At 50.2% G+C, this 70,321-nt stretch overlaps 3 protein-coding genes across 3 annotated transcripts; all 3 read right to left on the bottom strand.

Moving 5' to 3' along the window:
* Positions 1–11,285: 11,285 nt before the first annotated feature.
* On the bottom strand, positions 11,286–12,867 carry LOC143695659 (uncharacterized). Its single transcript, XM_077190098.1, has one exon. It carries the CDS (start codon positions 12,865–12,867, stop codon positions 11,980–11,982), a length of 888 nt encoding a protein of 295 aa, XP_077046213.1. The 3' UTR covers positions 11,286–11,979.
* A 634-nt stretch (positions 12,868–13,501) lies between these two features.
* TMEM201 (transmembrane protein 201) lies at positions 13,502–37,633 on the bottom strand. The gene is made up of 11 exons (XM_054647830.2): positions 37,476–37,633; positions 32,234–32,354; positions 31,544–31,738; positions 29,972–30,148; positions 28,968–29,371; positions 28,479–28,682; positions 20,202–20,419; positions 19,649–19,720; positions 18,279–18,542; positions 18,011–18,142; positions 13,502–17,593 (listed from the first exon to the last, which is right to left on the bottom strand). The coding sequence occupies exons 1-11, from the start codon at positions 37,547–37,549 to the stop codon at positions 17,496–17,498; spliced, it is 1,959 nt and encodes a 652-aa protein (XP_054503805.2). The 5' UTR covers positions 37,550–37,633; the 3' UTR covers positions 13,502–17,495.
* A 3,254-nt stretch (positions 37,634–40,887) lies between these two features.
* On the bottom strand, positions 40,888–54,991 carry SLC25A33 (solute carrier family 25 member 33). Its single transcript, XM_054647911.2, has 7 exons — positions 54,792–54,991; positions 48,395–48,574; positions 46,033–46,110; positions 44,929–45,029; positions 44,099–44,165; positions 42,551–42,831; positions 40,888–41,448 (listed from the first exon to the last, which is right to left on the bottom strand). Exons 1-7 carry the CDS (start codon positions 54,839–54,841, stop codon positions 41,246–41,248), a joined length of 960 nt encoding a protein of 319 aa, XP_054503886.1. The 5' UTR covers positions 54,842–54,991; the 3' UTR covers positions 40,888–41,245.
* Between the last annotated feature and the right edge of the window lie 15,330 nt (positions 54,992–70,321).

The raw sequence follows: 70,321 nt of genomic DNA on the forward strand, positions 1-70,321 counted from the left end.
GAATAATACTACCCTGCTACAGGCTTTGAAGATTTATTCAAACACACACACACACATATATATATATATATATATATATATTTGAGGCACCCAGGTCCTCTTGCAAGCAAGCACCATGCACATCCAGGAACATTAGGAGAATTAGGATAAACTGCACTAAGTATTGTAACTGCACCTCACAGAGCACAGGAACAGGCTCAAGGGCATCCCCCCAAGCCCCCAGCTCTGCTCCCTGGCCTGGCCACCCCATACACCCCTAGTTTGTCACATCCTGACACACAGACACCCTTCACCCACCCCCAAGCCAGCGCTGCTCCCTCTCCTCTCCATCTACACTGCAGCAACCTGCTCAGGAGGACATTGCCCTGAAGACAAACGTGACACAGCTCAGCCTTTGGGACAGCTGAGGACACCGTGGTTATAATATGAGTTGTTTTTCTTTCAGGAACAAGGCCACAGTTTACTTGTTGATGTTGCCACAAGAGAGATTTTAGAGGCTAAAACCACAACAAAGTGTCAGCACGGTTTTCTCTTTGATGACCGTGCATTCAAACAAAAATGCCATTAAAAAAAAAAACCCTTTCACAAGTTGTGAGGAGCTGATGGTGAAGTATTAGGGGGTGGGATTCAAGGACCTGAGCAGTCTGTTTGTTTGAAAAGCTTCTGAAATGCTGTCAATCTTGCGACCCCAAAATGACAGAGAGAAGGGAGAATGACGACAAAGACACTCAGCCCTCTTGCTGAAGGCCAAAGTGGCTCGATTTGGTGTCCTTGTCCAGATAAAAATACTGTTTTATTTGTGTGACTATGTATTTAAATGAAGGATACTGCAGACTTGAGAACAACGCGTTCCTCTCTGGTTCCCCTGTAAATGTTGGCAGAGCAGAGCTGTAACAAGGCATGACCTGAGTCAGCTGCAGTGGCAGCCGAGGTCCCCTCCTGGCCAGCTGGGAGGCAGCTCTGCCTCAGAGTTATCAAAATGAGGGTTTGTTTGGTACTTCCTCGTTGTTTCCTCATCAGAATTTCTGAGTTACCACCTCTGCCTGTGCCAGAGTTTAGTGCTGAGGCAAAAGGCAGGTTCTGTGGATGGTGGGTGCTGTGAGCAGCACATCACCCCAGAACAGAGGATGGTACAACCAAAAACTGAAGCAGGAGATGCTGCTGGCCAAGCCCTGCCAGGAACGTGAGGCTACAGCTCTGTCAGGGATACTGGGACTTACTGACTGCAAAAATACAGGAGATTGTTTGGGCAAAACACCCCACAAATAAAGAAAAATGCCCAGCAAAGTTGCACAGGCTGCTGTGGAAACCCGGGGCTTGGAGGGCAGGTAAGGGGCTCGTGTTCTGCTCCTCTCATGGTGCCAATGGCACAGCCTCTGCTGTGTTTTCCTGCATGCAGAGCACTGGGAATGCTCCTTCGTGTTCCACTGGGCATTCTGGGGAGCTCTGCTGTTTGTACAACCCCAACGAGGTCTTCAGCTGGTGGAGCTGCACAGCTCAGGGCAGCAATGTCACAACACACCACGTTTCTGTCACTTAGAGCATGCTGCAACACAAACACAGCATTTCCCCCTCTCAGGGAATGCCACTCAAGAGCTGACTTCTATGGAAGATGGGTTTTGATACAAAACTAAAAAATGTCAAACACAGATGCCAGAAGCTCCATCCCTTTTCTGACTATCTGTTCTTCAGGAGGGACAAACAACTTTCCTTTCTCCTGTTGTTTTCTTTCTCTGCAACACAAGTGAGTGATCTTTAAAACCACACATTTCCATTATGAATTATAACTGCCTATTTAACTAAACCACGCTATTTATTCTTGAAATTACTGTTAGGGGATTCTGGATCCTTTTCTTTGCTACCAGAAGGAAAGCAGCACGCCGTCTTCCCACACTCAGAAGCACAGCTCGAGTTCACAAAACCAGACTTCAGTGACAAAGTCACAGTGCTAAAAAGAAAGCCCTTCATCCCGTTTGGGAATTTTGGGGGTCTTTATGAATTGTTTCCAGTAAGACCGGATCTTGCAGCTCTTGTGTGTGGGTGGCTGCACCCTGAAGGCAGATGCAGGTGCCTGCCTGTGCTAAATATTTTGCACAGACTCAAGAGTTTGTTGTATTTCAGTGGTTTTTGTTTGTTTAGCTTTCACATCTAAAATGTGTATTCCAAACCAAGCAACATTCAGAACTCAAACGAGTACACTCTCTGCATAAAAATCAGAATATATGTACCGTGTTACCAAGTGAGGCAGATGCCAGTGACAAATGCTTTAAGAATTTTTTAGCAGCCACCTGAAAAATCACTTAAGAGTCAGAAATAAGTAGCAAAGGCCATTGCATGAGTCACCAGTGACAACAAGGAGAAAAGGAATGTGAATGGAATTTTTCTTCTTTTTTTCTAAAATGAGAGATGGCTCTAGCTGAAAGAAAATTATTTTTACTGTTACCACAGGAAAATTTCCATTTGCAAAAAGGGGAATTTCCACCTGAGACATATTGATGAAGACTCATTTACATAGCTGGAGGTAACAGCTTTTACCATGGGAACAGTGATGAAGGAAAAACAAATTCTTTTTAGTAGCGGGAAAGCGCAAAATTTTTGTCCTCAAATTTTGGTCTAGAAATAGATAATGTTTGTTTTCATTAGGTCTTTAAAAACATTTACAAAGAAGAGAAGATGTATTTCACAGAAGGGAAGAGTCCAGCCAGCCTAAACAGAACCAGGACTGGGAAACTGCAGGACAAGTCCTGACTATGTTAAGCACTTGGATTATGTGCTACAAGGGCGAGTGTGGCTCAAAAAATAAAGTTAAAAGCTCCATTGTTTGTTATGAGAGAATAATCATTAAAAGCACGGCAGCAGCCGGGTCTCAGCGAGGGTGGGTCTCCCCTCAGCAGCAGGAGGCACCTGAGCACCCAAGTGATTTTTCCATTTTCCCAGAATGGCAGCAAGGAAACACAAATTACAGAGCTCGGGCACCTTTGCCCATGCAACCACTCATTCACTGGGCTGGAAAACTGTCCAGATCTTGGATTGAATTTGATCCATGTCCATTTTCACCAGCCCCCAATAGCCAGGGTCTGTATTAGAATGTCCAGCTCACAGCAACTCCCCTTCTATTCTAACTCAGAATTATCCCCACTGCCTGGGTGTCCCTTTCCCAAAGGGTCTCTGCTGGGAGCTGCTCTGCAGCACCACATGGACCTGAAATCCAGAATTTACCCTGGCACAAAGAGGAATAAACCATCAGACAAAAGCAGCCATAAAGCACCTGCAGCCTGTGGTGCTGGGGGCTCAGCAAGATAACTTTGCATTAAATTTCCTATTTTATTTCCTTGCTACCTGCAACAGGAAAAAACTCAACCTCTCATTTCCTTCCTCCCAGCCACTTTCTGTTTGGTGTTTTGAGCAGCTGCTGCAAACTAGCTGCAGTCAGGAGCCAGATTTTCAATTTGCTCTTCTTTAAAGGCCACGGGCAGAGCAGAGTCTGCTGGCTAAAGGGACAGAATGACAGGGTGAGGAGAGGGCAGTGACAGCCCAGAGCTCACAGGCACGAGGGGAAGGATGCTGGGATGCCAACAGAGCAGAACCAAGTGCCAGAAAGGAGAGCACTGAGCACGGCTTTGGCTTTCTGAATTAGCCTTGGAGATTCGATGGGAAAATGTAATGGAATCTTTGCATCCTCTTTCTTTCCATGAGCACCAGCTGCACAGGTGTGTGCTGCTCTGGACACTGTGGGGCTTTGGGAATGGAATGAGCACACAACCCCTCTGCTCTGGGGTGCTCTGGGGAGCCAAGGTACTCACTCAACCCCCTGAGAAGAGTTTGCCTTGAAAGACATTGCTCCCACCCTTCAGCAGCCCCCAACCAAAATACAACTGCTGACTACACATGTGATTCCTTTGGTGGCAGAAACAGAAACATTTCAGAAACCCTTTGACACCAAAAATACATTCTTCCCCTCCTCGGACTTCTCCTTTACCAGAAAGATTCCTCTCCCTGTGCCATTTCCCAGCCTGTCACCCTCATCTCTTGGCTCCCACCCTGGAGCCAGACAAATTCAAAGCACAGAGCTCCCATGGGCCAGAAGGGCTTTTACAGCACCCACTTACAGCCATTCCCTGCTAACGGGTCATGCCCTGCCTGCTCCTCCCTGCACATTATTTATTTACCACTCTCCTCTTCCTTCAAAGCTTCATTGATTGCTGCTGCTCCGGCTGTGTGCTCCCTGCCTGGGGAGCCACAGTGAGGACAGCACTGGCTGCTCCTTAGACTCAGTTCTGTCACTGTCAGGATGCACAGAGCAAACCTGGAGATTTGAACAGACCCCTCGGATTACCAGACCACAAACCCCCCCAAACCCACACCTCTTGTTTTCACTGCTGAATCAGAACCAGCAGAGGCCCGCAGGGATTGGAAATGTGCCTCCCTCCTCTTGGCAAAATCCAAACACAGGCATCTGATCTCATTCACCAGCGTGGCTGAGCTCTTGTCCCCCAGGGCTCTCGTCTTTACTGAATCTTTGTCTTCCCTTATCTCTGACAATGGGCACGGCAAGATGCTTGGTGGTAACAGATTTATCACAGGCACTGAGAATTGCTCAGTCCACAGCACCAGAGCACTTTCCCCTTCTCCTCTTCCTGAACCTCTTTTGTGGGGTTCCAGCTGACCACAGGAGGAAAGGCAGCCAAGCATCTACTCAACTTACAAATGACAAAAAATAGCACATGAAATCCTGCTAAGTTGCAAAAAAACCAAGATGACAACACCCAACAAACTTGCACAGGACAGAGCTGACAGAGCAAAGTCCCTCCAGTGCCCTTCAGCCACTTTGGGCAGCAGTGACCAGCCACAGCACAATCAAACCTTGATTCATTTTTTATCACCTCCTTGATGCTCCGTGTTTCTAGCTCATCACCAGATGGTTGTGCCTGTTACCTTGGCTGTGCTTTGGAGACCTGCAAAGCAGGTAGTAGGTAGGTGCAAGCTGCTGTTGGTAAGCACATGTTCTGCCCTCATGTGAAATAGCAAAGACTGAGGGAGCCCAGCAAACTGGTGCAGGGCAAAGTGGCCTCCTTCCACTGGCAGGAGACTGTGAATTGTCCAGCAGTTCTCCCCACTCATTGCCTTGGCACCAGTCTTACAGCAGAAAATTAAATCCAGTCACACTGCTTCTCTTATGTCACAAAAAACACAGAGGAAGAGGCCATAAAAAAACCCAGCCAGCAGCATAACTGATTCTGAACACAATGTTATTCTCTGCTCTGAATGAGAAGTCAGCAGCTCTGATTGCATGAGCACAAATTCCCCTGAAACCTTCCATTACAGAGAGACAACTGAACTCTAGTAGTAATTTAGGCTGGTCCTTGTTTGTTTACCTCGGTGAAGATTATCTGTTAGATCTTATGGGTGAGTGAATCACCCTGTGCTCCACAAGTGCAGCTGGCTCTCCCCAGGAGAGGGGCACAGCAGCAGCAGCTCTGCACATGGATCCCTGCAAAGGGGCTTCTCCCAGCTCTGCCTTTTCCCTCCCCTCTTTGGCTGCTTGCCTTGAATGAAGAAAAATTTCTGGTGGGAGGGCTAAGAAGAGCCAAGTGACAGGCTGTGTCCTCTAGCATACCAGGCAGTTGTAGCTTCTGGGCTGGCTGTGTGCACCACAGGTTTACAAACCCAAAAGGATTATTTGCTTAGGTAATGCAGAAAAATCTCTCTGCAAGAGCTTAGAGAGCAAGGAGGGGATTCCTGCTAAATTCTAAACAGAGGTGCTGGGAAGACTCATCATGGGAAACAGAACCAAGAGGACAGAAATGCATGGAATTAATCTGGAAGACATGAATGAGTGTCACCATGAAATCACCAACCACCAAGTGACATTTAGCACATGGTAGAGACTCGCTGTCAAATCTTATTAACTGCATCCTTGTGCCACAGCAGACAGCCCTGCCCACAGATCAGAGACCACAGCATTACAGTGCAAAAATCATTCATGAGCCTGCTGCTGGCTCTGCAAGGAGCCAGAGAATGAAGGAGGAAAAGGAATCCTAATGGAAAATTGTTCCCATCATTTAGAAACCTGGACTAACCAATATTCTGTCCAGTTCCCTTACAGCCCTGGCACCAATTCCTACATGGATAATCAGGCAGCCCTTCCTGACAAACACTGCAGAAGCTGTGCTCCCTGTGCTCCCCTCTCTGTGTGTCACTGGCCATGCCTGGCACCACTGGTAACTGCTGAAAAGCCCCAAAAATGGCACTCAACCTGCAGGAGCCTCTGGTGGAAGCAGCTTCAGTGAGGGGATGTCCCCTCCCTCCCTGTCCTGCTGTCATGTGCACACAAAGCTCATTCATTATTTTTCATCTCTCCCCAGCCACTGATTAAAGGGGCATCTCACCCAATTCCCCATCCTTTCCCATGCCCAGCAGTGTCCTCCCTCTCTCTGCTTTGGCAGCTGTCTTTCCTTCTCCTCCCGGCCCATTTGCCTGCTGTTGTCTGCCTAATTATTTTTACAAGGCTCAATAATTGCCGCAATCTTCCCCATTTTTCATCTCCTTCCTGCAGCAGCGTTTGGCAGGCAGGGACCTCCTGCAGCAGCTGTGCTCCCTGGCTGCCCACCCTCCTCCTGCCGAGAGCAGGGTGCCAGAGCAAGGCTGTGCAACCTAATCCTCTATTTACCTTTCCCTCGGTGGCCATTAGCCAGAGGAGCAGCTTTGGGAGTCACTTAGCAACGTGCCACAAACCAAAGCCCTGATGTCACCAGCAGAAATTGCATCTCAGAAACACCCAATTGTCTCATGCCCTGAGCCACGGGGCTCCATTCCTCAAAAATCGCTGCTTCTGGAGGATTGATCTTTGGCTCGCTGGCAGATGAGGCAGCAGCACAGTGATTTCTGATTAAAAATAATCTCCCATTCTTCAGTGATCACACTGGCTAGAGCTCAGGGCTCCTGCTGCCTCTCTGACGTGCAGCATTGGACAAGAGCACAGCTCAGACACTGAGGGGACACAGCCTAGATCCTACAGCAGTCCCCTCAACTCTTCCAGTTATTCACCTATGAAGATGAATTACAGATTTTAGACACCTTTCTCCACATTTTGCCATTTGCTTATGGTCAAACAAGCCATTTCCCCCCCCTCGAAACAGCAGGGAGGAAACATGGCAGTAAATACAGAAATTACACTGACAGCACAGTTCCTAATGCAACTTCTTGGTGTTTCAAGAATCCTGTCAGGCCCCTAAAAACAGAAGTCACAGCTCTTGAGAATTTTCAGTTCTTTGTGAATTTTCAGATAAAATTGACCCTGGCTCTCAGTTTGGAAGCCACTTCCCTGAGAGGTCACTCTTGTCCAGCTGTGCAAGCTGCCCAGGGTCATGGAAAGGGAGAGCAGCTCCTCACTGGTGCTCTCCAAACCAAGATTCTTCCTCATTTCCCACACTTGACAAACCAGGACTGCATGGTGGCTTTCCAAGCATCAAATCCCAGATCCTGCAGGAAGCAGCACTGGTGATTCAACATCCAGCATTATCCTGACACCAAGTACCTCTGGCTGATTATCACAAGACTCCTAAGAACAGGACAAATTCTAGATTTGTCCATTCAAGAGCAGCTGAGGAAAACAGCTCAAAGAGGAGAACAAATGAATAGTTCTGCTGCTGCACAGCACCAAGCAGGGCATTTATGGGGAGCACACAGCACAGCATCCCCTCCTCAGAGCCACCTCTGTGGGACAGGATCACACCTGGGGAGCACACAAACACGCCCTGCCTTTTCCAGAGCCTGCACCCAGACCTTCTGCAGGTGTTTCCAGGGGTTCCTTCCAACCGCCAGCGCTGTCCTGCTCTCTTGCAGCTTGTTGTTTCTAAGAGCAGTGGTGTGAAAAAACAGGAAGCCATGCAGAGGAGAGAGAGAATAGAGATTGAGGCATGAAACTGCAGTAGCCCCAGCTTCCCCTGCACTCACCCCACCCCCTCTTCCCTTCCCACCCCCTCACCACAGGCCACATTCTCGATGAGAAATGCTCAGCTCTTGACGGGAAACCGGGTACGGAGCTGGGCGGCCGGAGAGGAGGGAGGGGAAACCCAGCAGCAGCGCAGCTCCCGGGCTCTGATGGCCACAGGGTACCAGGAACGGGCTCAAATCACACTCTGCCCCACAGCTGCCTCCAGTTGGGCCTTCAAGGAAAAGCTCATAACTCCCTTATCCTCAAAAGTTCAGATTTGCTGCTTCAAAGATCCCTGGGGACCATTCTGCAGGCTGTCTGAGCTCCATCTCTGGTTTGCTGCAATCCAAACAGGTGTTTGCACCACTCTATGCCCATGTAAATGTTTAAGGAATAAGGACTCTGAGTCACATCTCTCTATTGAAGAAAGCCAGCAGATCCTCTTGTCTATAGCTCTCTATTCACAGCTCTCCCAACTCACCCCATGCTGGGAAATTGTGACACAAATTTTATGTTTTGCAGGACTCTTCATTGCTCACACCCTTACCTCCTCAGTCTCCAACACAAGGCTGAGAGATTAAAAGGGTGGAGATGAAGAAAGAACAAGAAGTTGGGGCAGAAACACTGGTAGGGGACAGAAAAGTCAAGCAAACCACCAAGAACACGCCAGCACCAAAAACACACCAGCACCTCAGCTTCCAAGGCAGAGAAAATATTTCCAGCTTCGCCCAGCACGTAACCATGGCTGTGCTGTGTCAACCAACTGTCTGGATAAAAGAGGAAAGGAGGAAATGTCTTGGGAATGCTGGTGATGCTGAAAGCCAGGACAAAGCCAAACACCACACACAGCTTGGCCAGTGCTTGGAAATTCAGGTGAATTCGGGTGGGATGAGCCTGCACAGCCTGGGCAGTGCACAGGGGGAAGGCACAAATGACCTGGCAGCACCCAGAGCCAGTGGCAGGCCAGCATCAGATCAAGGCATTAACACACTGAGACATCAGTACTGCACCGTGCTTTGGTCAATCAAAAGTCTTTTACACCTGTACTAACCCAGCCCCATGCGGATAATTTGTCCTGCTTTTCTATATAACATGAAAAACCATTGTTAATCACCAAAACCAAGGAGAAGGGAGTAAGGACAGGCATGAGGCCACACCAAGGAGAGGAATTAGACAGTCTGATATCTACTGGTGGGAAAGGGGAATGCTCTATTTCCTTAGTCCTACCCAAATCCTCTCTGCTGCTCACGAGGGGATGTGCTGGGCTGGAGTTTATTTATAAAACCTATAAGAATGTTGACCTAAGGCTGTAACTCGGAGAAAAATAAGCAGAGGTCAGGTTTTCTAAATGCAGTCACAAACCCCAGGGAGAATTTTACCAGCAAGGACCCTCAGCTTTCAGAGGGAAGCAGAACTCAGGAGAGGCCCCAGCACTTGTGATCTGCCAAGGAAACTGCAAACCATGAGCCAGCCCCTGCTTTAAGTGCAGCCCCTGCTGCAGCTCCCTGTTCCAGCCCCAGAAGCCAGGCAGGGTCTGCAGGGAGCTCGAGTGAGCCTGGGGGGGATTCCCAGCACCTCTCCTTGCTGGCAGAGGTAGCCAGCCTTCCCAGGCTCTTTGATTTTTTTGTCTTTTTAAATCACTGATGAAGAGAGATGCTCCTACAAGTGGTGATTCTGAGCAGGGCCTTTATCTAAATGCTCTGAATCATTCTTTGTAAGAGACCATCCCTGCTGACAGCTGAAGCAGCCTCTGGAGAGGGCAGACAGCAGTGGTGATTAACTCTTGTGTGGCAATGGCATCAGAACACCCATGTGAGAGACTGAGCTGTTTGCTCAGCTCATTATCCAAACCTGCTCCAGCAAAAAGCCAAGGCTGGTGCAGTTGGAGGAGGAAGAACACTCAGTCTGCGATCCAAACCCGCAGATAACTCAGCCATGGCCATCCCTACTGCTCTGATCAGGAGTCCATGAAGTCCTCCTCACCTCGGGGAGGATTCCCCAGCCCAGCACGGTGGGGATGCTGCTGGAGGAGCCCGCAGGTGCAGACGGCGCTGACCGTTCCCATCTCCGCGGGCAGACTTTCAGAACCGCTCTTTGGCACAGCACCGACGCGCATTGATGGGTCCGTTTTCCGGAGGGGCCCTGGTACCTCAAGGCGAGCCCGGTACCTCGCAGGGAGCCCCTTTGGGCCCCCGAACGCGCATCCCCGGCGGATGCGGCACCGCTGCCCCATCTAGCGGCAGCCGCACCGGGAGAGCTCCGGACAGCGCCAGACAGCGCTCGTCTAGCGGCCAGTTGCTGTAAATGGCCGCAAATATCTGTAAAAAAGCGCTGTATTTGCGTGTTCCCCCTGTCTGGGCCGGGCCCTGCAGCCCATGGCCGCTACCGCAACACAAAGCACTGAGGGGCGGAAAATTCCTCACTCTGAACCCGCAACAGCCGAAACCGCCCGAGCGCCTGGCAGCCCCTCAGAAAACACCCTGGGCTACGAAATTCACTTTACAGGCTCCTATAGCCTCTCGTTTTTAAGAGGAACAATCCCAACATGAGCAATCTTTACTCAAGGCACATTACAGCAGCTCTGGCCGTGCCTTTGCTGGGACCTCACCCCAGACAGCCCCGCAGCTGAGGGCAGCGGGTCCCAACCCTCAGGAAAGAAACTCGGCTCGTGGAACTGACCTGGTGGAAGAAATGGTCACCGCTCAGCTCCGTCCTTCCCGGCCAGGTGGCTGCTGGGCTGCTCCAGAAGCAGCCCCTGCTCAGGCACAGGGGTTTTCGGGGACCCCCGGGCTGTGGGGACCGTGCGGGTCCCGTCAGCACCGAGCTGCAGGTGTGAGGGTGAGGAAGGTGAGGGGCACCGCCCTCACAGGCCCCGCCCCTCGGCTCACCTGGGCGCAATCACTACCGGCCCTTCAGAACAGGGCACAGCTGCTACTCATCCACAGGAGAGGGGTTTATTCTTAAAAAGAAAAAAAAAATATATGTATATATATATATATATATAAAACCCCAAATCCACCACCAAAAACTCCAGCAAAACCCTCTCAAAAAGCCTCTCTTGGGGCCGGTTCCAGCCTGCACTGGGCCCACCACAGGGCTCCTGAGGAGGTCCCATGCCCTGGACCTGGGCAATGGAGAATATAACTGCATTTCCAGCACTGTTTTCATCGTGTTGGTGGAATTTAAATATGACGCTTAGAATCACTTTTTAAGTATAAAAGTTACAAAATAACAACTATAAAACTGAATTTCAGTTGTATATTCTTTCAAGAAAAGCATCAACATAAATTATGAAGGCACAACTCTTAGGAAATCTTTATTAATATAACATACAACAAGTGCTGCTCCTCACATAACAACATTTGAACTCCTCTCTCATAAACTTAAAACATGGTTCTTATTAGAAGAATATCTTGTCTCTGAACCCTTATTTGGAGAGAAAAGCATAAAAACTACTCTCCCTGAAATCAAAAGGGAAGAGATCCTTACACAGTAATTACAACATCGTTTATAAGAAACACATTAACAATGAACGTATGCAAACATACATAACCAGCATCAATATAAAAGAACCTGTATGAAAAATCCCATATAAATTCACTTTAAGTACAACCCCACAAGATTTCCAGTATTAATCCAAGTATCCTTGGTGTTTGTTGGTTTAAGATATTTTCCACCAAAAACAGACCTATATTGCTTTTCCATAGACCTTGAAAGAAAAGCTCCAAAATAAATTAAGGACACTTGAAAGAATAAGCGCCCTGCATGAGAACTGGCCTGTGCAGGACTCCTTCAGACCCAGAGGACGCGCGGCACCATTCGCTTGCCCGGTGCTGCAGCTCCCTCTCGGGCTGCCTGGAGGCTCGAACAACAAAATCACAATTTTCCCCAGATCCAACCCGCGGGGTCAGCGGAGCAGCGCGGTCCGGTCTCCTCGGGAACCAGGGGCGCATCTCGGGCACCGCACGGCGCTTTCCTCCGGGCGGGCTTTGGTGGCTCTCAGGGACCCGGCGGCGCCCCGAGCCCTGCCCGGAGCCGGGCTCTCATCTGAAGGCGGGGGACAGCCGGGTCCCCCTCTCGCAGGCCCCCGCCGTGTCCCGCTGGGCGGGGCGCAGCGCCCAGGCGGGCAGCGGCAGCCCCGGGGGCACGGCCGGGCTCCGGGCCGGCAGCTCCGGGTACCGGCGGGGCAGCACCAGCGCTGCCCAGGGCCCCTGCGGCCAGCCCGGGGGCACCGGGCAGGGCGGCGGGGGCCAGAGAGCGGCGGGGCCCGGGCGGAGCTCGGGGAGCTGCGGGGGCTCGGCGGGGGCCGGGGCGGTCCCCGAGGGCGGCGGGGGCCGGAGAGCGGCGGGGCCCGGGGCGGTCCCCGAGGGTGGCGGGGGCCGGAGAGCGGCGGGGCCCGGGGCGGTCCCCGGGGGCGGCGGGGCCCGGAGAGCGGCGGGGCCCGGGGCGGTCCCCGAGGGCGGCGGGGGCGATGCGGGCGGGCGGCGGCGGCGGCGGCGGTGGTGGTAATTTCCCCCCGGGTACATGTCCTGGAAAGCGGGGTCCAGCACCCACTCGCCGGCGCGGCCGTGGCGGCAGGGCAGCCGTCGGAAGCAGGGGTTGAGGCTGAGGTTGTGGCGGACGCTGTTCTGCCACTGGCGGCCGGGGCCGCGGTAGAAGGGGAAGCGCTCCGCGATGTAGGCGTAGATGCCGCTCAGGGGCAGCCGCTGCCCGGGGCTGGCCCGGATGGCCATGGTGATCAGCGCCACGAACGAGTAGGGAGGGCGCCGCGGCCACCCCGCCGTGCCTGCCTCGGTGCCTGCCTCGGTGCCCGGCTCCGTGCCCGGCTCGGTGCCCCGCTCGATGCTGAGCTCCGTGCCCCGCTCGGTGCCCGGCTCGATGCCCGGCTCGGTGCCCGCCGCCCGCCGCTCGCCGGGGTCGGTCTCGGCCATGGCCCCGCGCTCCGCTCCCCCAGCCCCGCAGCCCCTTCTAAAGCCTCTCTCCGCCACCCTTCCACCCCCGGCCCAGCCCAGTCTGGTCAGTTCGCGGTCGCCGCCGGGTCAGGACGGGGCACGGCTCGGGGCAAAGCTCAGCGCTGGGAGCCGGTCCCTGCCAGCAAAGGCGGCGGAATCGCCATCGTTCCCTACCCCCGGCGGGATCAGCTGCACACCCGCCACGTCCAGGGGCAAACACAGCCCCGAGCCCCGCCGGGAGCTGGCCCCGGGGCCGCCCCGGTCCTGCCGGTACCGGAGGGTGGTGGAGAAGCTGCTCCACTGCAGCAACGTGGATTCTACCGGGGTCACACCTGTGCAAGCACTGCGAGTCGTTACATCCTTCAAAACACACCTGTCTGCAGAATTAGTAGCGAGCTATTGCCAGTCATTTAATTAAAATACATCCTATTTTAAAAAATGTTGATCAGCTCATGCCACCTGCCCCCTAATTTACATTACAAAATAAAACCATAATTTAAAGACCATACAGTAATACATAAACACCCTCAGCCATGATTTCATGAAAAAAGAAACCACTTAAATGCCTAATGAACACAGAAGTACGGTGTGCACAGAGCTGGACCACTCACACTAAGGTGAAAACTTATCCGGTTTTATTTTTTAAAGAAAAATATTCCTCTTTAAACACAAAGCATGAACTAAAAACCTCCGAGGAACAGCTTCTCCTTCCTTGGAGCATGTTTAACTAAACTGTACAGTGACAGAGCTCCCCAAAGAACACACACATATAACATACAGTCTTTCTTTCACAGGAAATAAGGTTTAGGTCTTGAAATTGTTCTCCTCTACATACCCATTCAATCCAAAAATACTCAGTACCTTACTCCTGCCCCAGAACACAGTGATGATAATTTCTGGATGCAACATATATCTAAAAAAAAAAAAAAAAAAAGAAAAAAGTTTGGGCCAAATTGGCCCATTCTAGCCTTTTAACAAATGTCTGTGAGAGAGGTTAAGACCATTGTTATTTCCAGGAATGGTGCTTGGAAAAAAAATATAGCAGCATCCACAGGCAACAGAAGCCCTTCAGTCCAGCTGCCCTGTTACAAGGACCCCAGCCAGTCCAGCAGGGATTTGCAGATGTTCCCAGCACCCAGGAAGAGGGAGTGGGAATCAAACATTCACAGGCCTCATCTGTTATCTGTTGCTTGAACAAATAGCCTAAAATTCAGTGAATCTGGCCTACATATGCCAGCAATGAGTTTCCCCCCCCAGTGACCAATTTAATGTCTAAGATTTTATGTTAAAAGGTATGATAAATTTCAGAAACCAGCAACTTGTTCTACCCACTCCCTCTATCCCATCAAATAGATATGTGCATAAAATTCCACATATGCCAAACTCCCCAGACTGTGGAACTGGAACCAGACTCCAAAATACAAATTCTTTCTAATTCAGAACAGCAAAATCATCTAAAGTATCTGCAAGGTCTCAGAACATGCCTAACAAGCCCATAGCCAAAGAAGAAGTACCTGGACATTTTCAATGGAAAGTAGGAAATGGAAAAGGTCTGTAAATTAATCTCATTTATGCTCGACTTGATCATTAATTGTTGGTATTATTAAGTCATGTTCAGATCTTTATCAGGCCATTTTGTAAAGATCTTTCCCACTCCATACACTCCAACAGTTTTTGCAGTAGGAAAAGTATTAGAAAAATAAAATCTCCCCCCTGAACAACACTGTATGAAGATCAACATCATCAGTCACAGATATTTTTACAGGGGACCAGATAAACTTCTGCTTCCTCCAAACCAGCTTTGTACAGAAAAGAGCAGCAAGATAGACACAGTATCTATGAGCTAGATTAAGGCCAACAATATAAAGACAAACATGGGCTCAGATCTTTTGAAATGAAGAAACCTTGCAAATGTTTTTGTACATCTGCATGCACACACTCACACACACACTCACACTCACACGCTCGTGTGTTCCTCAGGCAAAGGCGTCACAACCGTGAGAGCACCACGGGAGAGAGTTCTAGCACCAGAATGAAAAACTTCCCTCTGCAGTAATACACCCCAAAGTCTCTCTATTGCTTTGGACAAGGTCACCAAGCCCCCTCCCAAGAGCGGTTTGAGTGAGCAGCTCAGAGGTGCAGTTACGGTGTTCCTGCTCCGAGTGCGGCTCTGGAGATGCTGCAGCTCCTGGGCTGGGGAGAGGAGGACAAGGTTGGCATTGCAGTCTGGTCCAGTGTGGTGGTGAAACTCAGCGCAGGCTGGCAGGTGGAAGCAGAGGTTTGCATACACAAAGTCACAGTGCACTTCTGCTGGGTGATAAGGACAAGCACAGCCACGGCATCTTCTGGCAGCTTGTCCGGGTAGGACAGGATCCGCGAATGGCACAACACACACTGCACCAGAACATCAGGAAACCCAGAGAGCAGAGGCTGAAAGAGGAGCTTGGCAGCTGCTCTGCCATCATCCTGCCTGTACACATGCTCGGGTGAGCATGCAAAGTCTATAAAAGGGACAAAAATCTCTTCACAACAAGGTTATGGGTCCGGTTTGGCTACAAGGAACAATTCATGCAAGTTACAACAGAACTCATCATCCATCTGCAGCACAGCTTTGTGCTGCAGGGCTCTCCTGGCTCTGGGCCTGTGTCCAGGAGGTGCTGGCTGTGCAGGGCTGCACAGCTCTCTGAGGAGGCTGAGGGAGATGCAGGGTCAGGAGTTGTCCTTCCTCAGCCCCTTGGATCAGCACGTGTGTGTGCAGGCCTGGCCTCCCCTGCAGGCACAGCAGGGACCAGTCTCATCCACGGGGAGGGCAGCAGCAGCAGCTGGAAGTGGGCAGCTCAAACCATGCAGGGAGACTTGGAAAACACAGAGACACTCAGTTTTTCAGTGCTTGAATCAGCAGCAGCAAAGCCCCATTTATGCTGTCACATGCACGCTGGTCAGTCTGGCTGGGGCTCCCATGGGCTACCAAGTGAGGCTGGGGAGGAACTCAACTAAAACATGCAACAAAATAAAAAACAGAGTGAAAGGAAGGGTGATCATCACTGCCAGTGGGGCTCAGGTTCAGAGCAGAGAATGGTCAGCAGCAGATACACCTCGCTCTGTGCACATGCAGGAACACAAGAGAGGAACAACAGCGAACTGGAAGGGAGGGAAAGACACAGAATTCACCAATTCAGGATGCAAACACAGGGCAGTGGGGTGGAACAGGGAAATTTGAGGTAAAGGAGTCCAAAGGAAGAGACAACAGAAAAACTCTTAATAGATCCGAGTCCTGCTTCAGGAAATACAGAGCTAATGCCAGTCAACTCTCTTCTCACCAGGCGTTTTTCATACACTGGTAAATCTCTCTGCACTTGGTTTTTGGGAACCAAAACATCAAGATCAGGATTTCTTTTTTTTTCCCTAAGATGCACTAAATGATTCTGAGTGTTCAGCACAATATTCTAAATGGCCCCTGAATTCTAAGCAATGCTGAAGACTTACCCAAAAGGAGAAATACCCAAATTACAAACTGCTTTTGCAAATCTACTACTTTCCTTGGGGTAGAAAAGAAGAATCCATCCAGAAGGCTGAATTGTCCAGAAGCAGGTTTGGCATTTCTCACTGAGAGCACCTGGGCATTTTACTAAGAAATATCTTAAACAGTTACTTAGCAAACCCCAACATCAGACTGAGGTGTCAGGTTTCTGGATAGATGTGTACAATCAGACAGCTCCTCACCTACCCCTAACAGGACAGATTTGTGCGATTTACAGCAAGAACAGGCTCTGCCACTCACTGCTTCAGTGAAAACTCCAGCAGAGCTGAGAGCCGAAGCCCTTTGTGGTGCAAATCACACCGGGGTCCTTTCTTTTTGCCACTTCAGAGTATCACAGTTAATGCCTGCTGGGATCCCAGGCTCTGATGCAGCCAGCACAGGGTGTCTGAGAACCAGCATGGCCACAAGGAGCTGGTGAAAGTGGCCTCAGGGCCAGGTCCAGCTGGAAGCACAAGGACATCTAAGATGCAAGAACATGACAGAGCAGCCAAGGTCACCCATGTGCTTAGGCAAGCTTAAGGCAACTAAAGAAAGTTCACTGACAATTTAGAGGAGAATGCCAGAGAGAAGGGAGAAGAGGAACCACTGAGCAGAGCCTGGGGATGCTGCTAGAGTAGCCAAAGCCCAGCACCAGCTACCAAGCCATCCCTCTTCTTCAGCTCATTTGCTCTAATTCTCCCTGTTTTACCAGCACCATCAGCATGAGGTCAATATGTCAGGAAGAAGAGCTGGGGTAGGTTCCTAAAAACGCAGCTCACACATTGTCAGGCTTGTGTCTCAGGTCAGTTCTTCTGAAAGGAAGTGTGTGGGCCATTGGACTGGCCTCCTGCCTTGAGCTGGAGCTGGGAATGCTGCCTGCCACCTCCAGGGACACTCCTGGGATGTGTTCTGCCTGGAAGGGATGGCAGCAGCTGCCCAGGTTCCTTTTCATGCCAGTTGAGTGTACAGCAGTTTTTTAAAGAACAGCATGCACCGGTGGCATGGCCTTGGCCATGAAGCCGTGGTTGGGTTGCTCTCATCTCCTCAGGACCAGGTGGAACCAGAGAGACAGGGAGGGTGGCAGCAGTCAGCGCAGGCTCCTGTAGACATAGGCTGATGTGAAGACAGCATTGAGGGTCAGGCTCACGGCCAGCAGGCCCCGGAGGGCAGAGGTCCCAAAGCGGCCTAGGCAGAGGGGAGAACACAGAGAAAAAAGGGAATTGTAGAAAGAGATGTTAAACAACTGGTAAGTGAAAGTGAACATGTGTTGTACTGCTTCTCTCTTGCCAGTGTTTCAGCACAAGCAGAAGTTGCTGAAGCACTTTTCCTGTCAGGAAAGACTCCACTGCTCTCTTTTGGCTCTATTTTCATCTCACCTCATGCTCCTGACACCTGCATCCCCGTCCCTGTTCTTCTGTCTTGGTTTAGCACTTTGTCAGTGTTCTTCAGACAGTCCAAAGAACAGGAATAGCTTTGTTAAGATCTTACAAGGCAGGGGGTCCATTTTGCAACTACTTATTAATTTGGTTTCCAGGAAAGATCTCAGCTACCCTCACAGAAATGCTCATATGCGCACGAAGCAGTCACCAGACTTGCACTCACCTCTCCAGCCTGCCAAATCTTCCCCTTTGGTAGTTGTGTCCACCACACAGGTAGATGAGTGTGACGAGTGATCCTCCTTTTTGATGGAATTATCACTGCAAATACTCCCCCCTTCCACAGCAGTTCTCATATCTGCGAGGAGAAAAAGACAAGAAAATTCACCACGTGGGTTTCTCCTGCAGGCTCCCCAGGCTGTGGCCTGGATGCTGTGCCTGGGAGCAGCTCCATCCCACGGATGGGATGCAGGAGGGAGGCAGCGCTGCCGTACCGGGCACGCCGCGCTCGGCGAGGCTCCCGCGGGGGCAGCCGGGCAGCTCGGGGCCGAAGGCGTTGCTGTCGGGCTGCGTGTGCTCCTCGGAGCCGCTGGGGAACAGCAGCAGCTTCTGCCCCTGCAGGTTGAGGCGGGCGGGGCTGATGAGCGGGCGGCGGAGGCGCAGCGAGCCCGAGCTGGAGGTGACCGAGCCGGCGACCGAGGGCGCCGGGGACGGCAGGCGGGACGGGGCTCGGCTGCCCGCCAGCAGCGACAGCGGGTCTGCAACGCAAACACCCGCGGGAGTTACAGAGCCTCTGAACAGACACAGACAGAGCTCGCACAGAATGTTAAAAGCTGCGAGAAACTTCAAAGAATTCAAAATTATTATCCTCTCTTTCTGTAACCATTGTTTAGAGATACGGTTCTCCAGAGTGTGCTATTCATAGTTCACCAACAGTGTGAGAAAACATTCCTAAAAGCCAATCAAGTCTTAAGTCCGCCATTGTTTCCATAAAAGCTGTAGATTTTAATAATAAAATGTATTTTTCATACCTTCTAATGACAGAGTCTCTGTATCACCTTTAGCTGTCCCCAATACCCCTTTGGTAATAACACCCCATGGACAAAACCACCAGGTTATCATCCCACTGTGACAGGCACAGTTCTCTTTAACAGTACTACAAGGAAAAGGAACTGGAGTTGCAAATGTTCACCAACGTGTCTTGTACTAAAATTCGTTATTTATTTGAGTCCCCACACTGCAAAACACAGAGAAATCCCACAAGTACTTTAGTACACTCAGGAGTGACTCAGGAATCAGGTTATCAGGAGCCTGGTGAGCTTTGTCTTAGCTCAGCTGAGTCCATCCAGGAGAGCCTGCACAATCCGTTTTGCAGGGAATGAACTGTACTGGCACATCCCTCAGAGCTGCTGAGGAGGTGCACTGGGAGCAGGAGGTTTGCAGGGCCGGGGTGCGACAGCAGCACAAACAGCCCAGGGATCTGTCTGGGCCACAGGGGCAGCAGACAGGTCATGGAGCAGCCAAACCAGCAACTGCTGCACTCTGCTGGGAAAGCTACAAAAGAGCTGCCCTGGAAGCAGCCGAATTCTCCTGTCCAAGCAGGCTCAACTCTGCTCTAATGAGCAAAGGGCTCCTTGTTTTGTCTCACTGATGCCACCCAGGGAGAACATCCAACACACACAGCACCTGGCTTTAACGCCATCCCAGTTCTAGCTGGGGCTCTCCCGGCAGCATTTCTAGCAGCAAAATGGACATTTTCACTGGAATGCGAGCAGGGAGGAAAGAATTCAACCAGACCACGTGTTTCAACCCACTCAGTGCAAATCCTGCACAGACTGTTGCTCTGGAAGGCCTGGAGCAGTACCTGATGTAGGGGACTCCTTGGAGTAGGATGACTGCGAGGCCGGCCGGCTTCCACTGAACAAGTAGCCAGAATCTAAAAGCAAAACCAAAACAATTTGAACCCAGCTGCCTCAGCTGCTGCCAAACCCCAAACCCTAACTAATGCTGCACAGTGCTCTGTGCCACAGGAGCCATCCCTGAACAGGACTGTAACGTGTGGATCCAGTGCCATTCCCTCTGGGACAGCGCCCGCACGCTCCCTGGATCCTTCCCAGCCCAATTCCTCCTGCCCCACTCCCTGTTGCACAGCCCCTGCCCTCACCTGGATCCCTCCCAGCCCAATTCCTCCAGGATTTGCAGCCCCTCTCCCCCAGGCCAGCCCCTGCACACTCCCTGGATCCCCCAGCCCAATTCCCCCAGGATTTGCAGCCCCAGTGCCCTGGGCCAGCCCTGCCCTCACCCGGATTCCTTCCAGCCCAATTCCTCCTGCCCCACTCCCTGTTGCACAGCCCCTGCCCTCACCTGGATCCCTCCCAGCCCAATTCCCCCAGGATTTGCAGCCCCAGTGCCCTCACCTGCCCGTGCCAGCGAGGGGATGGTGCCCAGCGAGAGCGCCCTGTTGAGGCGGCCGGGCAGGGAGGACGAGCCCGTTCTGCGCGGGGACCTGAAGAGCTGCTGGTTTGTCAGGTGCAGGATGCTGGGTGGAGTTGGGACAAACAGAGACGTGGCAGGTGAAGGGAAGGCTGTGCCAGGGCTGCTGGGAAAGACAGTAATGGAGTCCCCAGAGAGGTACCTGCAAAGGACACGCATGACAGACACTTAGCAAGGAGAAATCCCAGCAACTGCCTCTCTTGTGCTTGCAGAACATTTGTTTTGTTACCAGGTTTGGACTAACTTTTCAGTGCAGGAGTGCTGAAGTTTATGGGAATGTTCCTACACTTTGGGGAAAAAAAGAACTGCCCAACCTTACTTGAATTATTGTGCACCAACCTGTCCCACAATACAGGGTGGAACAGTTTAGGAATGCCAGTGATAATACCCGGGATGAGAAAATTACCCAGAGAATGCTTTAAGAAGTCCAGATGTTAAAATACAGGAATTTTGTATTATTTTTAACAATTGAATGAAAATACATGAAAGGAAGTTTAGAATATGAACCAGAATCTCTGTTCTCCTGAAAGATTTTTTAGTTAGAAACACATAATAGAACTGTCAAATAAATCATGATGAAGAACTGAGTATGAAGTGCACGTGTTTTTAAATGGAGATATCTGACTTTGCAGATACAATATTTGGAGGCTTAATCTCACTTCTGATGGAAACAGAGACAGATGAGAGCAGCAACGTGGTTACATGGCTTTTCTTCTGTCAGAGGAAAGCCAGGAGTAAAATCAGAGGGTGAAGAAAATCTCAGCCTTGCACTGTGGGGTGATTTATGCACGTGTCATTCTGTCCTGGAGATAAAAGAGGTGGTGCAGCAATATTATGCCTTGCTAACTCTAGAGCGAAGATTACAATTTGAAGTATCTTATAAACTACTTATCTGCTAGTAGGAGGCAGCCACCACCAATCCTGGCCAGCTTAATGAGGCTGCACACGTGAGCCAAGCAGGGTGCTGATGCAGGACATGCCTCCAACAGCAGCCAGGGACGTGCTGGTCTGGCAGCCCCAATGGCCCAACCTCTCCAGGATGCAGAGGAGCTGCAAAGGGGCTCCTGCTCTGCACCCACAGGGAGCCTCAGAGCACCCCCACACACACCTACCCCACCACACACACAGATGGATGTGCCCAGCTCAGATTTGTAAGAGGAAATGAATGGGAAAGGGAATTAGAAGTGCAGCTCAGGACTGATATGAATCATAGGAGAAAGAGTGATACCTACCCCTCACTGTGCCATGGAGGGCCAAACCAGAGCATCACCTGTGAGCAACATGGCTCTTCTGTCCTAACTTTGCACCTTCTGTGTCTTTGGGCCAAAGGATCCAACTTTACACAGCTCCTTGGTGCAGCAGAAAACAGCTTAACTGGTTTATTGGCTTTTGGAAGTCTTTCATTTAATGGGCTGGAAGCTATTCCAGTAATTTATCACTCATAGCCACAGTCCTGGGACTGTAACTGTTTTGGATCAGGCTTCCAATGGCTCTGCTGCTCAACAGCCCCACTGCTCAACCTCACCCAGTCAGGGCAGCCAGATCCTCAGGGCAGTGAAGAATCATTTGTCTTGAACCATCCAGAAAAGGAATTAGCAAAGAGGAGCTGAAGGATTTTAAGTATAGCTTATTAATGCCTTAGGACTGAATTCTGACCAAAGTGTGTCCTAAACATTGATCTGTTCTAACAAATTCCTGCTAAGTGTGCAAAATCCTATTCCTGTTCTCTGCAGTCTTTAGTGTTTGCCACTGCCATGTCAAGAGGGCTCAATGCTGCTAAAAGCTCTCATGGGAATGTGCTTCAAGCCTGAGAATGGGCAGCTGAACTAAAACTTCTTCCAGAAGCAGATAAAAAAAAGGTGAGGAGATCAAGAGGATCAAAAAGCAGGAAGGAGCCCCATCACAGCCCTGGGATGGAGCACTGCAGCTGTGCCTTTGCTCCAAGCCATTTGTCTCATGGTAATAGTGGCTCTGGCAACTATTAAAAAGCAACATAAAAAAAAAAAAGAAGGAAAAAAAAAGGCTCTGGAGTCAGATAGTTTGTGGAAATAGTCAAGGCCCGGAAGCCGTTTATTTCAGAACTTGATATTGTGAACATCAAAAGTTGGGTATCTTAATTAGTGTTTACAATGATCACAATGTTACTAGACAGTCGGGCACAACTCTGCTACACAGATACTTTAAAAATAAATAAATAGAAGGTTCAAGAAGGGTCTTACATGGTATGGGACTGTACACGGTCCTGAAGGAACACCTCCTGCCAGGAGAGCCTCCCCACACACCATAGGTGTGTGCCTTTTTAATTCACATTTTACAGAGATGCTGCACCAGCCCTGGGACAGAGACAGACACGGGAGGGCAGGGGCAGGCCAGGCTGCAGATGGACCCACTCCTCTGCCAGATAATTCAGCCCATGAAGAAAGAAGGGGAGATGCAGTCACAGGCAGGCAGCTTGGGGGACGTGCCCAGCCTGGCAGCTGGGGAGCCAAGTGTCAGCCAGGGGCTGAAACATTTCCTCTGGACTCAGTGTCCCCTCAGAACTGAGCTACCCATGTGCAGCAGGGACCTCTCTCCCCGGGGTGCAGAACAGGTCCCTGCCACCCCAGGGACAGTCACTGTCCCTGTGCCCTGGCACTGCTCCGCTGCACCTCCCCACTCAGGGCACGGCCTCCTGTCAAACCCACAGAACCACGAGTGAAGAGCACTACAGGAATAAAAACCAGGCACAAGGACAGGGGAGAGGAGTGCTAAAATGGGCACAGCTCTCAGACACATTAATATTTTGATATGTGGCTTAGAGAGCTACAAACTTCAGCTGCCAAGAATAAGAATTCCTCTCTCTTGCCTGTTGTCCTGCTTTGGATGAAAAGGGAGGGTTGAATTAGAGCTGCACTAAGACCTTCTAGAGCACAGATGCTTGGCATCAATTGTGCCTTTTTCCCCCCAGCTGGGGCACAAAGTGGGGAGTATATGTGTGTGTATATGCACATCCTATGCCTACACAAACCCAGACTTGCTGGCATGCCAAAAATGTCCAGGGCACCTCCTCCTGCCTGTACACTCAAGAGCTTTGGTCCCAACGAGGCTTTACAGGGGATGACTTCAGGACTGAGTACTGTCCCTTTCCCTGGAGAGCACTGCCGTGGCTCCAAGAGCCAAGTGTCCTTGCAGGTGACAGCACACCTGGAAGGAGCTGGCAGCTGTATGGTGACAGCACACAATTTCAACAGCATCTCTGAAAACCAAAGCAAAGCCATATAGCACAGCTCCCTTCACCTTTCACGAGTGCAGTCAGTCTGGAGCAATTATCCGGCTATTAATTATATTAATTTTTATAAGAGCATAAATACTTTGTCCACATTACATCAATACATAATTCCTATAGCGTCTAAGCATGATTATTAGCTTCACATAATTTCAGCACACTTGAAAAATATTCATAAAGCCAAAATAATAAGCCACTACACCATTTTTATATTCCCACATGTCCTCACCCTTTGACACACCCAAGCTCACTAGGGCATGCAAAGCATGGATGTAGGAGAGTTAAGAGAAAGGAAAGAACTGGATATAAACACAGAGTATTGAGAATGGTAAAGGGCCACAAAGGCGTCGGTTTGCATGCACTGATGTCTCTGAGGGCCCCAGGAAGAACAGAAGCAGCAGCAGAGATGCTGACCTGGTTGCTGCCTCTGGGCTCTCCTGCAGAGCCTGCAGAGCTGCTCAGAAATGTTAGCCCAGGTGTCCCCCTTGCCCTGCCACGCTCGGTGGTGGCACAGGAAGGACAGAAGCGCTGGCCTGGCAGACACATGGGCACTGCTGCAGCCATGTGCCACCAAGCAAAGCAACACAGTGTTGTCCCAAATCTTGCCCAGGAAAAGGCACTTCATGAACCCACACTGGCCCCTCTATAAGTCTGGCTCTGCTGGGCAGGGTACAAGATTTTGAGCTGGCACATCAGCCATGGCCACTGAGGGCCAGTCAGGCACTTGGGGATGGAGCAGATTTGATGCCAAGGGACACACAAACCCACTAACAACCCCTCAGCATCTCTGCTCTGCTGTTACCGTCCCCTGGTCCAGACACATGGTTAGTATGAAAAAACAGCACCTTGAATTAGGGGCTTTTGGGCTAAAACCCTCTAATATTGTTAAGATATTCACATGCTCTGGCCTGCATGGCTGAGAGAATCCTCAGGCAACAAAAGTGCACCTGGAGACCACCATGTGTTCCTCTGTGGCCTGAAGTAAGAGCCCAGCTAAGGGAAAACAAGAAGCTCAAGGCAGCGACCAAGTGGTTCTGGATGATTTTGTGGTTGTTTGTTACCAAGACTTTGTTAGCTCTTATCCCACCCAGCAGAAGGAAATGTGTGACACAAAACAGCACCTCAGCTGCACAGGATATCACCACTGTGCAGCAAAACACACATTTTCTCCTGCTGGCCTCACTGTGGGGCAAGCAGTCATGCAGTTAGATGATGTACTCAGATATCTACATTTAGATGACATCTCTAACTGCTGAGTGAAAAATGCAAAGCACCTTCCATACAGAACCTATGGCACGGCAGTGTCTGGAACAGCCTATTTGGCTTTGGAATCAGGTATGGCAAGAACAGTCCAGCAAAGGCAGTAGTGGTTTGACTGTTTTTTTTTTCCACAGTCAACAGCAGAATGCTGCTAACTTACAACTTCTCTGCAGGGCTCCTTGTCTGAGACACAACTGGGACGGACTGAATGCTACAGTTTATAAATCAGAACACCTCTGGGCAAAACCCACCCTTCTCCTTTCTTCCCTCACCCCTAAAGATCCATCATCCTCCACCATCAGCAAAAGCATGTGAGACAAGGAGAAAGAAAGGAGCCTGTCAGCATCAGAGTCTCTAAAACACCAAAAATTCAATTGCTGCAAGGTTGGTTTTGAGGCTCTGAGGTTGTTGTTTTTAGAAGCAGCAGCACAGACATGCTGAGGCACCGAGAAGTGGGGAAAATAGGCTGACACCTGAGCAAAAACAAAAGCTTCTTTGGCATTAAATGAACCCCACTTCAATATGTACTCGGTAATTCTGTTTCACCTTTGAAATTTTCCCAATTACAAGCACAAAAGTTCTTCAATTGTAAGTAGTGAACAAAGCACCATAGAGATCAGTTGTACAGCTTGGCCATAAAACAAAGTAGCTTTCTGATGTTCTGACATATAAATTAGTGCAACTAGTAAATATACTTCATTTGTATTAATCTGCATAAAGTGAAGACAAACGGATGTCACTTGCAGTTAACATATCTCCCACATTAAAGGACTTGAAACTCAGTATAGATTTGCACTTGCTGTGCAAACAGAGCTAAAACATTCCTTAACAGGATTATTCAGGCTTCACAGTGTAAATCCTCTCCTTCCCACAGTTCCAGCAACTGCCTGTTCCCAACATTTAGTGTGCATCCTCCCCATCCCATCCCATCGCTGCACAGGGAAAAAGACAACCAGAGAAAGGAACAGGCATGGTAAACCACCGGAACATTTAAGAGCAAAACATCACAAAAGGTGCCCGACCCCAGGAGCTTGAGGAGGAGTCAAGTTTAAACAGAAAGAAAAAACCAAAGTGCTCCTAAAAAGGGAGGAAAACAGATACTTAGAGGAGACAGACGATAGGAAACAGGACACAGTGAAGCTTAACACAGCCTTGGCTTTCAGCTCCTGAATAAAACATCTGGAGAGGCTTCCAGCCATCTTTAGAAGCTGCCACTGAGAGTTTCCTTCCTACTGGGCAAGAGAATTTGGACAGATACATTTAATTCTTGTCAATAAAAGGGCATTGCTGACAGAAATCAGGCATGACATCACCATGACCATTCCCACTGAGTTTGTCCGTTTCTCATACCCCTCCTTTGAACCTTCTCAGTACATCCTTCAAAGATGAGATTCCTCCCATTCCTTGGGCACATCTCACAGGAGAACACCAAGAGGAACTTGCAATCCAAATTGTACAGGTAAGTGCAGAAGACAATCACAGATAAAAGTCTTTTCTTACATGTACTTTATGAGGAAAATTTGGAAGTCCTGAAGCAGGAAGGGAGGAATTAAAAAAAAAAAAGTCCAGATGCCTTATTTCACTTAATGGCCATAATAGCTCAAGGTTTTCCATGCCTGTGAGCTGGAAGACAAATTTTGAGTCAGGACTGATGAGTGATGGGATGATGGAACCAGACTTTGCAGGTGCTGGATTCCTCTTGTGGGTAAGTAAGTAAGTAAACAACCCTCAGCATCATTCACAAGCACCAGAATGGAGCCAGGTTCTGTGAGCTTGGATATTGCAGCTGTCTGAAGGCACCAGAAAAAGATTCCAAAGGAGAGCCCAGGTGGGCAGCAGGTCTGTGTGCCACTCCCTTGCTAAGGTACAGGCACACAGCCAGGAGCTGCACCTTCCATGACTCAGCCTGGCTTATTGTTAACGAATTTCAGGGCTTTTGGCAGTGTTACCTTTATGCTTTCACAATGAACAGCAGTTCGAGGAACAGTAGCATGAACAGCTAGAAAATAGCTTTTGTTTCCTTTTAAAAAGCTCCTCTAATTTCACCAGCATCTGCAGCACTCAGTAGTGTCTGCATTTTTCAGCAGGAGTTGCAGATACTTCACAGTGAGAGCTCCACTCTGATTATTTTATCATTTATACACTGGAAGATCACTAGACACAATTAACTTATATCAGACTATTAGGGTGGTGAGTTCCACTGTGCTATTCTGAACAGAAGAAAATAGCAGATGTTCTGTAAAAGTGCTATTTCCTCTTGAAAAACCAAAATCCATATGAGAAACTCAGTAGAGTGCCTTTCAAGCAACCATACAGGATAATCAGACTCTTATCCTAAGAGGCCCCAACAAGTTAATCCTAAAAAACCCAAACAGCTGGAAGTTCCTTCCTCCCCACACAGTAATGCCCAGCCACCACAGCTTTCAACAGAGGAGTGCCAGGCACCCAACTCCAAGTCACAATTTCCAGACCCTTTTTTCAGCAGTATTAGCACAAAGCCAGACTGCAAAAAGAACCCCTGCAAGTAACCCAAAAAAATCCATTGCTGTTGCCATGCAGTCTCACAGCAGAGCTCCCACCCCTTCCTATCTGTGTTCTCAGCAATGAACACTGACTGAGCAGTGGTGTACAATGAAAGCTGACATGGTACTCACAGCATCAGCCTGTCAGTCCCATTCTTCTCTTTCTAAGGCTACAGGAGTGGAGGAACAGTGGCATTTTTATCCAGTTGTGCTTATACAGAGATGTTGCTCAGGGAGCAGGTGGGTAAAAAAACCCCAAAGAAAACTGGCACTGAAAGCAACAACCACTGGTAGATCTGAAAATTTTAACCTCAGCTGCATACTTTCAGGTATTAAGACACCCTGAGCTATATGACTTTTTAAAGCACCTTTTTGAATTAATTGCTGAAGTTTCAGTCAAAAGCACTTAAGGACACTTCTCCATTTGAAACAGGAGCCAGGAGAAGGGCAGAGCGAGAGGGTGCTGTGATGCTACACAGTGGAAGGCAAGAAGAACCAGGTATGGGCTCTGTGTGGTCCCCTCCTCGCGTGCCTGGGCACCACAGCACGTGTGAACAAGGACTCCAAATCCAGAGGCAAGTTCCCATCAGTTCCAAATTAAAATGACCAGCACCATTAGGAAAGTGAAGGTGGCCCGGGCCCCATGGTGGATCAGGGCAGAGGGTTCCTCTGTGAGTGGCTAAGGATGGAGAGGCAGTGAGGAGAACCAGGAGGACAGGAGGAGCCAGAATCTCTTTGGCTGGAGGAGCAGAATGGGGAGGAGGCTGCATTTATGGAGCAGTCTGTGAGGCAGCTGCTGGAAGAACTGACTTTGGGGAAGCTGGATATTTGTACTGCTGACGTAGGATGCAGGAGGAAGGGAGAATGGAGGCAGCACGAGTAGCTTCCATGGCTAGCAGCGGAAATGCTAGCACAGTGGTAAGCAAGGATGGGGAAAAAATTATATATATATATATACACACATATGTGTGTGTGCATATATAAATATATATATTTTTTAAAAAAAAGGAAGAAGAGATCTTCACTGCTTATCTAACTTTAAAAAAAGAGACACAGAGGAAAGGAAAATAACAAGAGGAGAGAGAAGCACCAGTCGCAAAGAGTTCACAAGGGTTTTTTCCTGCTTCCCCCAGCGTCACTGCTCTGGCTCTGACCTTCGGGGCCGGGGTCTCCGCTGGCCCGTCGCCTTCCGCGTGGCCACGGCTGCGGTGAAGCCCACCAGGCAGCACAGGGACGTGGTGCCAAACTTGGCCGTGTCCAGCCAGCTGGGCGTGTCTGCCTTCAGGTACCGCTCGGCCAGGTGCAGGCTCATCACCAGGAACCACAGCAGCGAGGCAAACGCGTCGATTCGCCGGAGCCTGCCACGGGACGAGAAACCAAACAGGACTTCAAACACTGCTGAACACAGCCCTGGTCAGGTCTGTACTGCCTCTGGTACAGCACATCCTGCTGCTGGATGAGTGTCTGAGCAGATCAGCTCCAGCTTTTCATTCACAGTAATTAAGCTTAAATGGAATGAATCAAGGCATGCAGTACTACATGTGCCATTCTGGAAAGTGTTTACCCCTGGATCACCGAGGCAACACAGCACTAGAGAGCCCCACCCAAGCAGCTTGAGTGAGACAGGAGCCCAGCACACCCACCTGATGCGCCCAGCCAGGAACATGGCCAGCAGGCAGGTGAAGAGCCCCAGCACAGCCACTGCCATCTGGTGATTCTTGCCATAGGCCCAGGCCACGCTCAGGTTCTCCAGCAGGCGCTCCGGGAGCAGGCGGAGCAGCTCCCGCCAGCCGTGCCCTGAGCTGCCACCGTCACTGCCACCATCACTGCCACTGTCACCGCCTGCACGGTGGCTCGTGCCAGTCCTGTTCCACACGGGGCCAGCGGGGCCAGGAGCAGGGACAGCTGTGCTGAGGGAGAAGGGGTCGCCTGACCCGTACAAGGCCATCAGAACCAGGAACGCACAGGTGAGGAAGGCCAGGAACCGCAGAAGGATCACCTGAGCTGGCGTGGTGATGGAAGTGGAAGAGGAGGATGAACACAGGCTCTGCAGAGGAAGGGAGAAACGCCTTGTCAGAAGCTGAATGAACTGCAGCAAGGTTTTGAAATGGTGCTGTATGAAACACTTCCAGATTGTATGGTTTACTGGACTGCTCTGCTCAAGTCCAAAGTCTCTGCACTGGGCTGACACCACATGGGATTATTGTAGACTAGCAAGGAGCAATGGCAGAGACATGAACAGAAGCCAAGTCAGGCAGGGCAGTGAAACAAGGAGAAGGTCATAATTCAATTCCCATTGTTCTTTTTTTTTATTTTTTCCCCTGGTACTCTGTAATTTCCTGCACTGCACTCATAAATTGGTTTCCCTACCTCCCCTTCTCTGCCTGTCCCATTATTTTCCTTCCATTCTATCATTACATTAGACTTACCTTCTGGCCACTGTGCTGAATGACACCAGCAAGAGGAAAACCTCAAACTAACATTAGAAGCATCTATGGCAACTCTCCTGTGCTCTCCTAAACTGCAGGCACGCACCAAGCTCCCAGGGCTAGAGAGCCCAGGCTGCTCCTCCCCTTCCCAGCTGCAGGTGCAGTGGCAGAGCTGTCCCTGCCCCTGTCCCTGTCCTCCCTGGCGTGTCCCCACACACCTGGCTGTAGCTCTTGTCGGTCTCCCGGCGCCTGAAGTGGTGGCTGAGCAGCAGCGCCCGCAGCTGCCGGTTCTGGTGCTTGATGTAATACTCCACTGCAGCCTGGCATGGGCGGCACAGCTTGTAGGTCTGCTCCAGGTGGTGCTTGTACACCTCAATCTCCTCATCGTACTTGCCCTGGACAGGGAACAGCAGGGGAAAACTGGTGAGAAGTGCAGGTGCCTCATCAGCTGTCATGTTTGCCATTGAGAGAAGGGCAAAGCGTGACCCCAGTGTCACAGGGACAGCTCCCTGAATCGAGCTGCAGGCCAGGCATAGAGCCAGCCTCACACAGAGCTGAGCCAGCCTCACACAGAGCTGAGCCAGCCTCCATCCTAGAAGAGATGGCGAAGAAGAGCCTTGGAGAAGGCTGCTGTGGCCCAACATTAGGATGTTGAATTTCTGTGCCAAATTCTGCTGTCTTTGTTGAGATCTTAGGAATTCCACACAGCTGAGACAAGTAACTAGAATTGCTCTTCCTCTCCTCAAATGAGGGGACACAAAATACCTGTGGCTCCTTCACTCCAGGCTCATCCCTCCCTGGAACAGCCAGCCCTGCTGTCACTGACTGGATAACACAACCCCAGGTCTCTCAGCTGGCACAGGCACTGCAGCTCACTGAATGCTTAAAAAGGGACCAAAGGCTGGCAGTACTTGAGCAACCGGATAGGTCTGGCAAGAGGCAAGGACTAGAAATAAAGCTGAGAAAAGGGCACCAGCCAAAGATATTCTCATTAAGCGCGATCAAATTTCAATCTGTTCTCCAGGAATCACTCTGATTAAACTCATTATAATTACACAAAGCAGACTGGATTAGGCAAGCCAGAGAATGGACACATCACACTACAGCACAGTCTAACCCTAAGGCTTGACCATGGTTGAAGGCCAAGGAATGCAGCACTAAATTCTCTGCACAGATCTTTAGGGAGCCATAAAACCGTGAAGGAGAAACCCCATTATCCCTCCTCCATGCATATTAAGTAATGGGAAGGCCAAGAAGTTGCTCAGCAGGAAATCCTGTTGCTGTAGCTGCAAAGTCCCTTTGCCCTCCTAAGCACAGATGCCTAAGCAGGGAGATTGTGGCTGCACAGGATTCCTCTCCCAGTTCACTTGTAAATGCAGAGCAGCACAGCCAAGGCCTCGGGAAAACAAAACCTATTAAGGGTTCATGTTAACTAGTGGGCTGCTGTGCCTCTCAGGTCCCATAAACTCAGCCCTGGGAAGAGCTGGAGGTGTAAGATGATCTCAGAAATATCTTGGGCTCAAGCTTCAGTTTCCAGTGCTCATCTAGAACAGGGGAACATTCTGGCTTTGAAGTAGAATTAGGTAAATTCACAACACTAATCACATCTCTGCACTGGAGTGCCACAGAGTGCTTCTGAAGACTGTTGGAACATCATTACTGAAAAACTGCTCTCCCTCCTGCTTACTAGGCTGCAGCATGGAATAAACAGAGCAGGAATAGCAGATGCATGGATGGGAATGCCTTGGACAAACATTCTCCAATGATGGCAGTCCCTAACGAACACTCACCTCCTCCCTTGGTGAGAATGAAGCCAGCTGTTTGATTTTCATGGTTTGATGGTTGTTGCATTTCTTGCAGAGCAGAATTTGGCTGCTCACCCACTGCTGTGGTTTGGTAGGGTCACAGAAAGTTGGACTGCCCGACACGACGTGGTTAAGGTGTTCCATGTACTGGGCAGGGATGGGCTTGTTGTAGTCTCCATTCTGACAAAAAACAGGGGGAAAAGCAAACATTCAATCATAAAATCACAGCTAGGTTGACAGTAAGATACCCTAAGTTCTGTCAGCAGCTCTGCATTTCATTAGCATTCACCTACGTAACAAAATAAATGAGTAAAAAAGAGACAAAATGCTTCAAATCTTCCCCCCATCTCCACTGTCCTGCACACCTATCTCGAGTAGCTGGTGATGCTGGATTTCAGCTCAAGGCAGGCTTTGCTATTTAACAGAATACAAAACCAGAGGAGAATTGTTCCATACAGTAAAATAAGTATGCTCCAGAGATATGTCAAGGCCACTTTTGCCCTTTAAAGCAAGACAGGAACACTTGTCTCGATCTCTCTAGTCAGCGCACCCCAGCGCAGAGGATTCTCTCTCCAAGCTGAGGTGCTGAGCTCACGGCTGCTGCCAGCTGTGCATTCACTGCCCTGCAGCTGCCCCACGCCACCGAGGCTCCCCTGGCAGTGCCAGCCCTGGTACCTCCTGGAAGCCGTTGTACTGCTCGCAGTTGGGGCAGTCCCAGCAGTTGCGGTTCCCATAGGGCACCACCGTGTCCTGGTTGCAGAACCAGCAGTTCACCGTCACGTGCGTGGGCTTCTTCCTGGGGGGACAACAAACACCTCAGGCAGGAGCCCTCAGCTCAGCTGATGGAGAGGAAAGCAAGGGGTTTCCAGCAGTGAGATGCAGGAAAACAGCCAATCTTCCCATTCCGTGTGCTTAATGCTATGACTTGGGGTGGTGCTTTTAGCAATGAAAAGCAGAAATAAATTCTGCCTGACAATCATCCCTCTGCTCCAGTACCATGGACATGCCCGAACTTCAATAACAACCTTGTGATTTACCCACTTCACTGTTTTTCATGGCCATATCTGGGGGTCCTCTCCATAATCACCAGTGCCATTCTATGAGAAGGTGCAGTAGAAGTGATGCTTAATACACAGGATTCCAGGAAAAGGAAGTCAGGATCCACGAGAGCAGCCTGTGATGGTGCTCAGAAACCCAGGAAATGGGCATCCCCTGCTTTTATGCACTAGAACTGAAGGGATAAAGACTAATGACCTTGATCCATGAGCCCCTTGTTCTCTAAAGCAATCCTGTTAAAACAACAGCCAATCCAGACAAACAGCTGTGACGTGGCCCCATCAAAGCAGGTTGTGATAGATGTGTGAGCAAAGACCTTCAACAGCCAGACCCCGAGCCTGCCTGCTAGAGAAGCCCTGCATTTGTCTCAAACCTCAGTGCAAGGCCCAAGAGAGGCTCCCTGGCAGCCGAGGCACCACAGCCCAGCTGTCTGGGCTCATCAGGACCAGTCCCAATCACATTTCCAAGGGAGGGCAGCTGCCCAGGACTGGCTGTGGCAGCTATGCAGACAGATGGACCCAGCTGCCACAGCCCAGCTCCACCAGGGAATAACTGATCTGTGTGGCTCCACTGCAGCAGCAGAGAGGGCCACAGAGCAGGGGAGCAACAACAGCAGCCAAAGTGCTCCCAGCTGAGAGCAACTTCTCCCAGCTCTAGGGAATGTTCTCTGCTGCTGAAACATCTGAGTGCTGCAGAAGTGCTGCCTGGCACCCTGCAGCCAAACAGCCAGGTGGGCCCTTCTCTCCCAGCCATCATCTCTGTGGCTGGATCTCCACAATTAACATTTTTCCCACCCACATTTCCATAGACCATGCCTTGAAACTCTGTTCATAAAACATCAAACCCTCAAGCAATGTCTGAGCCTCCTGTTTAGGCACTAACAATGAGGATATGCTTGAAATGAAGCACTGTAAAGTCAGAATGTACAGAGGATTCCCTGCCAGATGCTGAAAGAAAATGGCTGGAGCTACTAGGATGACAGATTCTCATCTCAAAATAGATGCAAACACCCACACCCCCCTTAAAATGAATATTCCCTGCTCAACTTTCTTCACTGCCAAGGGGGCTCAACTGATCTGAGTTAAAAATATCACTGCTAAAACTAACAGACAAAAAAACCCCCAAACCCACCCAGAGTTTAAAGCAGACAAATCTAGGTTGGTGTCCGAGTTATCCACGAGCTGCTGCTGTCCAAAAGCCAAGCACGTGTCAAAACAGGGAGATGAAGGAAGGACAGCAGCACCTGCTGGGTTAGTTCAGTGTCACTGTCACAGGTGCACAGGCTGTGCAAACACAACCCGTAGGTTCAACCAGCAGCACACAAAGCCTGCAGCTCCTGGGGCACAGCTGAACTGCACCCTCTGAGGGAGGAACTGCAGGACCTGCCACAATCCCCTCCTCTGGCACCACCGAAACCCCTCAGCCTCTGCCCACCCCAGGCTCTGAATTCCATGACGTGACAGAGGCAACAGCACTAATTTCAAGGGTGACAGAAGTGGAAAGCACAGGTGAAGCAATGAATAAAGCAGTGGTGCTATAAGGGAAAACCCATCAGTGCCAAACCCTACCTGAGAACTCGCTAATATCAGAGACCAAACCCTCAGTGTACTCGAGGCCTTTCCATCCTTTTCCAAACAGGATTTCATTTCTTCCTCTGGAGGCTCAGGAAGTACTACCAAGGATTAAACAGCACCACTTCATTTGCAATATATGCAAAACAAATGGCTAAGTCCTGGATTATTTAGGATAAAAGGCAATAATACTTCCTTCTGTGAACCTATAATCTGCTGCCATAGAAATAGGTGCAAAAAACCCCAAATTCCCAATCTGGTGGATGCAAAAGAACAAGGGGAGAAAAAGGTTGTTTAGGCAAGAACATGTAGGTAGGGTGCTAATTTTCTAGTAATTGGGCAGGACTGAAAAAAACCAAAAAACAAGTTCTGCATTTGGAAAGACTCTCAAATACAGATTTAACTACTCTGGAGCTATATTTACCTTGACTGAATTCAGGCAGCAGCTGAGGGCAGCGAGCTAAAGCACACACTGCTTCCAAAGCCAGAGAGTGCCAACACAAATCGAGCCTTTACCATGTGCTCAATCCCTTACAAATCCAAAGGCAAATCATCCCTGAGGAGTTCATAATCTACCACTGCACTAATCTGAACCAGCTCCACTGGCCAGAGAACCTCCCTGCAAACCAAAACCTGAGCAGCAAGAAGTGATTGAGTTACTTCAGGCACAGAGAGATTCCACTCACAGCTGATGTGCTGTGCTAACTCCCTGTGTAACCTGCACACCCAGCCAGGCTCAGAAAACTTTCCCAGGCCTGCACAAACTGTTTTGCAGGTAGAAAATGTTTGCTTAAGACAAAATTGAGGGGAAAATACCTGCAGTAAACTCAGTTATGACATCAACAGCTAAATGTCTGACATTGCTCAGATAATATGACACCCTGTTCCTTTGAGAGAAGCTGCTGGATTCTTTATTTTGTTCACAAAAATCAGGCTGCAGCTCTGCAGGTCCCACTGACAAACACTGGCTAGCAACTAGTTTGTCTGTCATGTAACACAAGGAGGAACTTAGGCTCCTTCCCAGCACTCTTCACTTCTCATTTATACACACATTTAAGGTCATGCTGAAGCCCATGCTTCGAATGGATTGCCAGAACAACAGTCTACCTTGGTATGTGCTGGCAATAATAAACTGGATTTGTAAATATTTTTATTTACATCTATTCCCCACCCTCTTTTAAGTCAGAAGATGAAAATGTTTACTTTTCTGTAGTACTGAAAGAGACACTGGTGGATGTGCAGCTCTTTGCTGGGTTACCAAGGATTAGAAGAATAGAATTCTCTATTAAAAGTACTTAAAGCAGCAGTCTCATTCTGGCACAACTGGATCACAAAGCAATTATTCAAATGGCTGTGCCAGCACATCTGAACAAAAAGCACACGGGGAAGAGGAGCTGTTTTGCACAGGTCAGTTTTGACCAAGCCACACCTGGTGGCAGCTGGACAGACCAAGAGCTGGCACAGCACTGCTGGCACTCCTGGGTTCAGAGCTCAGCTCCCTGGCAGGGAAACTCCTGGGTGGCACAGAGCAGCTTGTGCCGATGCCCATCACCCGTCAGGGCAGACCCAATGCTAAACCCCATTTTCCAGTGCAAGAAAAACACATCACAGCTGCCCAGATCCCAGCAGGTGAGCCATAACACGGATGGATTTGCTCAGAAGTAGCAGCTATAGACAAGATTTAGCCACAAGAGCAGATTTCTAGCGCAGTGATGTAAGTTACATTGCAGCCTGTCCTCCCTCAGGAGCCACATTAATGCCCCCTCAGCCAGGAAAAAGGTGCCCAGTGGACTCAGGCAGGGACACCCAGTGATAACCACCCCAGGCTCTGTTCCTATCTGGACATCAAATCTGTTATCTCCTTGGTAAACAAAAAGCAAAGGCAGCACTGTATCTATGTCTCATATCACATCTGTGCCCCTTATTAAGCTGTCCTCCTTGATCACTATCACTGACTAAGATTCACTAAATCAAGGCAGAATAAGAAATTTGGAAGTATCAGGATAGTACTGAGAAACACAACATGTAGCTTCAAAGAATTACCAAGGTCACCTGGAAGAATTTACCGGCAGTCTTCAAGGACTTGGGAAGAAATGCTTTCAATTCTGGAGACCTTTTGATGAACTCGAGCAAAACAAACCCACTCTCCTCACTCTAAAGGCATGCTAGCCTCAACTGGGTCAAAGAAATCTTGCCTGCTTCACTGGAATTGCCTTTAGGCCACTTGGATTTCTTGGCTACCCTAAATATGTCAGAGAAAGGCCAAGTCTTGTATATGGACTAATGTCCCATTGATCATTGATACGGTTAAATAAACAGCAAATGCTTTAGAGCAAACCTTAGGCATCACATTGAGGATGCAGGAATATGCTGCTCTTGCAAAGCATTAACGTGAAGTGAACCTTAGCACAGGGAGCCCTTGGGACTGGCTTGTCTCCAGTAGAAGCACTTAATAGATGAGCAGGCTGCAGGGTCTATTGCTGCTACAGAGCCTGAAATCCTTATATTCCACACGTCCCTACATTCCTTTCATGCTATGCTAGATTAGAATCTGTCAAATTAAGCTTTTCTCCTTTCATGAGATCTGAATCATGACATGTCTCCTGATGCTTTTCAAACCTGGCTTTCAATCGCTCTGAATTTGTTCTAAGGGCAGGAAGGTTCTGTGCAATTAAGAAACAAGTAACCAAAGAATTTTGGTCTCTAATCAATAATTTTGACTTGTATAGAATCTCCCCTAGTTCTAGCACTGTGCTAACAGCTTTGATATTTACAAACCTGTTCCCCAGCAACCCATCCTTCACCCCACACCAACCAGCCACAGGAGCAGGATCTTCTCTTTCCCTGCCTCAAAGACGTCGGGCAAGGAGCAGGGGAGAGGCGATGGGCAGCGCTGGGATGCTCGGCCCGGCACACAAAGCCATTCCCGGGCACAGAACGCTTCCAGCCGCGTTCCCCGTCGGTGTTGGGGCAGCGCCGGGATGCTCGGCCCGGCACACAAAGCCATTCCCGGGCTCTTGGGGCGTCTGTGCTTCCAGCCGCTCTCCCCCGCTCGGCCCTGCCCGCACCGCCGCCCGGGGCCGGGCCCTGCCGGGGCTCTCCGGGAGCGGCCCCGCTGCTCTCCCACAGCGGGCGCGCCCGGGCCCCGCGTGGCGCCTTCCCGCCGCCGCGGGCCGCATCCCGCCATGCCATGCCCAGCCTCCCTCCCTCCTCCTCCTACTCCTCCTCCCTTCCTTCCGTCCGTTCTTCCCTCCCTCGCTCGCTGCCGTCCCCGCGCCCGCCGGCCGTACCTCCGCGCGATGCGGTAGAGCAGCAGCCCCGCGGCCGCGGCGCAGGCGGTGACGCCCAGCCCGGCTCCGTCCATGCCGGCGCGGCCGCGCTGCCCCGGCGCTGGCGGAGCCGCTTTGTAGGGGCGCGGCCGGCGCCCGGCCCGCCCCTGGGCCCGCGGGGGCGGCGCGTGACTCACGGCGGGGCCGGAGTCGTGCGGTGGGGCCGCCGTGACTCAGCGCCGCAAAGGCCGAGATCGTGGCGGCGGGGGCGGCCCGGGCCCGGCCGGCCGGGGGCGGCCCGGGGAGGTCGTGCCTGGCCCGGCGTGCCTGGCCCGGCGCCCGGCGCGCACCGGGGACAGCGCTTCTCCTAAATTTAGCGCGGCGCTGTCGGTGTGACGGCGGGGACAGGCCCCGTGAAGGGCGGCCGCCACAGCGCGGCACTGCGCGGAGTGTCCTGGGCTGGAAGGGACGCAGTTCATCCCCGGCCCTCACAGACACCCCAAAATCATCCCTGGAGTGTCCTGGGCTGGAAGGGGCACAGCCCCGGCCCTCACAGACACCCCAAAATCCTTCCCTGGGCATCCCTGGAACATCCTGAGCTGCGAGGGGCACAGTCCAGTCCCGGCCCTCACAGACACCCCTCACAGACACTCCCTGGGCATCCCTGGAATTATGTAGCTGTTTTTGTGATTAAAAGAAAACCTTCTCAGCACAATAAAAATGCTTAAAGTTCAGCAATCTTGTTTTTTAAAAGGCATAAATGGAAAAGCTCTTAGTAGATAAATATTTGTGCTGGGAGTGAACTCTACTTATACACTTAACTGTGGTTGGGCTCTTCACTGTTCCATTTCCATCTGTAGAGATTCAACCATGGAAATCAATTCTGCAGAGTAACAGTGAATATTTCATCTTAACGAATTTAAAAGGCACATAATTTTCCCATCTCTCTTCCATTGTTTAGTGCAATTACTTGGGGATTGTGTTATGAGAATGCTAGGGCAGGCAGGAAGAGCAGCCCACCCAGTCCTTTGGCACAGGCAGAGCTCCTGCGTGTCCTCCAGGACTGGGCTATTCTCCCTACACAAGTCCCTCCCTTCCTATCAGCTCTATCTGTACCATCAGCCCAAGCTGAGGTGCATTGTTTAAAAGTGAGTTTCCTCCTCAAAGGAGCGCATGAGGAGCCTGTTGTGCAAGGGGCACAGCCAGAGCACGTGGAGCACAATTCCCAGCAAATGCAGGTGTTTGGAGGGATATCGAGGCAGCCACAGGTATTAAAGGGAGGCAGGAAGTCTTACAGTGTAAGGACTGGGCTCAGAAATGCTTCCAGAATGAAATCAACCAACACGAGTGGCTCATCATATTGCAGCAACAGTGTGTGTGTGTGTCCTTTTCATTGAACTGTTAATTCATGAACGGAAACAGGCGCAGTCCTGGCGAAGTTGATGGAATCTTTGAGATCACCTCAGATTGCAGTGGTTTCATCACCTTACTGATAATTAAGCTACAAAGGGTCTAGTAATGAGGCCTTTACCTAACTTCCATGGAAATGACTTTCTGCAGAAGATGGAGAAGAGGAAAGAACAGTGAGAAATTCCTTTAGATTGACTTTGACAAGCAGAGGAAGGTTGTTGGTTATTTTTAAATGCAGGTATCGTTTTGGAAAAAGCTACTTCAAATTCTTCCCTCTGGTAATAGGCTTATTCCATACTCAGTGACATCAATGGGATTGCTCACAGAGCATCACCTAAAAATGGTAACTCTTTACAGGGTTTAAGGAATCAAGGGCCAGTGAATTTTAAAAATTCTATTAGAGAGAGGAAGGAAAAAGGATTTAATTATACTAATTCAGAAACTCTATTATCTCCCAATATAGCTTATTAACCCCTGATCAAATTAAGACTAATTCTGTCTGGATTGGTAGCAAAGCTTAAAGGACAAAACCAAAAATCCTGCAGAATTCCTGATTTCCCATCAGATTTAGGCAAAACAAAATTTTGCTCACTTTCTCTTGCTTTCTCTCTTACCAAATCCCAGACTTCTCAAAAGGCCTGGAGTTCCCTCATCTCAGAAGACATCAGCAGTCTACACATTTGACTAACGTTTTAGAAGAGAGCTAGTGCACTGGAAGTATAGAGGAATGCTAATTTAGGAAAGAAAATCTCAGAAAATGTTTGAGAGTAGCAGCACAAGTGTCCTAGTTCTCAAAAATAGAAACACTGTTTTACAGTTTTATCTCCTATACAGAGTCTGAAGCTTCTGCTGCTCATCATCTCCATAAAAAAAAAGCCATGTCAATTTTTACTCAACTGTTTCCTATTTTAGCTTAGGAGGAACGTGAGAAGTTATTTCCAGGACATAATAGAAATCAGTTATTTTTTGCAGTTTTGCCTCATAATGAGGTACACACACATTCTCCTCTCTGTGCACTAAGCTCCTACATCACACTGATGTCAAACCTGACCTCTAGTACCAGTCATCAGCTGGGCTCTATGGAACAAATAGCAAGGCTGGAATCCAGTTTTCAGCCCATCCCATTTCTGCCACCAAACCCCACCTGAAGCTCCAGCTGCTCAAAGGCTCCCACTCCCCCAGGGCTGTCTCCCATCTCTGCTGGGAGCAGTCCCTGCACTCAGAGCTGCCCACAGCTCTGGTTCCACTCCAGGCTCAGCAGCTGCTCACACCATGAGCAGCTCGTTGTTGTCACTGCAGGGAAGGCCAAAGCTGGGCTCAGATGCTGCAGGGTTTGTCTCAGCTGCCAAAGCAAATGGCACTAATGAACAGCAGGCAGAGTGAGGCCAAAGCAAAACCCCTGCCTACATGAGAGTTCTAAAATGTTATCCTGCACCAGCACTAGTAATTCATGTGCCACACTTTAGTCACAAGGTGCTGCTGCAATACAAGGGGGGAGAGACTTAAAATGAAAGCATATTCCAATGTTTCTGAAAGAACTAATCTCAAGTATGCAGGATATTTGATTTATAAGGTAAGGTAAGAATTGTATCATGAGAACTGTTGAAAATCTTTCTCTCATGGAACTCTCACAAGGCAGCCAGGCCACAGTCACTGACTGTCCTTGTGCTCTCAGGCCTGCACCAAAGCCAGGTCCAAAAGCTAGGACAGATCTGTTCATCCCCACTACCATAGCCATGTATCCCCAATGCACAGGGGACACAGAACTGTAATTGCATTCTTGCTAAAAGCCTCCCACCATCATATTGCCAGTGCAAGTGGCTTTTCTAAGAGATGCTGGTGTGCACAGTTCATTCCCTCAAAACAGAGGAACACCCCAGGGTGTTCACAGTGAACGATGCAGAACGTTGCACCCTGAAAAAAAACCAGAATTACTCAAACTGATTTGGGTACTTAGGCTATTACAGTGCTCAAAAGCAATATGACCCAGTTGTAAGAAGGCAGTTTCAAATGTCCAAGCCAGTTCTCCTGTTTTAATACAGTTTTAATGAACATCAGTCCAAGAGATCACTTGATAGTATGAGGTACATTCCTTGACCACATATGGCTGTGCTTAAGGAAAAGGACAAACATATAATTAAATTAAATACTGTCATTTAATTTAGTAGTAGTTTAATTATCAAGTTAAAAAAAATTATAATTAACTATTAACATTAATGACTTGAGACCTTTTAGAAAGCATGAGTCCAAAAGGAAATATCCACAGATGGTCACAGACTTGTAGTGTTTCCACCAGCACTGCCACCTGCAACAGTCTCTTAAAGGACTATTTGTTCAGTAAAGAAATTGGTCTTCAGTCTGTAACAGGAACCTTGGCTCCGCTACTTTGCGTGGTCTTCCAAGAGGTACACAATCAGCTCGTAGGTGGACAGGACAATGGCTGTGTTTGGGATCTGCCTGATGAGCTGGGCAAAGAGTCCTCTGTAGAAGGCCAGGTAGCCCTCCTCCCGTGCCACCAGCCGTGCTGTCTGCAGGAAAGCCTTGTACTTGGTGCCCTCCTCCCGCAGGCGCGTCCGGATCACCTCTGCACACAGAACACAGCCCACAGTCACCCAGAGAAACCTGCCAGCACAGGCAGAGCTCCTGTGGGCAAACCCCAGGGACAGGGAGACAGGGAAACCTCTGCACCAGCTGGCACAGCCAGCCAGGGAACCTGGACACACTGCCCTCCAGGCAGGAGGGAGAGTTAGAGAGGAGTTCACCAGGGAACCCCGGGCACACCACCCTCCAGGCAGGAGGGAGTTAAAGGGGAGTTCACCAGGGAACCCTGGGCACACTGCCCTCCAGGCAGGAGGGAGTTAAAGGGGAGTTCACCAGGGAACCCCGGGCACACCACCCTCCAGGCAGGAGGGAGTTAAACGGGAGTTCACCAGGGAACCCTGGGCACACTGCCCTCCAGGCAGGAGGGAGTTAAACGGGAGTTCACCAGGGAACCTGGACACACTGCCCTCCAGGCAGGAGGGAGTTAAAGGGGAGTTCACCAGGGAACCTGGACACACTGCCCTCCAGGCAGGAGGGAGTTAAAGGGGAGTTCACCAGGGAACCCTGGGCACACTGCCCTCCAGGCAGGAGGGAGTTAAAGGGGAGTTCACCAGGGAACCTGGACATACCACCCTCCAGGCAGGAGGGACAGTTAGAGAGCAGTTCTCTTTCATGTGGAATAAATGAATGATTGGGTCATTGAAGCTAATACAGCTCTAAATGCTTTACTGATGCTCACATAATCAATATTGCTCCTTCTACACAACCATGTCATTCACATCTATCCAAACAGACTAACACTGTTCAGTGCCCAAGTGCTTCCCACAGCCTGACCACAGAATCCCAGAGGCTGTGGGTACTTACCCAGCTGAGGCTACTAGGGAGAACAGAAACATTAGGCAATCAGTTTTTGGTGGCTTTTGAGTTGTTTTTGAACCAGCAAGTCCCAATCACCAAGGACATGTCTCACTAGGAACAGTGGGACCAGTACTGAAAATGCCACAGTAAATACTGTGCAGAAGCCACAGTAACATGGATTTGGCCCTTCAAACAGCCAAGGGTTTTACAGCCCTAGACCCTGCATTTGTCTCAGATTCCAGGCAACAGCTGTTGTAGGGCACTCACGAATGGAAGGGTTAACATACCATGAGGATAAGCAATGCAGGAGGCACAGCCCTTGGAAACAGCAGCAGCAACCATCAGTCCAAAGAAGCTTGTCGAGGTCCTCTCGGTCCCATTAGAGGAAGGGGGCAGCTGGACTTCCTTTAAGTGCTTTTTTAAACTTTCATAAATAGCAAAGCAGATAATGGTCTCAGAAATCCCTGCATAGGAGGCAGTCAGGCCCCTATAGAAACCACGGACACCTTCTGTCTGGTAAACATATCTAGCACACTGCAAAGCATTCATTGGTTTGGAGCCCCTCACTCTACAAAACAAACAGAACAGAACATATCATGAGTCAGGAAAAAGAATTAATATTAAAAAAAAAAAACCCTTATGGCTTTCAATACTTTTTATAGCTATGGAAATGGTTCTCTAAGTTTTACTCCAAAATTCTCCTAGGAAAGCTGCACAGAGCAGGACTACAATGTTAAGAGTGCACACTTGGCTTTGCTACTTCACTAATATATACTCATATTTCCTTCAGCTCAGTTCAATCTAGTCTGTCACAGTTCACAGCAAGGCCTTAAAAGACAATAAGCACTGAAGACACACAGCTTTGTGTCAAACTGGTGATTCCATTTAAAGCCATCTTCAGCAGGCCAAGAGACAGAAGTCCTGCTGCATGAGACATGATCCTTCATTTTAAGAGGCAGCACTCAGTTCAGAGGTGCCACCCTGCAAAGTGCTGGAATTAAGTCTTATAAATTATTTATAAAGTTGTCGTGCCTCATAAGATCCTTTTAATCTGACCTAGCATGTCCTTGCAGGAAGGAATTTCCATTCTAAGCAGTCAGGTTATTAGCAGAGTCCCTTATTGCTTTGATATCCACCAGTGACCGTGAAGCATTCAACTAAAAGAAATTGCTGTCAAATTCCCTCTGTCTTCTGGATGTGTGGTTAACAGTAACATGATGCAAAAGAACATTAAAGCACTGCAGCAGATCCTTATTGCTTGTAGGCAGTTATATGAAATAAACTGCTGTGTGTTCATCCCAGTTTGAAGGCAGCACCCTTTACAGCCTCCTGAGACCCCACCTGTCTGACCTGGGGCCAGTGCAGGTGATGCTGCCCAAAGGGACACAGACTTCACCCTCTGCTCAGCCTCCCACTTAGCTCTCATGGCCCTTCCACAGCTTCTACCACTGCTGTACCACAACCTTCTGTCCTCATCAACACATTTATCCTCATCTTCAACCCCAGAGGATTCTGTAAGCAACACAGAGAAATAATGCTATGCTAAACTAAAGATTTACAGTGAAACCAGAGGCTGAACCTAACCCAGCACTCAAGGCAATTCCCACATCCTTCTCAATAGTTTCTGTGCACCAAACTGAAGAAAGACACACAGAACATGAACTTTTAGTCTGACCACACAGAAACATGGCTTGAAAGGTGGAACTGAGAGTTAGGGAAAAACTGGGCAAGACCTATCAAAATACAAAGAGCCATGAGTAAAACCATGATGGTTCAGTTTTCCAGAGGCTGCTGTGGCCACCCAGAGGCTCCCATTCCCCCCCTCAGTCACTCACTTCCGTTCCAGCTGCATTCTTGTTTTCACCATCCATATAGGGTTCATCAGGGAATTTGTGATAAAGGCTGAAAAAACACGACCACAAGTGCAGCTGAAGCCAGGCCATTGGATTGCCATGAACCTTACACCCTGTGCAGAGACACTTTCAAAAGCCACACAGGTGCACAGCTTCCAATTTCATGTTAAAATTCAGGAGGCATCAACTCATGGATTCTTCCTTTTTGCACCTATTTTGTGTGCCATGCTCCTAAGGGCTGTTGCAGACAGATCCCTGCCTTACTGGCTGCATTTGGAATTCCAGCTCAAAGGAAACCCGTGGGGACACAAACCTGAACTGGACTCGTGTTCCCCAGGGCTGTAGGTGGTGCCATTGAGCTGCTCATTAACAGAACCCACCCCTAATTAAGAGCTTACTTAGGGAATGATTATTTTTAGTGACCACTCTGGTGACTGATGATTGAACTGGGGGAGCTCTTCTGCAGTATTTTTCCTACAAGAACAAACTATTTTTCCCAGCCTGGTAGGAAAAATACAACATCCTGAAACAATTTGGCAAAAGCAGTATCAGAAGTTTAATGGTGTTTACGAATATTTTTTCCTTGCATTAAGAGAGATGACCAGAGCATTGCAGTAGGAAAAAACATCCTAAGTTAGTAAACAACAATCTAGAAATATTTCTGTGCTGAACAGAAAAACAGCTCCTCTGTAGACAAGGCCAGCTAGGAGCTAACAAACTCCTGGGTTTTGGCATGTACCAACCCAGATTAAGGGCACATTTTCAGCACCTACCACACACTGGCCTCTGTTCTAGGAATTACAAACACTCACCTGCAGAACCTGCAGAACAGATGTGCACAATGTTGCTGTTGGGCACAAACATGCTGTTAAACTGCTCTTTGGCTTTGGAGTAGCAGGCAAAATAGACAGCTCTGTGGGGGTAGAAAAGAAGAAAAGCATTGTAAAACAGACAATGTCAAAGGAGACAATTACTGTTCTTTTCCCAGCCCCCTGAAAACCACAGCTCTCTGAGGAGGCCTCCACATGACTACTTCCATCTGCATGGACACAGGGGGTTTGTTTTCTCTCTTCCCTTACACTACAGTGCCACAGTTTGACTTGACACCCACAGGGCAGGAATATTTTGCTGTGGGAGGCAGCATGAGTGGTTGCATGGAAAAGCAGAGCCCTGCATTCAGAACCCTGCTGCAGAGGGTACCTGTGCAGAAACAGCATTCCCTGCTTTTGTGGGGACACCCCACCTACCAGGCAAGAGGCCAGAGGTTCCTTTCTGACTGGAAAACTGGTTCTAACTGGTTCAGTTTCAGGCAGAGAACATCTGCCAGTATCCAAAGTACTAATGAGTTTTATCATTTCCTAGACAGATCTTCAGCCCTTCCAAGAACAAGACAAACGCTGGTGCTGCTGAGAGAGGGACACACACCCCTTCTGGGGCTGGCTGGGAGCAAGGAGACTCCTTCCCCCTCAGCTGCAGTTCTTCATTTGAGAAGAATTTAGGCAAGCAAGGCCCAGAGAGCAACTCCTGTCCCCTGGCATGCAGCTCCACTCCCTAGGCAGACACTGCTATGGGTCCCAAGGGAAGCAGGACATTAGAATAATGCAATTATTAACCTACAGACTTTCCTGCACTGCTTTCTCTTCCTTTTCAGGCTCAGAAGTGGCTCTTGCAATGATTTGGAACTTAAGTATAGTTGGCATTTAAGTGCCTTATTTACTCTGCACCTTCCAGCGTTATAGAAGTGTAAACCAGATTTTTATCAGTGTTTCTTGATGTGTACACTGAGCAGACTGCAGACACAAATCTCAGTTTACAGAAGGGAGAACTTCATGACCTATTATTTTGAATCACAAATGCACTGCAACATTTGTGTTGGCACCTTAAACATGGCTTTTAGCAATAGTTTAACTATTTACCTTGATGGTGCAACTCCAACCAAGTTTGGACCCAGCCCTCGGAAGAGTGACCTTGGTCCTTCTTTTTCCAGAATTGACCTTAAAACAAAAAACAAACAGGGAGGGAGAAGACAGTATTTGAGTTAAAAGTTAGTTTCTTGTTCTCTTGGGCAGAGAGCCAAAAGAACTGCACAAAAGCAAAGACTATGACTTGTGGAGCTGTTAGATTTTAATCTACATGATAAACTTCAAAATAAGTGGAATTATATACTGAGTAAAAACCACTGTACCATAAAATTCAGTGCTCTACAGGCAAATTGGTGTCAAATGGCATGAGGTTATAATTTCCATTCTTTGAAAGCTGTCAGGAATTGAATGAAAGTTTCATGGAGAAGCCAGTGATAGCTGACTCTGATGAACAAAGAGTATTTTTAGTGTTCTCTGTATCTAAGCTATTCAGAAGTTTGCTTCCCATACAGTCCTTACAGAGGAATGGAAAAAGCAACCCTTCTTCCTTTCACAGTTACCTAGGGATGTGCTTTTCCCCCCAGGAAAGCTGAGTGTGGCAACCCCTCTACAAACAGTGGGAGTGCACAGTCTGCCACAGCAGCTCTCTTCACCGAGCTCACCCTGGGAAGAGCAGGCAAGAAATTCCAATTCTGGGTGGCTCTGGGCTCTGTGGGTGTGCACTGCACCCTCTGGAGCTGCCAGCCTTTCACAGTTTGCTCTCCAGCCTTTCACAGTTTGCTCTCCAGGTCACTGGCACTGCTCAGAGTGCTCCCCACAGATTCCAGCCCAACCTCATTTGACAGGAGGAGCTTCTGGAACACTTTTGTTTTCTGCAGCAGAGCTGAACTTTCTGTATAAACTCCAGGGCTGAGTGTTTCCAAGGAGACACATCCACCAACTACTTGTTCTTTGTCACTTAACAGTCACGACTGCAGCTTCCAGCTGGGCTAACTCATCAGAATCCTAAATGGATTAGACAAAACCAGCCTGCCCTTCTGGAGTGCTTTCTATCAGCAGCAGCCTGAACCTGCCCTCTGGGTACCTGCTTTCCTTCTATTTACAGCAGTCAAGGCTTTCATACTTAACACCTTTAACTCTCTCAGAGCAATTTTACTGGCAGGGCTCCTTCCTTAGCCATACAATTTTCCCAAACCATGTCCAAGTCATGTCCAGTTTGGCAATGATCAGGACTGAGAAAGGGCTGAAAGGGTAAAAGCAAGAGACTGAACTTCACTTCTTCCTTCAAACATTTGTATTTTCTCAGGTCATTATCAATAGCATTATCTGCTCCTCACAGATGCTGCCTGCAAGGGAATGACAGCAGAAATACTTTGCTTTCACTTCTCAAGCATCTAAAGTAATCAGGTTGAAAGCTTGGCAATACACACAGCTAAGCAATTCCTGAAGTGAAATTAAATCAAGATCCCAGTCACCAAACTTAATGAGCTTAATAAATATATTAAAAGGCTGACCCATTTTAAACCATTTCTTCTCTCTCTAAAAATAAAAAGACAATCCCAGAAAAGGATGGGCCCAGAGGATGAATTAAGATCTTTCTGCCTCAAAAGTTTTCACTTTCTTTAGTTACAGCTGCCTAAAGTCCAGTGCTGCAATGTGAAAAGACAGCAAAGGAAAGGGCATTAAAATCAAAGCAACTGGCACTGCCTCATGCATTCAGTCACGAATTGCTCTAGACTCACCTCTGAGTAGACAAAGAAATGTTTGGCAGGGGAGAGCAGGCTGTTTACAATACAGAAACTCAAGTCCCAGAATGACTCCAGCCAGAGAGCTCTGCAGAGAATTTGAATTAGCACTCCAGTGTTATATAACTGTGCAGCTTCTCCCCAGGCAGCCTGCCAGGCGTGCTGGCCTTACATAAAATCATTCAGCTCGCACTGCTGGGCAGTATTTTCCTTGGCACTCCTGCCACCTGATCTCAGCAGGACCTCTGCATCACCCTGGGCTGCCCAAGCAGCCAAACAAACTCAATCCTTCTGCAGGAGGGCTGACCATAAATCCATGGTGCTTTGCTATTAACATACAGGAGCTGAGATTGTCATAGATGCTGGTGGAACTTTGAGCAGCTGTTTGATAATTTCACATTTCCTCTTCTTTATGGGCACACATCTGAAAGGGAGCAGCTAGAGCATCAAACATTGCAGTCTGAACCACTCAAGGTTTTTAGCAGAGACCAAGACAGGTACAGCCAGGGTTGATGCATAACAATGATCAGCAAAGACAGCAGCTAACAGCAGAGGAGAGCTCAGTAAGCAGCCACAGCTGAGAAGGGTAAAGCCCCCAGGACCCCCACAGGACATTATGTTTTAGTGAAGTGGAACTGGGAATGGTGAACGGGAGGAGGAGCAGCACTCACTTGAGAACACTGAAGAGCCCAGGGGACACAGATGTTGGCCTGACCATTCCTTCCCCACTGATGGTCCCCAGCTGCACCTGGGGGTAGTAGACAGTCCTGAAGGCCAGCTTTGAAGACTGAAGCCTCGTCTTTATCACCTCTAAGGGACAGGTAAAGATGGCTCCAACTGTTCCTCCACACCTGCAAAGTACAATTCAAAGAGAAGGCAGAATGTGACAGGGGTTGTTGCAGGGATGTGCAGAAGCACAGCACAGAAATGAGGTCTGAAGGCTGCTCTGGTTATTGCACACCGGACAAACAGGCAGCTCTGGCACCAGGCAGGGCAGACTGTGCCCATGCCCTGGGGGAGGGACCTGGGTAGGGATGGGACTGGTAAACACAAAGGTGTTTCCAACACCAACAAACATCCCTGACTGCTCGCGGGGTCAGGGGCCCAGTGGCTGCTCCCACGTCCTGCCAGGACCTGGGAGCTCTGCCTGTAAAAACTTCCATGGCATCCATCTCTCAGAGGCTGCTGTCCTAAATCAGACACAGCCTTGCATGGATTTTTCTTATGGGAAGCAGGAAGCTGCCAGAGGAGAACAAGCCACTGGGGATTAGGACGCTACAGAATGAAAAAAATAACAAAATTCTTCACCATTTCAGTACTTACGATTAAAGAACTGCCTTCAGAAGTAGCAAGTATCAAAACTACACTAGGCCAGGCACTTTTAAAAACAATGGATATCAACTTTTAGGGGGGAAGGAGGGAAGGAAGCAGCAAGGATGAGGAGGAGGGTTTGCAAACAGAATAACAGGGCAGAAAGGCTCCTGAAGAACAGACCTCCCATACTCTGATAACAGAGGGACAAAAATGAAATATTATACACACATGACCCTATAATAGGCATATATTCATCTTAATACAATCAGACTGAGCCTCAAAAAAAAGCACATTGGGCAAGAATATAAAGTGTATGAGTCCTAATTTTAATTTTTATCAGTGATCTGGAAAGTGACTGGTCAAACTATTTCTCTCTCTGCTGCTGTTCCTCTTAGGTAATTGAATGTTCCTTCTGGCAAACTTCATGATTAAACATAATGCTGAGGTTGGCTAAAACGTAATATATCTACATTTTATTGCTCAAACACACTGGGATTTAGGAAGACTTCAGTAAGTATTTTGGGTTTCTTGCAAGGGTATTTACTACAGCTGAACCAGCTAGGAAATATTTCCTTTGTTTGCACAAATGTCAAAGCATGTGATTGCTTCAGAAACCTGTGTTTATGACTTTCCTTAGAAAACACCAGGGGTCAACAACTTAAATCTCTGTGATGTTCATGTGAAATTGCAATTTTGGTAGTTTTCCATGAAAGGAAGATGAATTTTAAAAAATAACTGTACCCTTTTTCTTGTGTACAAAACCCCACATTGCAAGCACTAATTTGGGAACAGAGATCCACAGAAGGCCATTAATAAAGGCATTAGTGGGTATTTTCTAAAGCCCCTTCCAGACATAACTACCTTACTAGGAGAATCTTGTTTTAAACACAGGGAGAGGGCAATGAAAGAATGGCAGAAAGATCCAAGCTGTGGATGCACACCAGCCCGTGAATGCAGGTTATTTTGCCTGCTGAACCAATGTGTTTTATATGAACAGAAACCATTCTCTGCCAAAGCCCCAGAGGTGCATTAACAGCGTGGCCACCCAGGCTGTGCAGCCACAGAGCTCCAGGTTCTTCAACAGTTCCAAAGAACAGCCCAGACAGACCCCAGGGAGCACAACTTCCTCACCACAGCCTTCAGGTTCTGCAAGATTCTGTCCAAGTACAAGCCCAAACTGTCCTTTTCAAATGCAAACGCACCCACCAGAAGAAACTGCTTTCATGGAGACTGGTAATGTGATTTAACAGCATTGTTCAGTTCCTCTTCCTTGCTGAGAGGGATGGAAACCTAAACTAGGGACAATCCACCCGTGCACAGTGACAGACACTGAAAGAAAGAGCTTTGCCTTCATCCCTCTGAGAGCTTTTGAATGTTGACTGCAGTCACTGAGCTGATCATGAACTCAGCCCACAGCAGCTGGAATTGTGTCATCTGGCTCTGAGACACCCAGACCTTATCAGCCTCTGATTATTGTGTGTACTGAAGGAGGGCTTGGAGCTGAGCCCTCTGTGGCTCCACACAGCTCAGGAGGAAATGGCTTCAGCTCATCCTTCTCTCTTTGGTCGGGTGCCTCTCGCCCTTTTCTGAAATGACATTTCAAGGGAAAGAGGCCCATCAGCAATGGCTTCTCCAGCAAAGCCTTTCCTGCTCCCACAGCTCAGACATTACCTGGGACAGAAGGTGTTTTCAGGGCCCCCCCCACTGCTGCCTTTCCAGCTGTGTCTATCCAATACAGACACACATATGTGCAATTAACTCCTGACTAATCAACAGGCTCCAGAGCAACCACAAGTCTGGGGAACCTCGTCAAGGTGATTGGATTGCCTTAATTCCCAACTCCTTTATCTACCAATGCTCCACTACTGTGTCTTCAGTCCTCAGTCCCCATTTATTTCACATGAAACAATGCTTGGACAGTAACAAGTCATAAATTCATAACCTGAAACTTTATTTTCTGTTTCAGAACTACCAGCTGCTCAGTCTAGTGACTCCTTGCCCCACAATTTTTTAGCCTCTCTGGCATATTCTCTCCCACATCAGCTGTCTTCTTGCCTTCCTAGCCCACTCCTTGCCTTTCAGCCTTTTAGTCAGATAATCCAGTTAATCTATGCAGCCTTTAATATTTAAGTACTTCTGCTAATGCATATATAATCCTCTGATACCCAGCATGACAAGTTAGTATCTGCAACACCAGTTTGAACAGCTCAGAGTTTATGTTGTCAGTGGAACATTTAAGAAAAAAAAAACCCTTATCTAACAGCAATTCTCAGAGTGTCACCAGGGTGCACACATTATGTCCCAAATAGAAACACACTGCAGATAGTTCAAGTAAGGACTTTGATGTATTGGGCAGTTTTTTTCAGATGAGATGATTTTCCTTTGCATGGGATTCCCACACATCATCCCCTGGGAAGGTGCCTGAAAAACAACAAACACACTGTGCACAGAAGAAACACTTTGTATTCCTAGGGTGTCCCAAATGCCTACAAACAACCTCAGCTGCATAAACAGCCACAGACCCTGAAACACTCAGGGGTATGAAGCAGGATAAATTTGATTTGGGAAAATGGTGAGCTGCAATCAAGGCAAAACCTGCAAGCCTTCACACTGTGAGTCAGGGTTTTTTGCTGCATCAGTGCAGCACAACAGCTCCAGAGATGTTAATGCAGTGTTCACTGCACAAGGCTCTTGCAAAAATCCTCAAACAGTGCCTAAATCTGTCCTTGGTGAACAGCACAGAAACCCCCTGGAAACAAAACACCACAGCAGAGTGTTTTCAACAGGTCAAACATGGTGATACAGAATGTACTCCCTATTAACAGCTGAAGAAAAATCATTTACTTCCATAAAGAGAGCAATGTTTAAAAAACATGCAGAGGACACACACATCAGAATCCAATTCCCATTTTTCTCCTGCTGCCAGGTTTCTATCTGTACAGAGTCCACCCCCAAAGTATCAATGACCTGCATTTGAAACAAACTCTCAGCACCCACTAGCACAGCTGATAGAGATGCCAAGAATCTTAATTAAGGCTTACTTCATCAGTCCTAGATTTAATTACTGAGCAATATTCTTAATACAAATATCAAGCCAACCTGAATGTTAAAGGAAGTCCTGCAGAACAAAGTCCTTCCAGCAGAGCACCACTGACTCCACCAAGGTCACAAAGATGATGGAGCTGCCTGGTTACAGCAATCACAGCTCAGAACCAGCCTGACACATTTGGCTCGTATTTGATATTATATTGATTTTCTAAAACATGCCACATGCTCTCTGACACGCACACCTGAAACAGCAAAGCAGGTTCCACCTTTGATATTTCATTACTGCATCATCCAAACTGTGAACAAAACAAGCCTCTGCATTCTCAGATGCTAAAGAAACTGAGTTTCAGAGCAATACAGACTGTTCCTAATGCTTTAATGCTATTAACCATTCATTCCATTTCCACCTAATCACGTTGTTACCAGGTGTAGCTATTCCTGTGCTCCTTGAGCTGCCACACTGTTAATGAGGTAGGGAATGCACAGGAGCCTGAACCAGGAGCAGGGTGGGACAGTCAATCCCAGCACAACTCCCAGTCCTGGACCACACAAACATCTTCAGGTGAACACTGCTCCTCTCCACTTCACAGGTGGAAACATCTCCCAAACTGTTTGTCAGCATCAGCACATTGCTGAACACTCCCACGTCTTAGAAAATCTCTGGAGTAACCAGCATTCCTCCAGCTGGGAAGGCAACATGGAATCCAGCTTTTCCCAAACAAAAACAAGCAACGACTGCACCAACTTCAGCAGGGAAACAGGAGCCCTGAGCTGTAAACACCCTCGTGTCTGTTGTGCAACTGGGGCATCACTGTCCCTGCTGCCCCTGAACGCCCTCAGAGCCACAATCCCACCACAGCCCCACCAGGACTCTTGGCTTGCTGGTGCTGCTGGAAGCCTGGAAAGGAACTAACAGAAACTAAAGGGCCAACGAGTCTGTCTGCCTGAATAACCTGGTTAATAGGAAACCATCTATTTCAACAGGCTGGAGAGCACTGTGCAACACTCAGGTGCATTTCATCACTCGCAGCCTCTGAAGTGCCAAACATTCTATTCTGGCCCCTCAGACTGTCTAAGGCTGGCCTGCCTGCTTTGTGCAAACACAGAGATAGGAATCACTTTTTAATCTGACACCACAGCCCATCCCCACCTTCCCAGAAAACCATCACAATACCAACAATGCCTCTATCAAAATTATTTCAAGTGAATGGGTTCCTTTTACTTTCTCTGCATAAACCACTTCACAACTGAACAGAGTACTGGGATCCCTGCAGAAGGCAGGGGCACAATAAATCACCAAGGAAGATGCTGGCTTCCCAGAACTAGATTAAAACACTGATGAGTTTAAAATTCCTATTTATTTATAGTCTGAGGAGTTACATGAGGACAGCAGGAGCTCTGGATGGGCGCTGTTACTATCCAAACAAATTCCACGAGTACACCCAGGTCCAGCTTCTGTCCCAGGTTCCAGGTACTGCTCTGATGTAAGTGAGGGAGGCAGAGGGGACAGAGCATTCAGGCCAGCAGAAGGGCAGTGTCTCTGAAAAACTCAAGATTTGTTTGGTTTAATATTATATTAAATAAACCTTTTACTCCAGGGACATGTCAGAGGAAACAGAAGTATCCTGTTAAGCAACAGAAAAACCAATGATCTACTATCAGACATATTTAAGCTAACAACAGGTTTCATGTTGGCTTCCTAATTACTGTCAGCTGACAAGCACTAAGGAATAGTCTATTACTTAGATAATTAAGCTGTTAAAAAACTGAAATAAAGTATTTCTGACAAGGCCAAAAGTGCACTTAATCTGCAAGCAGATGATTAAAACCTAATTTACGCCGTACAATTATCTTCCTAGACTACTATTAAAATAACTGCAATAATTTAATTTTCGAAGGGTTTCTGGTTGGTGGTTTATGGGTTAGGGCTGTTACTTTTAGCTTTTAACACAACAAACCCAATACAAGTCCTTGAAGCAAGAACAGAAGTGGGTGCCACGCCAGGTCATTCACCCACAAGCGCCAGCACCTTCTCCACCCCTGTTCCCCTGCTGGAGCTCCCGCAGGCCGGAGTGACCCCGGGATCGCTGGGCAGAACTCGCCCCGCTCTGCAGCACGGAGCTGTGGCCCGGCCGTGGGGAACCGGGCCGTGGGCATCCCCCGGCCGTGGGGAACCGGGCCGTGGGCATCACCCGGCCGTGGGGAACCGGGCCGTGGGCATCCCCCGGCCGTGGGGAACCGGGCCGTGGGCATCCCCCAGCCGTGGGCATCACCCGGCCGTGGGCATCACCCGGCCGTGGGGAACCGGGCCGTGGGCATCCCCCGGCCGTGGGGAACCGGGCCGGCATCCCCCGGCCGTGGGCACTGGGGCCGGCATCCCACGTACCGAGTCATTCACCGACCGGGCCGGGCTTTGTCACCGAGCACCGCCACGTGTGGCGACAGCGCGGCCCGGGAGGGCCCGGGGGTCGGGAACGGGGGCGGGAAAGGCCCCGCTCGCCTCCTGCGGGGAACGGAGCGGCGGCTGAGGGCAGCGGCCCCGGCCCGGCCCCGGTGCCCCGGGCACAGCGGGTCCCGGCCCGTGTCCACCCCGCGGGCACAGCGGGTCCCGGCCCTGCCCCGGTTCCGGGGGCACAGCGGGTCCCGGCCCGTGTTCGTAGCCCGGGCACAGCGGGTCCCGGCCCTGCCCCGGTGCCCCGCACTCACCCCCCGGCGAAGAGGTGCAGCAAGGTGTTCTCCTGCGGGCCGCCCGCCATGGCGGTGATGAGGACGATGAGGATGAGGATGATGAAGGGCAGGGCGGTGCCGGCTCCCGGTGTCACCGCCGGGCCGCGCGCCGAACGGGCCGCGCGCGCGTGACGCCGCCGGGGGGCGCGGCCGGCGGCCGCGCGTGACGTCACTGCAGGGAGACACCGCCCCCTCCTTGACGTCACGGGGCAGCCGAAGACATAAATAAAATCATTTTAGGGATCATCTAATCCCAAACCTGCCGGGAATGTTTAGGGACGAGGTGCAGGTTACTGGGAGGTGTTACAGCGCCGGTAGAGCAGCCGCAGGCTTTGTGTGGGGCGCGCTGTGGATAAAGAACACCCGGTCAGCAGGGAGGCGCCACACCAGGCCAGCTCCACGCGGCTCACTGCGAGATTTTCACCAAAACAGTCCCTTTTCCACCCAAAGCGGTCCCTTTATTACCAAAACGATCCCTTTTCCACCAAAACTGTCTCTTTTCCACCAAAACGATCCCTTTTCCACGAAAATGGTTCATTTTCCACCAAAACGTTCCCTTTTCCACATAAACGGTCTCTTTTCCACACAAACTATCCCTTTTCCACCCAAACTGTCCCATTTCCACCCAATCCGTCCCTTTCCCGCCGGGTTCTGCCGCAGCGCCCTCTGCCGCGCTGTCCCGGCCGTGTCCCGGTGCCGCGGTGACCGCAGCGCCGCTCCGGCACCGAGCCCGAGCCGCGGGTGAGCCGAGCTCTGGGGATGGGAGCTATGGGTCAGCTCTCCCGCCCCATGGCCGGCAGCACGCTGGAAGCAATGCCAGACCCTGATGTGACTGTCCCGCTGAGCCCACGGAGCAGTGTGACACGCAGGGTCCGCACCGGGGCCGGCCCGGGTGTGCTCCCAGCCGCTCCCTGCCCGGGCACCGCTTCGCAGAGAGCAGCAACAGTTACTGAGCCCTGGGCCACCTGTTCTGCCCCGGCCGGGCTCCTTCCTGCAGCGCGGCTCCGGCCCGGTTAGAGCAGCTCCGGCCCGGTCAGAGCGGCTCCGGCCCGGTCAGCGCGGCTCCAGCCCGGTTAGAGCGGCTCCAGCCCGGTTAAAGCGGCTCCGGCCCGGTTAGAGCGGCTCCGGCCCGGTTTGCAGGGCTCTAGCTTGGTTCGCACGGCTCCGGCCCGGTTAGCACGGCTGGGCCGGGTGCTGCACACATTCCCCAGGCACAGCGCTCGTCACCGGGCTGCAGGACAGGATCCTCGGCAGGATGCCGGGCAGGATCCTCGGCAGGATGCTCGGCAGCTCCTTCCCCAGCAGAGAGCACTGCAGGAGCAGCGTTCGCAGCAGAACCGCCCGGGAGCTGCAGGGGTTGGGCACAGAATTGATCTTGGGCAGCCTGGCTGTACCTTTGCCTGGAAATGCCTAAATGACTCTGAAGGAGCTCCCTTGTGGCTCCTGTTCCCCCTCACCAAACACGTCTGCAAGGAGAGATCAGCTGTAAAAAGCTCAGATTTCTCTGAAGCCATGGCACACAAAGCCATTGCACTCTTTGTTTGAGCCAGACAGCAAAAGTTCTCCCAGCTTCCCGGGCATCATCACCTTGATTTTCCTTGTCCTTGGCCAGGTGGGATGAGGAGCTGTGCTTGCTCGTAGCTGCTTGCCCAGCCTCAGCAGCTGTACAGCTGTGCTGTGCATGGAATGCCCCCCTTGCCCATTGCCATTCCTGGTCCTGATCCCACGCTGGGCTGGGTATGGACTGTCCAGTCCCCCACATGCTGCCCTTCCAGAGGGACATTGCTGGAGAATCAATCTCTCCCTCAGCCATGCAGGGTTTGAGCTCCTCCATCCCCTCACCCCTGGGAGCTGCAGGAGCTGCAGGGAAACCAGAGCAGGGCAGGTTCTGTGTCATGCTGAGAAAGATCAGAGTTCTCAGAGCAGAATGGGCCAGATCTGGGAAAACTCTTGTGCTCCAGACACTGCTGGTACAGCCTGCTGAGCATTTCTAGGGAATTTCATCAGGACAAATGTGCACAGAGCACTGTGGCCTCCACAGATCAGACACCGCAGGAGCCACATCAGGGGAAGTTCCTGAATTTCTGCCATGCCAGTGCAGCAGGAACCCAACCAGGAAAGGCTCGAGCTGGCTATTCCTGGGCCTTGTTTTGTCTGGTGGCTTCCTACAAACTGGAGCAAGGAGTCACCAGCTTGTTCCACATCATTAGCTGCTGGCAGCTTCCCAAGCATTACCAGCACAGCCTGGATCTCACCCAGTGTCTTTGAGATGAAAGGCATTGCAGCACCACTGCACTCACTGTTTCAGGTCCCAGTCCAGCTCCCACTCAAGGCAGTTCCTCTTTTTCCACTGACTGCAGCTGGAGCTGGGTCTGACATTCCTGTAGCACATCTGTCTCCAGCCCTGAGTTAGGTGAAATATTAGTAAAGTAGTCCAAAACAACAGATAGGGGTCTGAAACCCTGCTATTTTCTGGCATCAAATAGAAACCAGCCACACAGTCAAGCAGGAGCATGAGGAATTCTGTTTCCTTCCTGGAAACACTGAAGGTCTGAGCTCAGAGCAGCCCAAGCCCCTGGTGACAGGAGTCTGCTGTCTGTGGGGGCTCTCACTCTTCCCAAGTGCATCCCTGCCACCACAGGAATCTCTCTGGTGGTGATGCACATCCTGATAAACGGCACTCATCTGCCCTCAGAGCAGCTGGGGTCACTGCTCAGATTTTGGGAGCAGCCCTGGGAGGCATGCATGTCCAAGGGAATATCCAAAGGCATGATGAAGACTGTGTAGCACCCAAGAACACAGTGAGGGGACACATCATGGGCTATTCTGTCAGCAAAGTCCTGTTGGGAGTACTTTGGGTGATTTGAGGCTGTGAAGCAAATGCACACAGCTTGAATTCCTCCTGTCCCCCATTCTGCAGGGTGGTTGCTGACTCCTCCTGTTTCCCATGTGGGTGATGAGGCACAGGAGGAGCAGGCAGGGATGAGGCCAGGGCCTGCAGGGTGAGCAGAGCTCCTGCATCCCTGGCAGTGCAGTGCAAATGCAGCCCAAAGAGCCAAACAGAGGGTGCATGGTCAGATATAGGGGATACTGTCAGATATAGGGGATATTGTCAGATATAGGCAGAAAGAATCCTGATTTTTGGAGGATTAAAAGGGGATCAATGGAGCAGAGTGGCAGCATCCCCTCATGTGAATCATCTTCCCTCCATCACCACAGCAAGCTCCTCTGCAGGCAGGACTGGGATTAATGGGAAACAGATGGGAGCAGAGTCAGAGATCCAGGGCTCAGGAGGAGCAGCTGAGGCAAAAGGAGCTACCTGGACCCCATTCAGGAGTGAGCTCAGGGACCAAGCATCCCGTGAATGGGGAGTGGGCTGGGTGGGGAGCTGGGGGGGCAGGGTCCAGTGTGGTGCTTCCCACCCTGCCAGGGCAGCAGGCCAGGCTGGGAGGAGCATTCCAGCTCCAGCACGGCCAGGGGGTCACTGGCCACAGCCTGCATCTCCCACACTGCCCCTCCTGCCTGCCCTCCCAGGTTAAAGTGTCATTAAATGTCACTAGGGCCACTGAGGGGGCACGGAGGGGACACTGCTTCCTGCTGGGGACTAAGGACAATGCTGAAACACAAGTGAACAGAACATTATTATGGAGCAGAGTGAGAGCTGCTCCCAATCTGAGCCCTGGTGTGATGGTGACAGCTGCAGCACCCCCGTGCTCTGCAGTCCCCAGCTGTAACCACAGCAGAAATGTGGTGGGAACATTGTCAGTGTGACACACATCTGTCCCTGTTTCTCTGCAGTGTAACTCACAAAACACTGGGAACATTCTCAGTGTGGCACACATCTGTCTGCCCTGCTCCTGTTTCTCTGCAGTTTAACTCACAAAACACTGGGAACATTCTCAGTGTGGCACACATCTGTCTGCCCTGCCCCTGGTTCTCTGCAGTTTAACTCACAAAACACTGGGAACATTCTCAGTGTGGCACACATCTGTCTGCCCTGCCCCTGGCTCTCTGCACTGTAAGTCACAGAATGCCTGCAAGGTGAAACCTCTGCCATCTCAGCAATACCTCCCACCTCCTCGGGTTTGCAGATAATCACTTGATGCGATCTTTCCCTTAAAATAAGGATTGGTGATTTTTGAAGAGGGATTAAATAACTGGAGGGAGGATGGAGTGCACAGAGGAGAGGAGCTCAGTTACCAAAGGCTCTGCTGTTTTATTAGCTAACATCAGCATAAAGTGCTCAGTAAAATGGCTGCCCATCCCATCACTTTTATTACCTTCCACATCTGCTTTTTTATTGTCATTAGCTTAGCTTTAAACAATCCCTTCCAACCTTTCCCATGTCTTGATCTTTGCTGTCCTCACTCCAGAGTTAAGTAACAAGGTTGTAAGCAGCATTTTCCATGCCTTACAGTGCAAGGTTCATTGGGTCACGCCAGGAGCTCTTCCTTTCCCTCATCCCTGACACCCTGGCTCTGTGCACACTCCCTGAAACCACCAGGGCTCTCCCTGCAACATTAAAGCTCTGCCTGACCTTCAGATTTGTCCCAGTAAATCTTCTGTCCAGCATGGCCTTAAAACAATCTGCTCCAACAGCCCAAGATGAGGATTAAGTTTTATAGCAACAAAAGCAATAATTGCTACAATTTGAACATACTTTCCCCTGGATTTGTTTTTTTATTCAGCGAAGGAGGATTTTCATTTAAATGTGTTCTGTAACATCACAAATGGATACAGGAGCAATGAGCCAACAGCAGGGCTCTTGCAATAAACCCCTCAAGGACTCTGTGTCCTATTGTCACAGCTTTATGGGCACTGCCTCTTTTTTCTATGGATCTGACACTGTCAGCCACCAGATCCTCCAGAAATCTCCTCAGCCAGCTCCCCAAGAACTGCAGAAGAAGCTGCAATGCCCTGAAACATCTCAGGATTTCTCTGGGGGCGGAATCTGAGCACCAGGATCCCTCAAAGCTCAGCCCTTTCCCCTTTTCCTGCTGCTGCAAGAGCTTCCCCAGCCCAGGCAGTGCCCTGAGTGCTCCCATGCAGAGTCCTGGGGCTGGGACAGATGTGGCAGATGTGGCAGATGCTGCCTTGCTCCAGCTGTGGCTGCTCACCAGAGGTGAATGCTGTGCTGCAGGCACAGGGACAAGGTGAGAGGAGGAAGCCTAGAGGGAAGGGAACCTCTCCCACCAGGAATTTGTGCTTTGTACCCTCCACTCTGCTTCTCAGCCAGCCCCTGAAATGAAAACCATGTGGAGGGGTGGAGCAGGAGGGCAGGGATTTATGGGTTGTTTTATAGGAGATGATATAAAACACTTCTATGTCAAGTTCTCTGTTGTGTTAATTTCCTTTCTCCTTCTCTGGCTGGTTCCTGAACCACATGCAGGAGAGATCCAGGCTCTGTGCAGTGACAGAATAAATCCACCTGGAATGCCTGTGGCCAGTGCCCAGCCCACCCTTTCTGTTAGCATCCATTTATTGTGGATTATGGGACACAAAACCTGGAGCCAGGGCATGTCTTTGTGCTATGGGCACCTCAGCCTTGTGGGTTCAGCAGCTGTGCTGAACTGTGCCCTGAATGCCACCTTTAAATCTGATCCTCAGGATCCCACTGCAGGTTTAATCCCACTGTAAGGCCTACATGGCTCAGTGTAAGGGGATGAGCAGGTAAATGAGGGAGAATTATTCCTGTTTTATGTGATGGTGTGATGGTGGCAGGAGCAGCTCAGCCTGGCTCACTCTGCTGGGAGCTCCCAGCCCAGGCTGAGCTGGGCCGCTCTGGCTTGCACCAGGAGCTTTGCACTGAGGATTTTATGGGGCTCCCTGGGACCAGGGGCAGCGGCAGCCCCCCTCCCCTGCCTCCTCGCCCTCTGTGGAGCTGTTTCACAGTGATGATCTGAAGTCAGTGTTTAGCTGTTGCCCAGGTGACAGCTCAAACACGCCTCACCTCGTGGCCTCCCTGCAGCTCCACGGGGCTGGGAAGCAGAGCTGGTGCCAGGCCTGAGGAAATGAGCTTTGCAGCCTCCCCGGGACAGCCCAGAGCTCTGCAGATTCCAGGGCAGGCAGCTCATCCAGCTCACAGCGCTGACACAGCCCCCAGAGCATCCCCCTGTGCAGAGGCACCATCCCGGCGCCCCAGCAGCTCTGGGAGGGACCCTCGGGGCAGTGCCCCACTCTGGGGGTGCCACAGCCCCACACAGCCCTGCAGGACACTGCCCTGAGCCCTGGCACAGGAGCTGGCACAGGAGCTGGGCTCCCAGAGCCCTGCAGGGGCCAGCAGTGGCAGCCACTAGGCAATGCTCGCTCCAGCAGCTCCTGCAGTCACCAGCAACGTGGTCTGGGCACAGCCTCACCTGGTGTGCCATGGGCACAGCCTCACCTGGTGTGCCATAAGCACAGCCTCACCTGGTGTGCCATAAGCACAGCCTCACCTGGTGTGCCATAAGCACAGCCTCACCTGGTGTGCCATGGGCACAGCCTCACCTGGTGTGCCATAAGCACAGCCTCACCTGGTGTGCCATAAGCACAGCCTCACCTGGTGTGCCATAAGCACAGCCTCACCTGGTGTGCCATGGGCACAGCCTCACCTGGTGTGCCATAAGCACAGCCTCACCTGGTGTGCCATAAGCACAGCCTCACCTGGTGTGCCATGGGCACAGCCTCACCTGGTGTGCCATGGGCACAGCCTCACCTGGTGTGCCATGGGCACAGCTTCACCTGGTGTGCCATGGGCACAGCTTCACCTGCCCAAGCTGCCAAAAACCATCAGGGGCTCCTGGAGCTGGCAGCCCTGTGCTCCTGCAGCCTGGAGCCCTGCCTGCCCCACAGCCACCCCGAGGTGTTCCACACTCAGAGGCAAGGCAGAACAATTCTGTGCCCCTGTTCCACACTCACAGGCAAGGCAGAACAATTCTGTGCCCCTGTTCCACACTCACAGGCAAGGCAGAACAATTCTGTGCCCGTGTTCCACACTCACAAACAAGGCAGAACAATTCTGTGCCCCTGTTCCACACTCACAGGCAAGGCAGAACAATTCTGTGCCCCTGTTCCACACTCACAAACAAGGCAGAACAATTCTGTGCCCGTGTTCCACACTCACAAACAAGGCAGAACAATTCTGTGCCTCTGTTCCACACTCACAGGCAAGGCAGAACAATTCTGTGCCCCTGTTCCACACTCACAAACAAGGCAGAACAATTCTGTGCCCCTGTTCCACACTCACAAACAAGGCAGAACAATTCTGTGCCCCTGTTCCACACTCACAAACAAGCCTCAGAGGATTTCCCCCCTCGTTCTGGGGCCAGTGCTGCTCTGGCATGGCAGCAGCACAGGATCCCTTGCCAAGCCCCCTCTGGAGCCCTGATCAAACACTGTGGGGCAGCTCCTTTGTGCTGAGAGATGAAACCACCCCTCTCATCAATCTGGGTGCCCAAAGCCAAGTTTAGAGGCAGTCTAGACGCAGCAGGGTATTTATAACCCTGACAGCCAGTGGGGTATAAACAACATTCAACAGCCATGAGCACAAGGTTATTTATACATCAAAGGGCTGGAAGCAGGTACCACAGCCCCAGGGCAGCAGCACAGCTGGCTGGGCACGGGGAGAGCTGCACCAGCAGTGGACTGGGGCTTAGAATGGGACACAAGAGCAGGTGAGAGCTGACCCAGCCCCTGAGCTCCACTGGCCACATCTCACTGGCAATCTTCAGTATTCAAGAATAAATTTGATTTTACCTATTGCCACAAGGAATTAAAATGAGTGAGGAGCAGCTTAATGGCTCAGCCATTACCTGAGATGTAGGCAAATCTCCGTTCTACCACAACAGCAAAAACATCCATATTCAGCAGGTAAAATTCACAATGAAGCTCTGCTGACAGCCTGGCACGACCAGTGGCAGCAGCTCTCTCACAAGGGTAAGAGGTGACTAATTCATGACAGTAACACAGATCAGGAGCTCCACTGCCCCTTGAACACAAGGGAACATGAGTGCAGTGAGCCTGCAGCTGCCCAGGCATGAGGGAGGGAGGCATTACTGGGCAGTTCATCTCTGCAGCTCCTTGCCATTAATTCAATTTCATGCAACATAGGTGCAGTCCACTGTTAAACAAGGTTTAGCTTTCATTGCCCTGGGCTGACAATGGAGATGAAGATCTAGCTGGGAAAACAGAAGAATTACAGAGTGTTTTGTTCCAGAATATTGGCCTGGATTTGGGTAAAACTGATCTCCTTGATCTCTTGGACTGAAATTGGGATGGAAGCACTTTTTTTTTTTTTGCCTGGGAGCTGGCTCTGGCTTCCTTGTGGAAACCCCATCCATAGAGAAGGCTCACTAGATGAATTTATTTCCATCTTGGCCTTGGTACAGCAATCAGGTAAGGGCTTTAGGTGCCTGTATTTCTGTCTCCTGGTGTGTTGTCAGCGTGGCTGGGTCTGTCCGTGGCCACTGATGTCCCAAAGCCCTGGAAGGACACCTGAGACAGCCTGGCGGGGAGGGATGCAGTCTCTGATAACAGGCTGAAGGAAGTTTCCATGTCAGGTCTGCCTCCAGCCCTTCAGGGCAAGGAGAGTCCCACCAGGAGCCGGGACAGACTCCCTTCCCTCTCCTCTCTGCTCTTGCCTCACAGGGTTTTGGGTTTCTGCCTCTGGGAGGGGGAACCGGTTCTGCAGGTCACGCTGGGGACAGAGAGCCCGGACCTGTGGCAATAAATGCCCCTCTGTGTCCTCTGGGTGACCTGCATGTCACGAAACACCTCAACCTTCCACCCGGAAAGCAGCTTTTACAGGCATAATTGGCTGTAATAACAGCTTGCAGAAACACTCCACTTTCTCCTGGGGATCCCACGCACCGGGCAAGCATCTGACCCACAAACCTCAGCCCCGAGCACAGAGGTGTCACTGTCACCCCAGATGGATCATCCCAGCAGAAAGGCACTGCCCAAATATTAGCTCATCCTAGAAGTCAGAGAGAGGTCGAGGGGCTGAGTCCTGCAGCGCAGGCACTGGGAGCGTGGGGTCTGCCTGGCAGGGGGGTGAGGATGCCAGGCTGTGCTCCCAGGGCTCTGCTGCCTTCTCTGTGGGTGAACCAGGCCCTGGGGACAGGGGCAGGCAGCACAGTCCAGGGACCCACAGATCCTGGAATCCTCCTGGTGCCTCTGCCAGCACAGCCTCTCCCTGTGCCCACCTGAGCTGGGGGAATTGCACCAGCCCAGGCACTTGGACTGAGAGAGAGACAAAGAATTGGGCAGCACAGGGAGCCAAGCTGGGGAATCCTGCCCAGCTCAAGGGTCCTTTCCCTGATTTTAACCTGTGTGTTCTGCTGCACTCCCCATAGAAGAGGGTTCTGGGCAATTTGCTGAGTTCTGTTGCAAACCCCATCAGCTCTGAGTTGATTCCTCCCTGCTGGGTGTGCAGACACTGCCCTGTGATAAGGGGATCATTGCTGAGCAGTTATAAATAACCATCAGACAATCAGACAGGGCCACTCGGGCTCTGTTACTCACAGCAAACGTGTCAGCCAAAGTTCTTGCAGCAGGAAACTGCATTTCCCACCCTTTGTCTGCCTCACTCTCTCCTCCCTTCCTAGAGGTGTCTGAGGTGTTAACTCCTCTCTCCCCAAAGCGCTTTCCTCTGCAGTTCCCACTGCCTGCCCTTCCTGCAGCACGGCAAGGGGACAGTGAGGTGCAGACACTCACTTTGGGGGGACATTGATCCCTAGGATCCTGACCCCAGGTTTGGGAGCAGCATTCTGGCACAGTGGGGACGTGCCTGGCCAGAGCTGCCCTCTGACAGTGATTTGTGTCATTTAAGCAATAAAGGAGCTGCAGTCAGGTCCTGGCAGTGAGTCAGAGCAGACAGAAGGGAATAAGGGATGGAAAGTCACAGCTCTGAGTTGCTCAGGACAAAGGGCCCGAGGCTGGGGACAAGAGCTGGCAGAGGCAGTGGGGAATCCACCCAGGACAGGGCAGTGCTGTGCCCAGGGGCCCTGTGCCACATCCATGGCAATCTCAGCTGGGGGACAAAACTGGGGCTGGGCCATCTCCAGGTAGCAGTGAAAAGGCTGGAGGGGTGATGATGCTGTTCCCAAAGACACAGCTGAGATTACAGAGAAATTAATGTCACACAATTGTGCTTTATAGAGACCCAGGGCAGGTGAAAGGGAGGGCAGGGTTGTTTTTCCCTGAAGTATCTACACTGGCTGTTCTCAGAAGTTACTGAGCAGAAGACTCAATGACACCAGTTCCTAATATAGCAAGTTATATGATCATGGGCTATGCTGTTAAAAATTTTGAGTCACTCATTTGTCCACTACTAATGGTAAAGGTCTTCACTCTGTGGAAACTCTTCCTACTGGAGATTGAACTGACTCAAGGGAACATTTATTTTGGGACACTGTCCTTTAAAAAGAAAACAGTGTGAAAAAAAAAAAAAACCAACCCAACTCTGAGCACTATTCACGTTTATTCACGTCTCAGTGAACTGCTTCCTGTGCAGACAGAGCAACAGAAACCAGGCAACACCCAAAGCCAGAAGCGCTGTGTCCTGGTGAGGAGAGCTCTGGACTGAGATCCAAGAGGCTGTGGCTCCGTTCCCAGCTCTGCCCTGGCCTTTTGCTGCCATTCAGGGAGTCAGTTCATTGCTGTGCCTCAGTTTCCCTGCTCTGTGATGCACACAAGGGAGGCTAAGAAGGTGTTAAATATCCCTTCTGGAATAAGGGATGTTTGCCTCGTTCAGCCTCAGCTCATCCCCTTCCTGATTGTTTACTGTGCTTCATCCCCTCTAAAGGATCCTGCATTTCAAACACTTTTCCTTAGAATAAAAGGGGGAGAAAAAAGTACACTAATAAGTAAACAAACCACAGCTCCATCAGCCAGGAAGAAAAAACAAAAAAATGCAGACAAAGAGACTCATTTGGCTAGGTGACATCCTGCCCAGCAAATCCCTGATTGCCTGAGGTGCATCTGTGAGTGGAACAGTTCAGTTTGGGGAGCAGGGGAGATGGAAGCCACACAGAAATTAAATTATGGAAACCACACAGAAATTAAATTAAATTAAATTCACTCCTGCAGTGGGGGAAGGACAGGGGGACCCCAGCAAGGTCACAAGGCAGCCCCCCCTTTGTGAGCCCTGCTCTCCTGAGGGCAGCGGGGTGGGCTGGCCCTGGTGTCTGTCTGTCAGTCTGTCTGTCAGTCTGTGGCATCCCGAGGTGTGTGGTTTCAGATCCTGTCTGCCCCGAGCCCGACACTGAGAGACAGAGGGAGGGAAAAGAGAACAACCTAAGGCAGGGCTCCGTGGAGGAAGCCACAGGCCAGATGTCCCTGCTGCCTGCCCCTGGTTGTGGCTGCCGTGTCTGGAGATGTGAGAGGCTGAAAGTGCCCTGGGAGCTCCCCCAGCACCTGCAGCACAGCCCGGCCAGGCTGGGCTCCGGTGCCAGCCTGCAGAAAGGTGCCCTGCCCTCAGAACAGGAGATGGGTAACCGTGCTGCTAGCAAAAGTGTGCTTTGGACCGGTTTTAAAAGAAATATATGTCAAAAGGCACTGCTCCCTTCAGCCCTTTATGCGCCAGGAGGACTTAAAGACATTTATAGAACAGAGAGAAAGGTGCCTTCTGGGCTCTGCCTTTATAGGTGGTCAACAGCTTTATAGGTCAAAGTGATATTCTCAAAGTGATATTCCCCTTTCCACCCAAATTAAATATTTTTGGCAGAAGAGAAAATGAAATAATTCCCCACACTCTGCCCAGGGACCTCTTTTGTGTCTTGTTTTACTACACACAAACCTTCTGACTCCCCCTTGTGATGCAGATGGGTGAAAGGACCCCGTTTCAGTGAGGGAAAACACAAATGCATTATTTTAAAACTTTGCTTTGTTGTGGTGTGGAGCAATGGGAAGGGGTTTCTTTAAACCTTCTATTGGCATGAAGGCTTCTTTAAACCTTCTATTTCTTTAAACTTCCTATTGGCATGATGTCCTGTGCTAGGGAAGGCTCCAGAAACTGGGGGGATGTATAGAGCCAGGCATGAAATGTGTGTATGTAGTAAATACCATTATATCAGATCATGTTTCTTCACTTTGCTCCTCTGTAAGTGGCTCCATACGAACAAAACAAAAACATAAAAACATTTCTCTCTACTACAGAAAGTAAATTGTGAGCAGAGAGCAAGCAGAGCAGCTGCAGGGCAGGTTCTGGGCACTGCTGAACCAGTGGGGTGTGTAAGATGGGCCAGCATGAGCACACATGGCTAAAAACAAACTGCTCACAGGTCAGAGCACAGCGAGGAGTGCAGAGCAGCTCAGAGAGGCTGGGCAAGCCTGCAGAGAAGTGCAGCTAGAAACAGGCCATAAACAATTTACCTAAAATATTGACCAGCTTAATAAACCACATTAGTTCTCTCCCTGTAGGTGGAAAGCTCTTTTTTTTCCTGCTTGAGATGCAGAGAGGGCAGGGAAAGCAGTGTCAGCGGAAACGTGAGCAGTGAAAAGCACAGGTTTGTCACAGCAGGGCTGCTCTTCCCTTTCCTGGCACTCTCTTGTAAATAAAGCCAGCACACCCAGTGAATGGCTGTTCCCAGGGCTGGCAGGAGTGAGGGGACCCGGGAGGATGGGGTGTCATTCCTGAGGGTGTCATTCCTGCAGCCACAGGGGACAGGAGAGCCACGAGTGAAGGGGCAGGGAGGGGGACAAGAGCAGCATCAGCCCAGGGAGCCCAAAGCAGCAAGAAGTGAACCCAGGCAGGGTGGAATTGGGGCTCTGGGTGTTCCCAGAGCCTGCCCACCCCCAGAGCTGCCCAGCTGAGAGCAGGAGGTGGCAGGGGCACCGTGAGCCCCGAACCTGCTGGTGGAAGTTGCTGCTCAGCAGGAGCACAGAGCTGCTGGGTTTTGGGGTTGGTTTCCTTTTTATTTTATTTTTTTTTTTCCCTTGAAAACACTAAAGAGATGAGCAGCTGAAAGGGCAACCAGCATAGTTCACTGCCTCCTTAGAAACGCCTGGTGGAATCCCAGCCAGCAGGGAAAAGGGCTTGGGATGAGAAAGGAGGAGGGCTCCTGGTGCCAAGCCCAGGCAGAGAGTTCTGGCACGAGGCTGGTGAGAGCATCCATCCCTCTCACGCTTGCCTGTGAGGAGGGGAAAGAAAAACTGACAAAAAAAGAGGAAAAAAAATAAAGGGAAAGAGGGGGGAAAAAAGAGAGAAAGAGGGAGGAAGGGAGCAGCAACCCAGCGTGGCTGGAATAACTCAGCTCACTGCAGCCTGTCCAACAACAGCCCTGGCGGATCATAAAACAGCCTCTCACATCCATGTGGTTTGGGCTGCTAGGAGACAAGGTACAAACACACAGCCTCACACCAGGCTCCATAAAACCTTATATTCCCCCTCAGACCCAGAGTTCATCTGAAGAATTTGCATCACCTAATTAGAACCAAGTTTTAAAATCATCGAAAATAGTAAAGCAGAAAAAAAAAATGAACAGCCCCTTTCCTTTCTTTGCCCCCTTTCTGTGATTTTAGTTACCATAAAAGTTGAAAAGTACCTTTGTGACTCTTTTCCAGGCAGCGTTTCCACGCAGGGGCTTTGCTGGCAGGTTTAACTCCTGGGCACATTTGAAGGCTCAGTCATTTCCTCTCAGGTGCCCACTCAGGTGTGCCCCATTTCCCTCCCTCTGTGGGGACACCTCTCACCTGGGCAGCACAGGGAGCCCCCAGCTGCTGCTGGCACTGTGGGGCTGCTTTTCTGCCCAGGGAATGGGAGACCAATCTTTGCTATTACAGACATTGCCACGATATTTCTATTTTATTTTCGTTCTCTGAATATCTTTGTGTTCTCCTTTAGCCCATCTTTGCTATTACAGACACTGCCATCGTGTTTCTCTTTTATTTTCATTCTCTGTATATCTTTGTGTTCTCCTTTAGCCCATCTTTGCTATTACAGACCCTGCCATGATGTTTCTCTTTTATTTTCATTCTCTGTGTACCTTTGTGTTCTCCCTCAGCTGCACCCCAGGATGGAGCAGGCAGAGGTGCAGGTGCTTGGGCTGCTGTTTTCTCCTTGCAGCAAAGGCACCCCCAACGAGCCACTCAAAACAAACCCATGGTTCTGAGGGGGCTGCTCCCTCTTTCACCAGGTCTCACCTGGAGAATCCACCTGCCCCTTCCCCCTGCCCTGGCAGAATGGGGACATTTGTGACACAGAGGATTAAACAGTCCATAAAAATAACCTGGGAACTGACGTGGGCCCCAAGGAGCCCAAAGGTAACGAGATCTGGAGCAGCATCTTTGTTTCTCTTGGCTGCAGGGATGTTTTCTCAGAAAACTAAACAAAACAACTTCCCCTTCCCAGAAACCCCCCCTCTCCAAAATAATTTGGCTTCAGGAGAGTTTCCTTTGGCTTCTTCTCCTCCCACCTTTGTTTGATGCTTTAAGCATATCCCATCCACTCCCCACAGCAAAGGAGTTTCCAACAGGACTGGTTGGAGAGTGGGCCCGAGGGGCAGCTCCTGCTCCCAGGGATGTTCTGGAGCTCTCAGCTGCTCTGGTTCCCTGCAGACACACTCTGAATGCTCAGCATCTCCAGTTTTACTCCACTGGTGCCTGATGTGGGGTTTCCTCATGGAGCCATTCTGGCAGACCCTAAAGGGATGGGTCGTGCTCAATGAAACTACCAATTACACTTGGTAGTCCCATTTTAACATTTAATCCAAGGAAATCTGCCACTTTAATCTACTGCAGGCAGTAAAGAGTGAAACAAAAGGTCAGTGCTAGCTTAGGAGGAAGGTTTAAAGCAAGAGACAGCAAAAATGTCACTGCATTTAGGTGCTTCTGTTTAAAAATCAGCATTTCCAGCCACATGGAGCAGCCTGGAAACAAAGCTCCATGTTGGTGGCACACCTGGAGCAGATACAGAGCTCACACACAGTTCTGAAACTCAGCCAATAAATGTGCTAGGTGTGAGATATTCCTTCTCTGTGCTTTCTTTAGGGCCCTTTTGTGGTGCAGGAGCAGCCAGCACCAATGCTGAGCTCCAGGTGATGCTGAGCTGTGATGGTGCTCACAGGGGTCTGAGGATGAGGGAAGAGATGAGGATCTGACTCCATGGTTCCGAAGGCTTGACTGATTTATTATTTTATGATATATATTACATTAAAACTACACTAAAATAATAGAAGGAAAGGTTTCATCAGAAGGCTGGCTAAGAATAGAATAAGAAATGATAACAAAGGCTTGTGGCTCTGCTCCCTGTCCGAGCCAGCTGGGCTGTGATTGGCCATTGATTAGAAACATCCACATGAGCCCAATCCCAGATGCCCCTGTTGCATTCCACAGCAGCAGATAACCATTGCTTGCATTTTGTTCCTGAGGCCCCTCAGCCTCTCAGGAGGAACAATCCCAAGGGAAGGATTTTCCATAGAAAGGTGTCTGTGACACTGAGCCTCCCTCCCTGCAGCCCCGGAGCAGCTCAGCCTGGCCACGATCCTGCCCCACGGTGGCCAAACTGGTCACAGAGAGAGAGGCTCTGCTGG

Source organism: Agelaius phoeniceus, chromosome 24 (assembly GCF_051311805.1).
Source record: "Agelaius phoeniceus isolate bAgePho1 chromosome 24, bAgePho1.hap1, whole genome shotgun sequence".
NCBI classification, from domain to species: domain Eukaryota; kingdom Metazoa; phylum Chordata; class Aves; order Passeriformes; family Icteridae; genus Agelaius; species Agelaius phoeniceus.

Excerpts from the sequence above, each read along its gene's own strand:
- LOC143695659 (XM_077190098.1), bottom strand. The coding sequence starts at position 12,867 with ATGGCCGAGACCGACCCCGGCGAGCGGCGGGCGGCGGGCACCGAGCCG.
- TMEM201 (XM_054647830.2), bottom strand. The coding sequence starts at position 37,549 with ATGGACGGAGCCGGGCTGGGCGTCACCGCCTGCGCCGCGGCCGCGGGG. Across the intron at positions 31,739-32,233 it reads AGTACAACGGCTTCCAGGAG|AATGGAGACTACAACAAGCC; the intron begins GTACCAGGGCTG and ends GTTTTTTGTCAG. Across the intron at positions 18,543-19,648 it reads CAAGGAGTCCCCTACATCAG|ACCCGCTGTCGCTGCTGGCG; the intron begins GTACTGCTCCAG and ends TTTGCGTTGCAG.
- SLC25A33 (XM_054647911.2), bottom strand. The coding sequence starts at position 54,841 with ATGGCGGGCGGCCCGCAGGAGAACACCTTGCTGCACCTCTTCGCCGGG. Across the intron at positions 45,030-46,032 it reads GTTGGAGTTGCACCATCAAG|AGCTGTCTATTTTGCCTGCT; the intron begins GTAAATAGTTAA and ends CTACCCCCACAG. Across the intron at positions 42,832-44,098 it reads AGAATGCAGCTGGAACGGAA|AGTGAGGGGCTCCAAACCAA; the intron begins GTGAGTGACTGA and ends TTTGTTTTGTAG.